General features: G+C 36.0%; 1 protein-coding gene across 4 annotated transcripts; it reads right to left on the reverse strand.

Moving 5' to 3' along the window:
- Positions 1-19,610: 19,610 nt before the first annotated feature.
- On the reverse strand, positions 19,611-54,369 carry FBXL4 (F-box and leucine rich repeat protein 4). Of its 4 annotated transcripts, XR_005558257.1 has the most exons (9): positions 54,125-54,369; positions 40,390-40,975; positions 39,159-39,507; positions 35,919-36,163; positions 32,458-32,671; positions 27,325-27,396; positions 25,435-25,747; positions 24,271-24,385; positions 19,816-19,953 (listed from the first exon to the last, which is right to left on the reverse strand). XR_005558257.1 is itself a non-coding variant. In XM_039356070.1 (8 exons), exons 2-8 carry the CDS (start codon positions 40,896-40,898, stop codon positions 19,790-19,792), a joined length of 1,866 nt encoding a protein of 621 aa, XP_039212004.1. In that variant the 5' UTR covers positions 40,899-40,975; positions 54,142-54,368; the 3' UTR covers positions 19,611-19,789. The 4 variants fall into 4 exon arrangements, 3 of the variants coding, with proteins under 3 accessions (XP_039212004.1, XP_039212003.1, XP_039212006.1); XM_039356070.1 differs by lacking the exon at positions 24,271-24,385 and having other exon boundaries at positions 19,611-19,953; positions 54,142-54,368; XM_039356069.1 differs by lacking the exon at positions 24,271-24,385 and having other exon boundaries at positions 19,611-19,953; positions 54,125-54,368.
- Between the last annotated feature and the right edge of the window lie 17,720 nt (positions 54,370-72,089).

Raw genomic sequence — 72,089 nt, forward strand, 5'->3', positions numbered from 1 at the left:
TCCCTCATCTCAAATATTTTCCCACCACTCTGTACTTAGGAAGGAAGGAAAGAAAGAAGGAAACAAGGAAAGGAGAGGGAGGGTCTGAGGGAAGTCCTGCCTTAGTCCTGCCTTGCTGCCCTTTCACCTCCCCTTGCCCCCTCCCCTTGGCCTATCCTGGGGGTCTCCCATCTATTGCTAAGGAAGCTTTGGATACAAAGCCAGGTCTCCTCCCGTGGAGAGGGAATGGGCCTCCCTCTGACTTTGCCCTCGTACCCATCATGAGCAACCTGGCTAAGGAGAGCAAGCACAGCAGCAGCAGCCTTGAGGAGGAGGTAAGTGCAGCTGGGTGCCCCCTTGGGGAAATGGGGCTGGGCTTGGTGCTGCAGGTGCTCGAGGGCCAGGCTGGGCGTTTGACCTCTGCTGCCCAGGGCTCCAGACAGCCTGCACCACCATCCAGCCCCCCCCCCACATGGCCTGAGAGGAACAGGCTCCTCCAATGGACCATACCTTGGCACTTGTTCTGGTCCCATCCCCTTCTGCCAGACACCCTCAGATCTGTCCCACTCCTGCCCAGACACCCACAGGCACCATTGATGCGAACGATGTAGAGCTGCCCCCCCAGTAGGCCACACCCACTCCATCCACGCCCACCCAGTAGGCTGCACCCACCCTGGCCACACCCACCCACCTCCCCCAAAGGCAACCGCAATGCTGATGCGGCCCTCAATAAAATTGAGTTTGATACCCCTGATCTAAGTAAATCAGTTGGGGCTAGCTTTCCATATCGAGGCCAAGAGACAATGGATCCTTTACCCTGTGGGATTTTCCAGTGTAATTAATGGAACTGCATCAGTGAAGTAGCTTTACCTTTATTAATTAGCACTAAACCCATTAAGTGTTTCAAAAAACAGATTGAAAAGTTTTAGATATTCTTCTGAGTTCTGTGGGAATCAGCAACTTTTGGCAACACCTTTGACAACAACAGATCATACATGTAGATTCCCTTTTTCTTATATAACTAAGGTATAATTTACCTTTCCAATAAATATATTTTCAAGATTCTAAAAACTTATACAACGTAAGGAAGTAGATTTTGGATGCATGTATATTTTAGCAGAAATGGTGTGCATGTGCATTGCTTGAAAAAAAATATGTGAAGATGCATTGCTTGAAAAAAAAATAACATTCCTATCTTGAGCTGTGGTGGCACAGTGGTTAGAATGCAGTATTGCAGGCTACTTTTTTTGACTGCTGGCTGCCAGTAGTTCAGCAGTTCGATTCTTACCAGCTCAAGGTTGACGCCGCCTTCCATCCTTCTGAGGCCAGTAAAATGAGGACCCAGATTGTTGGGAGCAGTATGCTGACTCTGTAAACTACTTAAGAGGGCTGTAAAGCACAATATATAAGTCTAAGTGCTATTGCTATATCACCCTGATAAGATAACGTTAAGTCTAGCTTCCAAACAATAACAGTTTACTGTCATCAATACTTATGCATTTCTTTGTTGGCAGTATATCCAGAGAAGTTGTAGATCAGTGTTTCTCAACCTTGACAATTTTAAGGCATGTGGACTTCAACTCCCAGAATTGCCATGTGGACTTCAACTCCCAGAGTTGAAGTCCACATGCCTTACAATTGTCAAGGTTGAGAAACACTGTTGTAGATGATCATTGGGAAAATATTAGACTGAGAACAGCTTACGAGAGAAAAAAAACCCCACATATATAAACTACCTCAATACTATTGCAGCACGTTAACTTTTAAAATCATATTTAAAAGTCTTTCCTTTGAAACCCAAGAAAACGGTGCAAATATTTGAATAATTAAAGGAATAATTAAAAGAAGTGATACAGTAGTTTAGATCCTATTAGAGAATTGTAAATCATATTGGATTTCCTTAATACAGTACATAACATGAGAACCTGGGAGGAGATATTCTTCTTCTTCTTGTGCCATATCCATTATCGGACGTTGGCGATCATTTTTGGCGATCCTGTTTTTATCAGCAGCCGCACGAAAAAGTGCTGCTGAGTTTTGTACAAACCAGTCCCTTAGATTTTGAAGCCATGATGTTCTTCTTCTGCCTGGACCTCGTTTGCCTTCAATCTTTCGCTGGAGGATTAAATGGAGTATGCCATATTTTTCTGGGTGTCGCATCACATGTCCAAAATATTCTAATTTTCCTTTTTTAATTGTTTTGATGATTTCCCTAGGCTTCCCCAGGTGGCTCCTCACCTCCTCATTTCTGATCTTGTCAACTCAGCTTATACGTAACAGCCGCATGTAAATCCACATTTCAAATGCTTCTAGTCTCTTCAGGTGGCCTTCTGTCAGAGACCAACTCTCTACTCCATAGAGCAGGATAGAAAAAATATAGCATCTGACAAGCCTGATTTTCAATCTTAGGCTTATGTCGTGACTGCAGAAGACCTTTTTCATTTTGAAGAATACTGTTTGGGCTTTTTCTATCCTTGTCTTTACTTCAACGGTCATGTCCCAGCTTTCATGTAAATTAGAACCGAAGTGTGTGATCCTTTCAACTTTTTCTAGTGGTATTCCTTCTGAATTTATTGGTGGTAAATTAACAGGTTGTTTGCTGATGACCATGATCTTGGGTTTTTTATTTTTATTTATTTTTTATTAAAAAAAATAAAAAAAAAAATTAAAAAATTTAAAAAAATAAAATAAAAAATAATAAAAAAGTGATCTTGGTTTTTGAGGTGTTAAGCTTCAAGCCGTATTTTTCCAGATATTTCTGTGACATTAGAGACATTAGAAATTATTTTTAAAACTATCTAGTAGGAGTTGTGGCTATCAAGAACTATTGATACTTTTGGAAAATGATAGCATTTAACATGGGTCACAGCATCATAGTGCTGATGATCCCATAGAGCAGGATTCCCAAACTCCTTAGCTCATCAATGCCTTGATTGTTTCAGTTTGTTCATCTGATTATTTATTATAGGAAAGTAATTTAATAACTACTACTGTAACCAACAGTGCCACAAATAATCAATAACAGCATCAACTCCTTAATAGGGTGGATTAGCTGGATACATCTAGCAATTTGCTGTAATTTGGCTAGCACAGTGTATGCATATGGGACTGTATATGAAGAACCTACAGAAAGGTGTCATTAACAAATTAGAAATAAATTATTATTTCATCCTTTATTTTCATTCTAGTAAATAAAAGATGAGAATCACACATTCATACATTCAAGTAACTTTGGTTCCCCAATCCATTCACCACGATTAGACAGGTATTGTTCAAAGGTTGCTGAATTATAACTCTGAGTATCACTCCCATTGCTTTATTTTCCGAGACTCTCAGATTTGTTCAAGAACTGGAGAACCATTGATGTTCAGAAAAAAAAAATCAGGTTTCAAGATCTAATGTGGATATTTGGTATTTTTCTATCACCTGGGTGATGCACTGGCTCAGCAGTTAAAATGCTGGGCTTCCTGACTGGAAAGCCAGCAGCCCAAGTTCAACACCCATGTGCTATACCAGGGATAGGCAACCTTGGCTCTTTTATGACTCGTGGACTTCAACTCCCAGAATTCCTGAGCCAGCTATGGGCTCCTTTACCTATACCCTGTAATCCCAGCAAGGATAGTCAGTGGTGAACGGTGCTACCAGATAGAGTTCAACAATAAATATGCAAAGATGTTCCCGGGAAAAGACTGGACAACCATCTATCTGAAATACCTGCTGGCTCAGGAATTCTGGGAGTTGAAGTCCACAAGTCATAAAAGAGCCAAGGTTGCCTACCCCGTGCTATATGATGGGGTGAGCTCCCATCCGTGCCTCAGCTTCTGCCAACCCAGGAGTTCTAAAGCATGCAAATGCGAGTAAATAAATAGGTACCACTTCTGTGGGAAGGTAACAGCACTCCGTCACATTGTGCTGGCCACATGACTGCAGAAATGTCCTTGGACAACGCTGGCTCAATGGCCTTGAAATGGAGATGAGCATCGCCTCCTTTCTAGTTGGTAATGACTAGCAGAGTAAAATCTGCAGGGACTCCTTTACCTTTTACTTTTTCTATCATCCTGCCCCTCTTGCATTGTTTATCTTATGTAAGACTGTGATGGATGGATGGATGGATGGATGGATGGATGGATGCATGGATGCATGGATGCATGGATGCATGGATGGACGGACGGACCTATGGACAGACTCTTTCCAATCAATGGAATATGTACTATTGGAAATAAATTATATAAAAGTGATTGGGACTCTGTCAACAAGACAACTCTCTGAAAACATGGCAGAACAAATTCAAATTTGATGCGGGATAAGAAGCCAGCAACAGAAAAATGAAGCTTGAAAAGGGATCTTATCTGGCCAAACAGTTACAAGAGGAAAAAAAAAATCCAGAAAATCAAACCATAACTCATTTCTTCCTATCAATCTAGCCTCAACATATATATTTAGAATATAGACTGAATAAATAAGAAGAGTATAAAACCTATGTGCTGATTCTGTTATGCTATGCTATGCTATGCTGTGTTATGTTTTTATTTATTTATTTATTTATATCCCTCCTTTATTATTTTTACAAAAAGACTCAAGGCGGCAAACATATCCATCATACCTTCCTCCTCCCATTTTCCCCACAACAAAAGCCCTATGAGGTGAGTTGGGCTGAGAGGCAGTAACTGGTCCAAGGTCACCCAGCTGACTTTCATGCCTAAGGTAGGACTAGAACTCACAGTCTCCTGATTTCTAATCTGGTGCCTTAACAACTAGACCAAACTGGATCTCTATTTGTGAATTGCTCAGAGTCAGTTGGAGTTGAGTGGTGTCTAAGTTTAATTAATCATTTCCTGTAGCCTTTTTATTTGGTAATGATCAAAGTGCTGGTCTCACTTCATTGTCTAGTACTAGAAATTCTTGGAAATAGGGAATATCTTCTAAGCTATTTTGGATGTGACATTTCTTTATACAGAATCTCAGTATACCTTTGTTTAATATCTGTGAATCGGTTAATATTTCTCCATTGGCATCTTTTAGCCTACCAACTCAAAACTGGAACCACCTTTTGAGTGTACTAATCACATGGAAGGTTTTCCTTGTTTTTCCATGTTTATTTCCACCTCCAATATCTTCTTGCTCTTTCTAATAGATCTTTGAAATTCTTTGTTAACTTCCTTCTTTACAAAATTTTTATCTTTCTTGGCTTTGGCTTCTCTTCTTTCAGTTTGGTGCTGTTTCTACCGTCTGTTACAACATCCAGTGCTTTCTTCTCTTTCTTGTTCTTTGGCAGTCTCTTTTCATATTTATCCATAATAATTTCTTTGATTTTATTCCATAGTTCCTCTGGTTCCCTTTTAATAAGATTCTAGGACCTAAGAGTAATTCCTAATGTTCTTGAAAGTGACTTTGTGTTCAGGATTATATCATGAAAACCAGTTAGATTTGCTTTTTCTCTTTGAAAATTGAATTTGAAACTTCCCCATGAACAGTTCATGATCTCTTCCACAGTCAGCCGGTCGCCATCTTTACTGTTATAACAGCTCTTCCATTTCCTTCTAGTTAGTTTGATTCACTGTACTGTAGTGAATTAGGGAGGGGTCCATTTGAGTTTCTTTCACATTCACTGTTGCCCAGATTTAAATTATGCTTTTGTTTGTGTAATCATTGCTACCTCTGCTTAGCTTCTCCAAGATCAACTCATGACTCTCTATAGTGGCTCAACAGCTGCCCTACCTCCAGGCCTGGAAATAAAGCCAGAAATGATTTTGGAACACCATGAGGCTGGAATCTCTGAAGGAAAGCTATTCCAGAGAGCACATACTGCAATAGAGAAGGCACATCACCAGTCACTTTATATAATCTATCTCATGCAGTATAAAATTATGTTTTTTTCCCATTGTCACTAAAGTGATAATCTTTGTCCAATACCTTCCTGTATATCTGTTGACTGATAGAGGAGAGTCTATTTGCTTTAGCTGAGCAGCTTGGATAGCCTTTATGCTCTGGAATATATACCCTTGGCATAAACTCCTAGCATTTTTGCTCAACCCTCCCAGGAACACACTCCACCCCTACCACTGCGAAGCATGTATAATAGGATTTGAGAAAATACTATTGGTAGAGTGATAGAATTTCCTATGGAAGAAACAAATAACATCTGATCTGGATCACTGTGGGTTTTCTTCCCAGTACCTACCTGTGCTGTGCTTTAAAAAAGCCTGTAGTGAGAATTTTTAATCTTGATGTACAAAATAGGTTTAACATTTACACCTCTGCTCATATATCCATCTTTCACTATCCCCAAACATTTCTAGCATACATTTGCACCCTCCCATAGGTACTGGCACGTTTAGACCCTTTGCCTTAAGTAATACTGACTAGGAAATTCAATAACGTCCCCTATCCACAATGCTCGGGATAGTCAGGCATGCACTTTTGAAATGGCTTATCTATCACCATTGCAGGAGAACATTTATACATCTGCTAATCACAAATTATTTGGATCACTCTCAATAGGCAATTGTGTTCTTCCTATTAAAGAATCTATGCCACAAAGTCTGTAGGATGGAAGCAGAATTCAGCCGCTCTCCTACAGATTTCATGGCATAGATTGTTTAATAGGCTTGTTGACAAATTGTGGATAGCCCCTAAAACGGGAGTGTACTGGGTCATCTCATCTCTATATTGAAGAATGTGTGTGATTATCAGAAAGGAACAGTTAGAATGGAATATGCAGGAACCAAGTGGATCAAAACTGAAAAGGAATGGGCCAAGTGTGTATATTGTGGCTTTATTTATTTATGTGCAGTATATAGCATGAGAAATGATGGAGCAGAAGAAAAAGTGAGCTTTTAGGAAATCAAGGAGGCACTTACTGAGTGACAGTTCTGATTAAATGAATCACAAAGAGGTAGAAGCACAAGAACAATTTAAAAAGAACCATATCCATCAAGAACAGCTAAAGGACAGCAGAGTGTATTGTATAAGTTACATATTATGACTGGAAACTTTGCATGGTGACCTTCCATTTCTCAAAATTGGGGAAAAGGAGAAAGAAAAAGTAGATTTCCCAGGAAACAGTCTGAAGAGGAGAGTCTAAAATTTGCCTTTGGAGAAAGCAGAGCAAAGACAAAGATGATTTTTAAAAAAGTCTCTTGCCTGTTATCCCTTCTCCTAATGTTCTTTGTGGCCATTAAGATAATGGTGAATCAATGCTTCTGGAACTGTATTTTCAACATTTGCTTCTAAAATAAATTAATCTTAATAAAGCCAGATTAATATATTTTATGTTTGAGCGTAACAAAAGCATCAACTACATGATGCCAAGCATATCAGCACTAACTGCATATCAGTACAGCCTCATTATTTGCCCTTCAGTCTATTCTACGATGACAAAAGATTTGTAGTCAGTGGGATCATTTTCATATTTCATATTTTACACAATAAATATGAATGCATTGCACTTTGGCTACAAAATAATCATGAGTGAAGTTGAGAGTAACACAGAAAGATAAATTTTTGGGAAGAGAATTTTTTTCCAGAAGTATTAAGTAGGAAATAATCGTATTCATTGGTGAGAAAAATGTTGAAATCATTACATTTTTTAAAAAAAAAATTGGCAAACTAAACTTTTGACAGCTTCCATCACTGCACACAGATACGAACGTGTCCAGATAAAAAATATTATTTAAACAGATGCTTGTTATTTTAAATATAAATTCCCCAGTAAGCTTTCAAATACATATTTTTTATTTGTTCACTGTCTTTTTACTGTATATATAAAATGAATAAATTTAGCACATTTATAATTTTGTGTAAAAGACTGAGGATAATGAGAGCTGCAGCCTAATATTTGGAAGTCACAGTTCATCAAGTCTAGTAACCAGTAAATGTTTTAATAGTGGGCAAGTTCTAGGTTACTAAAAATATTCTAAGAATATCTACTGCAGAAAATGCTCTAGATGCAGCAAGATTACTTTATGCACAAAAATGGAAGGACACCTTGATTCCCACAAGGAATGGATGGCTGCAGAAGGCGATGGAGTTAGCAGAGATGCCTAAACTGACTGCTTTGATTAAAGACAAAAACACAATTACTTTTGCTTCTACTTGGAAGCCGCTTCTGAACTTTGTGCTTGAGGTGGGAAAAAAAAAAATGAAATGTTGATTTCGGGTTTTACCGATTAGTTAGGTGTGTTGTTACAGAAATGGCTAGTTATGTAAAACATAAAACACTGAGGTTTGATGTTATTATCTTATTTTACTGCACCAAAGGGAGTCAGAAGTCAATGCCTTTTCTTTCTTTTCCCCCTTTTTTCCTACACTTTTCCCTTCCCCTTTCCCTCCCCTATCTTTCCTACTGTTTTCTTTTGTATTTTTGTATCTTGTAGTATTAATAAATAAATAAACTATAAGAACATCTAGAAAATAATGCATTACAATACAACCAACATGTATTTGTAAATGCCAGAGCTTATATTATTTTAAAATGCACGTGTAATTACTAGACTAATAATAAATTATGGGAATACCACTGTAATACACCGGATCATTTTGGTAAATCATTGTTAAGCTCGCTTGTGACATTTTTGTTGAAAAAATGTTAAAATGTAAAACTAATGCCATAACTAGATAGGTAGCCGAGCATTCATTCACTTATCCGTTCATTCATTCAAGACAGCTTTCTCTTACAGACCTTCTTAAGATGGCTAAAGTTTAAAACCTGGAAGGAGAGGTGAGAGGTCAACATTTATCCACAATCTGTGTGGGCTTCTATTAACAGGTTTTTAAACTATAACAGAGGATCCCAAGATTTTTGAATTTGTAATATGGCTAATTGTGAGAGCATCTACACAATAATTGCTGGCAATACCCATTCACTCATTGATTCCAATACAGCACCAATTTATACCATAGTTAATAGCTATATCTCCAGTCGTTCTTTTATAGTATGTTCCCTCCTATTTCTGCTTTACCTTGTTCTTTTTCTGAGATGGTACTTTCTAACTAAGCATTCACTACAGAGGCATTTTTGGAACTCAGATTGATCTTCACGCTATCATTTGCCTTGCAAATATGCAAGCTTCCCATTATTTTTAACTGAATTTATTAAAAATTTGAACTGAGACTAGTGGTAGCAAGGGCAGGGGCCTAAATTATACATCTTTTAAAATGCAAAGCAAATCATATTTGATTTGCTAAGGAGTGGATAATAGGATGAATATTTCTAATTTTGACATCATGATTCACTTTTTAAGTAACTTTAATTCTTCTAATTTTGCACTGATTTCTTGAAATATGTTCACACCCTTCTAGAATAGTGGTTCAAAAACTGAATCTAGTACTTCAATATTCTGTTATTAGAAAAACAATTTCTGTTACTTCAATTTCATACGACTGACTTCTTATTCAAGTAGTCTCAAATAGCATAAACTCTAAACACATATGATTTAAATGAAAATTATTCACCTTTATTATTATCAGCAAACAGTTTATATTTTAGTACTGATAACATAAACTAAGCCTGGTCAGTCTTTGCTCTGTTTCTCAGTGAAGAGTAAGTCAATTTAATCCTTTTATTTAATCAGTTCAAGATGAATGATAGAATATAACCTAGCAGTTGAGAAAGCACTGCTGCTTAACCTGCCTTATTGATTTTTGTTGTTGTTAATGTAAATAATGTAAATTTTATAAGAGCATCACTCACTTCTTTATCCAAGCTTTTAATTAAGATGTAGCATTAGAGAATACTTTAATCTATAAAAATATTTATGGATTCTTCTTGGGAATCTTATCTTGACTCCATTATTGACATTTTTACAAGTTTAATGATTCAACTAATTAATTTAATTTTTTAACATGGTTGTAATTCTGATCTCAATAATCAAAACATTTGGGACACCGAGTTCTTGGTCAACTGAGTTTCTCAATTAAGTTAATTACATTAGCGTAGCATAATCAAAATACTAAATCAAACTAACAATGGTTATGGAACAATGGTTTCATTATGCTGTAAGTGCTTGTGAACAGTTTATCTAATCTAAACTCTTGCATTTAAAGAAGTTAAAAAAATGTAAGAATTAGGTCTGTAGTTCATTCTCTTTTTCTTTTGCTAAAAGTAAAATGTTCATTGTCTTTTAATCAAAGCAATCTTGAAACATGGCAGCAAGATTACCCAGGAAGCGTCTTACCACCTTTTAGATGCTTCTTGGATAACTTGATTTTTGCTTTATTATTTATATAGGACTATCAAGTGTATTGTGTAAGTGTTCATTCATTGTAACTGCTGATGCAAAGTTCTTTTTTTCTTTCTTATGTGCTTTCCTGAAATATAGTTGAAAATATTTTGGTATTTTCCTCTTGTAACCCAATTGTCTTTTCCCTTCCCTTCCTTCTATAATTTTTCATTCCAGAAGAAATCCACTAAGGAGAAAAACAGGAACTCCAGAAGCCCTCCATCTGAGAACATCCAGCCTCAGCAATTGGTCTGAGGAACTTTTGTGAGGGAAATAAAATGCTTTTGTCACTGGGAAAATCCACTCTCCCATTCTAAATAGCACTTTCTTTGAACCATTGGATTATATAGGGTATTGAGCTGTCAACTACTCTCTACAATGCCTGAATATGTTTGTGTGTATTCTAAAGTTTTGCTATTTGATAAAGGAACTAATAAAGGACACTGATGTTAAGTTCCTTTGGAATGAAAGAAAATGGTAGCAAAACTCTGTGTGTGAAACTTTCCAGGAAACGTTTCTTTTTCTTTTCTTTTTTTGTGTGTGAAGATCGCATGTAATTTCCTCTTTATGGGAAAGCTCCTCCAATGTTTTCATTAAAAATCCTATTTTAAAAAACTTCACCTTATGGTTTTTGATAGAAGGAAGCTCTTGTTAATTCAGTAAGAATTAGTGTTGAAATTTAAGAAAATGTTTTCAAACATTAAGTAGCAATAGGTTACTTTAGTATCCTGCATATTTTGTTTTTCATTGTCTTCCAAGCTATCTACAAGTCTTCTGTCAGATACATTTACATTTAAAATATCTTTGCCAAGCATCCTGCTTTCAATATTCTGAAGCATTATCCTTAAGATACACCAAATACTAACAATGCAGCCTTTTAATGACTTTAATAGTGGTACTGCTGCCAAAGCAAAAAAAAAAAAAAAATGTAAACACCTGTTATGCTTGTTTAACATTTCCTCAAGATAGTTCCTATGGAAGCTTTCTTACAAGATGGCTACATTTATAGTATAGGTGAGAAAAAAACTTAAATCATGGTTGATCTGATAAGTGAAACGGCTCAAAATTATAGAAGAAACGAATGAGATAAAAATGGGGTCCATCTGGGGTTATTTAATTACAGTACAACTTAGGTTATCTGTGGTCTGGTCTTCTCTTATCTAAGAGATGACTAGGAAAGAGCAAAAAACCTTTCTAGGTTCCATCAATGTTCTTTTCACCTTGAAATTATTATTCTTTTCTTTTTCCACATCTTCTCCCTATTATTTTCAGGCATGAGTATGACAAGGATCACATATCTTAAGAGTTAGAAACTTTCAGTTCTAAATCTGATTTTCACAATACCAGTAAGTTTTTTAAATTATTTGAGGGGAGCAAAAATGGACTTAACATTGCCTTCCCTAGAATATTGAAACTAATAACATCTCTTCTAAAAGTGAAATGTCAGAGACTCTAACCTTTCTCTCCCTTGCAATATAGTGAGAAAAATTACCCATATATTTTTCTTGTACATTCTCTTCCTCGTTTGACATTATTTCAAGTATTATTCCATCACTAGCAGCAAAAAAAAATTAATCAGCTGTTAAGTGCAATTCAGTGGTAGGGAAAGGAAAGAGAGAGGACTCTAAACATCTTTTCATGAATATAGCAAATTTCCCCCTCCTCCAAAGGAAAATATTCACAAACAACATAAATGCTGAATACTTAAAATTCAAGTTCATTTTTTCAATTGATTTGAGGAAAGCAACATTGATCGTTTAAATTATGTTCTTTCATATGAAGTGTTTGTAGAGGTTTTCATTGTGAAGAAATATAAAATAACAAAAAAATGCAATTTTGATGAAGCAGCAATTATTATACAGTTTTTCTATTACAGAATACAGAGAAAATTATGTGCAGAACTTATTCTTCAGGGCTTTTTGAGAAGTTCCCTTCCTTTTAGCCCTTCATCAAAACACTTCCTCTCACAAAGTAATGCTTTCTGGACTTTGAAGAAGAAATGAATATGGCAGCAAATCATTTGAATGTTGTAACAAAGCCTCTACAAGCAACTTAGTTTTAGATCAATCCTTTTTTATTTATAGTATGAAAAGCCTAAGGCAATGGGGTCCACAGTGGAGTGATGCCAAGAGACAGTAGAGGTGACCATGATTGCATTAATGTCAGGCCCCAAACCAAGAATAGCACATGGCAATTCTTCCAAGCTGGGTTCTTTATTCTTTCACACCTATAGATAGAATCTTGCCAGACTGAAGACTCTACCATGTGCAATCACAATATATTCTGTGAACTTATTAGGGAGAGGCTGTTTTCATCCTCTTTCTCTCATATATAGTATCTGAGCTTCCACTTATTCCTCTAGAATGCACCCCTGCCCTACTGGGTATCCACTTCCTCAACCCAATCACAATTAGTGCATGTAAAAACACCAAGGTTAGATCACATGGCTTTCTTTTTTTAACACATACCCCCAACCCCACCACCTTGTGCTTGGTCTAAAACAGTGGTTCTCAACCTGTGGGTCGGGATCCCATTTGGGGTCAAACAACCATTTCACAGGGGTCGCCAAACAATGCAGTCCACCATTTCCCCCCCCCCTTTTCCTTAGCTGTGCTACTCCCTTTTATTCTATTGGCTTTTGAAAGCCAATAGAATAGACTCTCTTAAATAGAGTCTGAGTAGTCCTCAACTTACGACCGGTTGGGGGGTCGCGGCATTAAAAAGGTTGAGAACCACTGGTCTAAAACCTAAATCCCTGAATTAGAATAACTCCTCTTGCTTCTGATGAATGCCTTTTTGAGAGCTGTGGTGGTGCAGTGGTTAGAATGCAGTACTGCAAGCTAATACTGCCGATTGCCGACTGCCAGCAGTTCGGCAATTCAATTCTCACCCGGCTCAAGGTTGACTCAGCCTTCCATCCTTCTGAGGTCGGTAAAATGAGGACCCAGATTGTTGGGGACAATATGCTAACTCTAAAAACTGCTTAGAGAGGTCTATATAGCTCTGTGAAGCAGTATATAAGTCTAAGTCAGCGGTTCTCAACCTGTGGGTCGTGACCCCATTTGGGGTCGAACGACCATTTCACGGGGGTCGCCAAACAATGCGATCTGCCATTTTTTTTGAGCCGGCGCTGGGGACAGCGCCGCGCATGTGCGCCGCACAGGGGGCAGCGCACGGGGGGCGCATGTGCGCCGCGCAGGGAGCGGCGTAGGGGGGCAGCACCACGCATCAGGGGGAGGCGCAGGGGGATGGCGGTGCACATGCGTGCTGCGCAGGGGGCAGCGCCACACATGCGCACCGCCTGCTCATGACCAGGGTCGACAGTCTCTGAAGATTGAGAACCACTGGTCTAAGTGCTACTGCTATTGTTTAGAATCAGCAGCTTTTTCCAGGGAAAGAAAATAATCAAATCTTTAGAAAGTAAGAAATACGAATTTGATGGATATAGGCAAGACCCATTGCCACGGGACAATGAATAAAGCATGTTTCAGGTGCTTCAGGTGATAATACTCAGAAGAAACTCAGACGTTTATCTCCGTAATGCACTACAAAATAAGATGGGTAGGGAGGTATAGCGCAATCAATTTGTAAGATACATATATTTCTTTACTTTTTTTCTTTTCTTGCACTTTACTTTTTTTCTTTTATTCCATGGGGAAAAAATAAATATAAATTAAAAAATAAACTATAAGGCAAAATTTGCAGAACGCAGAGAAAATCTAACCCCTCCATACTTCTGGTGGCAGTATCTATAGAGGGTTGTTAAGAGTGTATGTAGTAAGTGCTCAGACATCATGTTTCCTTCATGTTAACTTTCGTAGCTTCCTTGATTTCTACTCTCTCTTTTGAAGCCTAATCTTTCAGTATAACATCTGTACATATTTTCTTGTTGTTCGGTGTTCTTAATAGCCTCCAAATATTATTATAAACAGATTGTTTTGGTGTCTATTTGTGTATTGGGGAATATCTCTCAGAAGACCTTGGTCTCTCCAGATTATTAGACACTAATCTTAAGGTTTCGATATTAGTAAAAAGGGATAGGTTTTTTTTTATTTTGACCTCTTCAGGTGTGTTTATTTTTTAACCTGCATTGCCTGGACATAAAAATGGGCTGAGTTTTGCTTACCTGGTTATGCCTGCCATTTTGCAGCCAATGTTGGTCATTTTGGATATCATTTGCTTTGCTCTTTTAAGGCTGGGTGAGAAGGTGGTGGAAACCAATGTTATCTTGAAAGCACTAATTTGTGCAACATTTGGTTATTCTGGTTACATGTGGTAAAACTCTTTAGAAATTTGCAGATTTCCTTACTGCAGCCCAGAATCAGTGAGCACCATGTCTACAGGATGTTTGAAAGGCTACTTTCCACTCCCAAGGCCTTTCTTCAAAGATCAGGTCCAGTTGCTTCAAAATCCAATCACATTCCCATCTCCGTGTCTTCTCATTTCTTTCAAGTAGCTTTGAGTGATATTAGTGCAGAGTATATTAGGATAATGAACAGCAAATATACAATCTCAACAGAGTTTAATTTATTTCTGGACAAACATTATAGATCTACTCTAATTTTTATGAAGCACAGTTAGTTGGGGAGGTAAACAAAGGTTTTGTTTTATCCTAAACAAAATAATTTTTTTAACTGATTTCAGTGACATTTGCTCTGCCCTTAAGAATCCTATGTTCTGTTGGTTATAAAAATGGAAGGCACAACTTTTAATCAGTATAGTCTTAATATTATTTTACAGTTTTATATATATATCCATGTGTTTAAAAATAAAATATGCTCACCATGAGCTGCATAGAATAGTTCATTTTAAAATATTAATATCTGTAAATGAGCATAACCCAAATAAGCTGTCTTCTTGTTATAGATATGTATAAATATAATATGTTCTTGTCCTGAATTCATATTTCAAAATACATTTTAAAAGGCAAAACAAAAATAGCACATTTAGTGTTTGTCAGCAAAATAAAAAGATTTAAACCTTTTAGCAACAGATTGACACAAGCATACTTAATTTTATCTATGGGAACACATAGGCTAATAAGCAGACATATGGAAGAATCTTCAATTGAATTTTAAGATTGTGTGAGAATATAGCCAGTCATCATTGCCATAATGGAGAAAATGTTCCAGCAATCTCTTTATATGTTTTAATGATCAGTAATAGTACCTAACCTCCAGGGGAGAAAAAATCTTTTCACTAACCTCTCTATGCTGTCTTTAATTCACAGAACAAATAATTAAATGAAACTGGACTGATGCTATATGGCAGAATCTCTGTCAAAGTAGAATACAGATCAACACATCTTTTCAGATCTTGAATCTTCTGCAGAATGAGAAAAAAAATCTGAAAATGTACATTCAAGTAAAACATGTTCTTTTTTCTGAATGTTTTATGAGGGTTTTTTTTTTAAAAAACCAACAACCCCAGGATCAACTGATAACTTACAGTTCTATATAAAATATTTGTCCCTTTTTAGAGTTTTTGAATCTTTATCCCTAAATGCTTTCAGAGTTTCACTTGTGTTCTTCTGATACAGTAAGGGAACTAAGGAAACAAAAATTACGAGAGTTAGACACTTCTTTTTCCATCCAACTTAGGATGGAAAAAGCAATAGTGGAAAGAAAGCCACTGACTGAATTGCTTCACTTGATTTAATTCAAGGGATAACTAAGTTGCAAGTATTTTAAATAATCAGTTTGCAATGAACCCTGGCTACCCTCTTTACAGTGAAGTTTTTACTACAAAGATCCTGAATGCACATTGTGCCACACTAAAACATTTTTTTGAAGACCACTGTAAAAAAAAATTATTGATTTCTATCAGCCTACAAAAGGCTATAAAACTATTCCTAAATTTCTCAGACTACACCAATCCAAACCTAGTTAGAAATAGGGATGAAATATTAACATTTTCTCAAGAATAACCATCCTGTCAAAAGCATTCCAATAGCATAGAGTAAAACAATGCAAAAATGTTACAAAGAACCACAGAAAAATATTCAAGGATATGCAGTCTCTATCACTTTGACCAAAGCCAGTGTTCATTATTCAGCATCAGAAAAATACTGGGTAAAAATGAGATTCAAATGAGAATATCAGGAAAGGAGCCATGGCTAACTAATAAGGACATACTCTCAAATTTGTTAAACAGATAATTTCAAATTTGCTAAAAAGCATCTAAACAAATCTCCAGACTTCTAGAAGAATGTTCCAAGGAAATACTAATTTAAAATGTCATGGTTGAGAACCTAGATATCTTGCTATCACTGAAGAAAGTATAATTTCTGCTTTGTAGCAGAGAAATCTACCTATAAATCTTCTATCCACCAGCTAAAGCAAAAGTGAATTATACAGCAGTAAAATCACTCCAATGAAACACACAAGTCTACAAGAGAAAGTCTATAAGAGAATCTAGAATAAATTCAATGTTTTGGAATGCTCAGGTCAAAATCCAGGCTTATACTCCATATAAACAGGACCTGAACCAGAAATTCATGCTAGAAGGCCCTCAAATGCTGAAGTAAGTTGCCATAAAAGAATGGATAAAAATTCTTACAAAGAGTCACTTGAGAACGAAATGGGTGGCATACAAATTCAATAAACAAATAAACAAAATACAAGAGTAACTTGGCAATTACACCAAGAGTTTAATTTCTTGCACCTAAAGATCGCACATGTAGTTATTCAATCTAAAGTGGCAAAGACTGGATCACTTTGTTTAATTCATAACTGAAACAAGCACTAAGCCTTACTGCTATTTATTAACTCAGAATTATTTTGTTAGCAGACTCCACCCGAAACTTTGGCAAAATTCATTTCAAAGATATGTAAAAATTCATACAACCTGAAAGGGGGCAAGTCCATTAAAACCTTAGATGGCGTTTTATTCACGAAATCCTCCTTATCCAATTTATAATTTAATATATTTCTAGAATACTATATTCAGCACAGAAGCATCTTTCTTAAGAATGAAACTACATTCAGTAGAGAAACCTTTATTGCCTTCTTTACTATTGGCTATGAAACAGCATCAATAGAGACCCGATACAATACAAAAAAATAGGTATACTTGTTTTAAGTCCCAGAAAAATGAAAGGGGTACAATTACCTGGAAATTCTGACACAGAATTTAAATCAAGGGTATCATGATAGCTCGTATGAAAACAAATATTTCAAAAATAAGATGGACAATGTAATAATGATTTTGGCTTGTTTCATGATTAGTTAGGAAAAAATCAGTTTTCTCAGTAAAGTTCTTCTCTCATCACTGGCCAAAACTTAACTTGAGATAGGAGAGAAAAGAGGTGAGAGGAGTGAGGAAGGTCGGCAATACCTAGCAAATGCTTAATTTGCTAGGTTTGATCAGAAACAACCACTGCTGCCCAAAAGCCAGATTTTCAGCTGTTTCTGGCTAACCTCATTGAACTGGGGAAAATGAAAACTACAAGAGTAATGTTTTTGAGCTGTGGTGGAATTCCCAAAGATGATGGAAATGTTTGTTTCTACAAAAGCTGACTTAATAATCTGTACTGCAACGAAGAGAAATTACAGTTTCCAGCATGCTTTAAAAAAAAATACTGTATGCATTATAAGAGAGCTCTCTTATGCCCTCCTAATTTTGGTGGACTGTTCAATAGTGAAGTATAAGATTCAGTGTTGGCACTACTGATAAAAAGTTAAAACACAACATCCAGTGTTATACACAAATGCACATCGTTGTTCAAGTTGGCTTCCCTTCTATCCTCCTTAAACCGGCAAACAGTCCATGTGAATCTCCCAAACATCTGGAGAAATTTGGAGAGCAAGGAAAGAAAAACCCATCCTGCTAGAAATGTAACTTGTTCATAAATTACAATTACACAAAGCTCAAATAATTATCTTTATATGAATATTATTAGCATTTGAGTGCCAGACAGATTAAAAAAAGACGTAAAGTCTTTTATAATTTGGATACTTCACTGTATGTGTAGAAAATAGCTCTAACCAAATTGCTGTATTAGTAAAGATAATATTTTAAATTTGTTTTCAGACCCCTAATCAGCTGGGTAATCATTTTTCCCCCAAAATGATTTGCTTGATTAAAGTTGGTAATGCTTATCACATCGATGCAGTTCTAAATTCTAAACATATTTGCTAATGTTCCAAAATGATGAGATCCCTTAATTTTACATCTTGTATTGGAATTCAGGCAGTGAACAAAGAGAGGCCAATGGAAAACACTCCAAAAAGGCGGCATGCTCATCTCTCTCTCTTTTCATGACTGATAATATGACAGCCGAAAATAAAAGATCGGATGTTGCTGTAACTGAGAATTTCCTTGCTACAAAAAGAAGCTCCCCAAATGAAAACTGGTGGAGAAATTCTCAGCTCCATCAGAGACTGTCGGGGAATTTCAGTGGGCTGTTCCTTCAGTCTAGCAAAATGGTCCCTTAAAAAATAAATATATAAATAAAATATTAAATGGTAAATAAATTCTAAGATAAACAACTCGTTATATTGCATTTACTAGAAGCGCCGAGGCTCTCGCTGCAAATACCAGTCTGAATGGATTGATGAAACTATTTGAATAAAATAGGTTTCATACGTCAAGACGTTCAGGTTCTAAGTCCTTCCAATAGTTATATCTTAAAAGTGAACGTCAAAACGTAAAATGATTTTATCTTTCACTTCTCAACTGTATTGTTTTACTACTAATATCCTACTAAGATTAAATGCTTTACAAACATTTAAGTGTATCTCTTCTAACATTCACAAGATGCTTTCAGCTGTAATCATTTGGCAAGTCTTGCATGAGGAATACAATTATTATTATTATTATGGATCATCGCACAGTCAGCCAGAGGTTCAGACTGGATTTGGCATTTTGTCTACCTATCGAGTCCTTACCCAGGACCTGGGATAGGCAGATGTGGATGTTTGATGGTATTACAGATATCGTCGCAGGATGGAAGCAGTTCCCAATAAGGCCGCCTTTTGCAATTGACTAATAGCGAATTTGTCAATGCCAATGATGTTCAAGTGGTGCTCCAGTTGTTTTGGGATTGCACCCAAGGAGCCTATGACTATTGGTACTACCCTTGCTTGCTTTTTCCACAGTCTTTCTATTTCTCTTTGTAGGTCTTTGTATTTTGTTATCTTCTCCAGTTCTTTCTCTTCTATTCTGCTATCTCCAGGCACTGCCACGTCCACTATTCAGACTTTTTTGTCTTTCTTATCGACAATTGTTAAGTCTGGGGTGTTATGTTGCAGGTGCTTGTCTGTTTGAATTCTGAAGTCCCAGAGCAGTTTAATTTTATCATGTTCTATGACTTTCTCTATTTTATGATCCCACCAGTTTTTGCTTACAGGCAAATGATATTTTTTGCAGATTATTATTATTATTATTATTATTATTATTATTATTATTATTATTATTATTATTACCATTACCATTATTTAAATCTTTCATATTTTACCTTCATATTAAGAATTAACCTTTCCCCCCATGCTTCACAAAAATATATATTTTCTCTTTGAAAAAAAAATCATTAGAAATTCCCAGGAAGCAGAATCATCAGATGAGTTCTATGTAGCAACGTGTGAATTGAGTCACTGAGTGAAGCTCTTCTTGATGAGCACATTAGGGAAGCTGGCATTCAGCTCTAGGAAAGCTCGGTGATCGATTTGTGAACAGAAGGACACATCGAGTAAGGACAATTCTTTACAAGACTCGAGCAATTTTCTTAAGGAAGCCGGGCTTACCATTCTTGTCCCTGGAAAAGAAGAGAACGAAAAAGTTAAAGAAAAATAAAAGGAATATTTAAAGGAACAAAAATCACTGGGCTATTTAAGAAAAGCGACGATGCTCCTAATTAATGTAAAGCTTTCGTTTTAAAACTTTTTTTCCCCTCCTGCAACCCGTAGCATTTTTAATCCTTTTAATCCTTTCAAATATTATTTTTGTTTTATACTATGCATTTCTTATAAGTCACTTTGGATGCTGGTATAAATAGAAAGCTGGAATATAAATTAAATAATACTGAGCCAACGTGGAAAAAGAGATGAAAGAATTGGATCTTCATTCAGCTCTACAATTTCCCGGATGGTTTGGCAAACCACAACATTTCACACGATTTAATCTCCTGAACTTTTTATTATAAACAAAAGGGCCCATTTTATCCTCTTCTCCGCTAACTGATCTTTCCCTTTTCCAAGACAACTAGAGAGAGAGAGAGAGTTCAATGAACCTGTGTAGTATTGATGCCATCTTATCAATTACGTGGACCAATTAAGATCACAGTCACCCCAGAAAGTGCAACAGGAAAAAAAAATCTACTGTTATAAAATGTGGCTTAGTTAGCTATTACAATAATGTGGTATCTGTGCTTGAGGCCAAGTGGTGAAAAGCAATGGTCAAGATAGCATAGCTGGATTGTAAACTGTGGCGTATTTACAATGCAACCACAAGCCTATCTTATTTAAAATGAGCATAAACTGTAATCTTGGCTAATACACAGTTCAAGATGGTATGTCGGATTCACGTTTGACACTGATTTAATTTAAGGATAAACTATGTATTACAAACATAATACTGCGCAGTCCTTATTAATTTAAGAGTTTTTGAATAAAAACAAATTAAATTGTTGTACAACATGAACGAAGTTAGACTGTATTGTTTTCCCCTACTGAGGATTATACCATTATTAATAACTTGGTAGCAGCACTAATAAGCTACCAGTTGGGTCTAGAGGTGAAGGTACCAGGCTAGAAACCAAGAGACCATGAGTTCTAGTTCTGCCTTAGGCATGAAAGTTGTCTGGGTGACTTTGGGGCAATCACTCTCTCTCTCAGTCCAACCCATCTCATAGGGTTATTGTTGCATGGAAAACAGGAGGAGGAAAAGAACATTGGGCATGTCTATCACCTTGACCTATTTATAAAAATAACAAAGGAGGGATACAAATAAATAAATAATTAACACCTCGGACTAATGGAGGAAAGAGCCTAAACCAGCAATGAGCAGGACCCAGACAAAAAAATGCCGATCGTCTGCTTCCTTCCAAACAACCTGGCTGCATGTAGAAGGTTTTTGAAAACAAGCCAAACTCCTCGTGCCCCAGTTTTTAACTTAGATGGGAAGGATGGTTGAAGAAATCCTCATAATGGGAGCTCTCCTAAATGCAGGTATGTGATTGCCTTTCTCTAACGGGGGGGGGGAGGGGGGGAGACGGTGGTGATGGTGTTTTTAATGTGCCTATTTCTGTACAGAAACTGAGTAACTGCATTCTGAAACTGTCAAGTAAACTGATGGTTTTGACAGGCACAAGGGGACATTTGGAACTTTTGGCATTCTAGGAAAATGTGGGAGGCGTTTTTTTTTTTATTTTTTTAGTTTATAGCATCTAAGAAGCCGTCAAAAGAAGAATGCATTGTTATTCCTCCTTCCCCTGCCTGAAGGGTTTTACATATTAGGGCTTTTAAATATGTGTGAACTTTGCTAGAATTACTGTTTTTAATTCAGCGAACTCATATAGTAATTTAGGTAGGGTGCATACAGATGGTTAAACCCACCATATTCTCCTAAGCTGTACTTTATGCTGCCTGGCTGCAGTCAAAATATCAAGTGGAAGTTTATTTTTCTGGAGCATGTTTTATGCCCTTATTTAAGCATAATCCAAACATATGTTGCAATTTATGTGATCACATAATGGCTCTGCATATGTTGCTCTACAAGCAAAGAACAGAACTATACCCTTTTCACATATTGCCCATTTTCAAACTTCTGTATTAACAAGCATCTTGGTATTAGCAAAGAAAGAGGAGAAGAAGAAGAAGAGCAGGGGTGGAAGTAAGTGATGTTTCCAAAGGTTGTCAATTTGCAGACTTGTAAAAATGGTAAAGGTTTTTGTAGGCAACCTTGGCTCTTTTACGACTCGTGGACTTCAACTGGCTGACTCAGAAATTCTGGGAGTTGAAGTCCACAAGTCATAAAAGAGTCAGGGTTGCCTACCCCTGCCCTTGCCAGTCGTGTCTGACTCTAGGGGGCGCTGGTCATCTCCGATTCACAGCCGACGAGCCAGCGTTGTCTATGATCAGGTGACCAGCATGATTACACGCCAAAGGTGCACAAAATGCTGTTGCTTTCCCACCAAAGTGGTACCTATTTTTCTACTTGCATTTATGTGCTTTCCACTGCCACGTTGGCAAAAGTTGGGGCAAGCAAAAGAAGCTCACTCCATCACATGGTACTTAGGTCTCAAACTGCCAACAAGCCCAGCATCTACTCTTTTTATTTTGTACCTACTGGCTGAGTGGCAAGTATGAGAGCAGGATGTGGAAATCCAGGTTGAAGCCCACTCTCAGGCTCAGAAACTCATTTGGGTCAGCCATTCACTCTCAACTCAAATTATTGCACGTGGGAAGAGGAGGAAGTCCTACCTGCTCTGCTTTGAACTCCTGAATGGAAGTATAAATGTAACAAAGAAATAAATACCCATAAGTATTTTTTAAATAGACGCTTATTGTCATGAGAGTTAAACATTTTACTGGCTATTAAATCCTCACTATTGTTGACAACACAAAAGGGAGATCTGTAAAAGGATAAAACTAGCTTGTTGTCAAAAGATATGTTGAAAAGATGTTTATTTTTCTCCACGGAAGTGATTTCAATGTTTCACATGGCAGAAATTTAACTCAGCCAGGTAGCATATTTTTGTGTTGGGGCAGGAGAGGATGTGTATTGATCCATTTAACAGCAGCAGATGCACATTTTTCTAATCTTTACGTTGTCTATTTATTGTTGTAATGAAACTTTGAGCATTGGGCAACTTTGACATAAATATTTAGAAAGAAACAATAAACATATTTCATGTTTAGCTATAGTCATTCCACAAACACTCTACAGCAATAACTTTCAAGATATTTTGTACAATGAATTAGCAATAGCACTTAGGCTTATATACCGCTTCACAGTGCCTTACAGCCCTTTCTAAATGGTTTACAAGAGGGGCGTCAAACTGCCGGCCCGCAGGCCAGATGCATCATAACGAAGCCACGCCATTTCCGGCAATGTCAAAAAAGCCGCAATACGTCATGACATGTCATGTGACGTTATGAGTTTGACACCCCTGATTTACAGAGTCAGTACATTTTCCCCAACAATCTGGGCCCCCATTTTACCAACCTCGGAACGATGGAAGGCCAAGTCAACCTTGAGCCAGTCAGAATCGAACTCCTAGAAGTCAGCAGAATTAGCCTGCAATACTGCACTCTAACCACTGAAACACCACAGCTCTTAAAAATAATTAATGCAAAGTACACAAAGAAATCTATTACTTAAAAAGACTGCAGTGATAACAAGTCCAACAAGCTGCTTTCCCTCCAAAAATGAAGGCCATGATAAGCATCCTGAAGTGGAAAAAAAAGCTGACTAAAAACTGTCACCTGTATCTCACACTAAGCTCCGTACTCCACCTGTTTTTAATTTTATTTGATTTTAAAAATGAAGCTGAAGTTTTTTCACATTTCAAAGTAAAGTTCTGACTTCTAGCCCCACCCTGCCTATAAGGAACTCCAAAGCATCCTTAGAAAATAAAATGGGTGTAGAACAGCATCTCAGCATTTACTTTTGGTATATGCTACTCTTCCAGGAAACAACAACAGAGTAAACTGGGAGATGATGGAGAGAGTCTGCAAATTTCAGAGGAGCATAGCAAGGACAATGCTTTGCCTGTGAGGTGGCTTTTACATACTTTATCCCTTTTTGACAGTGTATGGTGTGTGCTTGTGTTTTTACAAGGCGTGCTTGTTTTGCTTGAAGGGTATGGCCCCATTATTTGTGAATTCTTGTTTATGATAAAGATTGAATGCAAAATAATATGTACGTATATGTAGGTAAGCTACCTGCAAATGTCAGCAGATGAATCAAACATAATAAAAAATAGCATTAAACTTCCATTCCTGGTAGATAATGCAGCTTGTGTACAGTACAACTAAGCCAGCAAAGAATGTTATTGCCTAGACTGCTTTTTTCTTATACAGTGGTACCTCAGTACTCACTGTTAATTGGTTCCAGGAGGCGTAATACTTACCAAAAACGATGAGTACCAAACAAATTTTTTCCATAAATATAATGTAGTGAGTCACAAGGCAGCCGACATAGTCAAGATCTAGCTTGTGTGTTGAGTGACAACCAATGATGAGTACCTGGACAAAATTTTATGGTTTCTCAGAGAAATTTTAATGTACTAGGAAAGACAGCTTCTTATTTCTGGCTTCCTCTCCACTCTTTTTTTTCTTCTGAAAAAAAATCTCTTTGGAAGCCAGGGAAGCTTCTGAATAAGGGAGGAGGGATATAAACAGATAGTAGAAAATGGGAAAATAAGCTAAGGTCTTTTGAAACTTCCCAAGCTCCCAAGAGACTGGGGTACTTGATTCAGGTTTTAGCAACTGTAACACTTGGGTACACTTGTCTGGACTCAGAAGTTAAATGAGATTAGTACTTGGTTGGAAATATTCTCAGGGAATATCAGGACTATTAAAATAGTTTGGAAAAATCCAAACATATTTAGATTAATGGCAAACTACATTAATATATAAAAATACAATGTTAAGTATATTGAGAAAGTGTTTTGGGGTCTACTGCAGCACAATTGAAAACTTACATTTATTCATTAATTTTTAAATTAGCATTTAAATTTCTTTCTAAAAGAAATAAGTTTTGTTTTATGCTCTTCAAGAAACTCTTTTATCATAAGTTTCCCACTTTATAAATATATCCTGTCATGCACTATTACAATTCCAAGAGCTTCTCAAAGCTGGCAATAATACTTGAATGAATTTCAGGAATTCATTAAAAAAAAAACTAGATTTCTTTTTTAAAGAAAAAGTAGAGTGTTCCCAATTTGTTAATCAAAGACTTGGGAATTTGACTGATTTATCCCATTACCAAAGAGTCTTTAAAGCCATGAAGGTATCTGGTATCAATTGTTTTTACGCAGCAATCTGCCATGAGGAAGTAGGAGATCTCTGATCATAATATTTACAACAGAAGAGAATGTATGTACTTTGGGGTCCTTGGTGCTCTCTGAGTTTGGTTGTTTTCTTACAAGAAAAATAACCAAGCTCATAGACCACCAAGGGCCCCACACATAATATCGCAAACACATACTTTTCAAAACTTATAATTTTCTCTTCTGACTCGGATAACAATGAATTAATTTACAGACGAATTACATGTTCTTGTGTGTACTTACCCAAAATATCAAGCTGGCGAAGATTTGTACAATTTGCAGCAAGTTCTTCAATGTCAGAATCACACACAGACCGGTTAGCTGTCAGAAAAAGCTTTTGCAAATTTGGTAGTTTTCGGGCAAGTTTTGCAAAGCATCCTGTGCTGCTCTGGAGAGTCGGGCACCAGCCAAGATCAAGCTCCTCCAACAGTGGACAGCCAGCAGCCAGCTCTGCTAATCCATTTTCAGAAATGTTTTTACATCGCCATAAATCCAATGTTCGAAGTTTTTTGCATTTGGCTCCCATCATGCTAGCTACTGTGTCATAGTCCTCAATCTGTCAAATTAAAATTTATTTTTTAAAACCAAATGGTGTTATCTGCTCTCACTGTAGATTTCTAATAATATCTATCCTTTGTCGAGCCTATAGACCTATAAGGAACTTAAGTATCAATTATTTAAGAAGCCTTCATGACCTTGTAGTCAAGAAACCATTTCTGTTCAACGTTCATTACCTAAATAATAATTTTTGGCACAAAATTCCATCTAACATCTAACATACCATGATATTTTTAAGCCTCTGTGCTTAAAAATAAATAAAATAAAATAAACAATCCCGATGGATTTCTTTAAATGATTGCTCTAGAGTTTGTCTGCTGAAAAAGTCCTGCTTGAAGTCTTGATCCTCATATTTTTAGTGATCACTGGACTTGAAGAAAAATTCCAAAATAGGAATTTTATCTGGAAAAAAGTTATTTCTTATTTAATCATCAAAAAGCATTTTAAACTGAAGTCACAAGCATACTGGCTAAAAAGTTAAATTTGTATAAATGTACAAATGTAATATGATGCAGACTGACTTTACTCTTACTTTGAAACTAAATAGTCTAATTACAGAACTAGTATTATTTAGAGTAAAAAAAAAGTAAACTAATATGCAGGGTGATTATAGAATAAATTATTGAACTCAATCCTTAGATCTTTTTTCCCACAGGGATAAAAAAATTATTTATTAAATTTATTTGCCACTCATATCTTCACAAGACAACTCAGGAAATAGCAGGAAAACATCAACAGATCAGAATTATACACCACAGTAGATATTAAAAAGTAATATTTGTAGAAATAACTTCTATTTCTTATCTATTTTAAGACTTGCTAGTATTACGCAGAGGAAACAGTATACTGAAGTGATGTGTAAACTACCATATTTATATGCAGAATTCCTCCATGTAAGCAATATGATATGTGAAAACCTTTTCACAAATTTGTTTATGTAAGCCAAATTTCAAACAAGGGAAGATATTTTTTGGTTTTTCACTTCTTCTGTGGTGATAGATCTCAAATAAACATTCATTTATATATTCTATAATGGAATTATGTATATTCTATTCTATTATGTAAATTCTATTTTGTAAATTCTATTATGTAAATTCTATAATGTAGAATTTTATATTAATTCTATAATTTATTTACATCAACAAAGTCAATCCTTGACCCAGTTCAGGAATTATTTTCTCCTTCAAATGAACTGGGTTGAAAATGCAGCCTTAAACTCAAAACTCACAATTTTTCTTACCGGAAGGTTTCATAAACAGACAGTAACTGTACATGATTTATGGGAAGAATGGGGAATAGGATCGAGTTCCTAATTTCAATCATTCGTGTGACACAAGTAAAATGATCAGCCCAAGTTAACAGATGTAAATAAGAGTAATTTTCAAGCACATATTTACACCTTTAATCAGTTATAGGTGTATTTGTATTCGTGTTGAAATAATTTTTAAAAAGTGTTAATTTTTAATTTAAAGACTTTAAATTTATTTTTTTAATAATTTTTTTTTGGGGGGGGGGGAGGAGGTGGAACCAAGCTAGTAAATTTGGGCAGCATCTCCACCAACTTTAAGAACTTACCCTTACACAGCTTCCCAGGCTGAGGTGCTGAAGTTCTAAACAGAAATTCAGAATGCTGAGCAGTGCTGTTTGCTGTCATAAGGGAACACATCAGAAGCAAATATAGAAAGCAAACATAAAGAGGAAGGGTCAATTAGACATTAAAGGCTGTCATCACTTTCTCTGAAATCCAGCTCAAAACCTAGGAAACAGACACCACAAATACCATTTAATGAGTCCCCAGATGTTCTAACCATTGATTGGCTTATAGTCAAGGTAATCATTACAACCCTTTATATAATAAGTCACTGTGGATATGGTTTTGCATGCCCTGAAGACACCTTTATTCCCATGACCTATCAGCTCTTTTCTCTCAGGAGAACTCTTAGAAGTCTGGTAAGTTTAAACAACAAGCAAGGCCAAACCAAAAACACAGAGGGCTGGTGACATCCTGAAAAAGGAGAGCATCTCTTGACATTCAGTGATCAGCTACAGCCTGATGGAACTGCCAATAGAGTCACACAGCATCAGAATTGAGTTGGTGACTTTAATGTCACAGGATGGTCTTGCTGACAAGGATGCTGACAATCATTGAGCGCCTGTCACAAGCAACATGCAGATGGAAACAAATATAACGTGCACTTTACATTCATGTTGTTGCCATTTTAAGCATGTTCGCAGTAAAGTGCCACCTCATTAAACAAAAGTGAAACAGACTCTAACAGAATATCAGATGCACTTTGAAAAATGGCTATTCTTTCGAATTTATGGATAACTTTTACACCCAGGCATTCATACTGTCCAAACTCAAATTAGTAATTCATCTTTTCTTAAGCAGTTTTCTTTCTTTCCAATTATTTTTTAGATTTTATAATTCTTAATTTACAAAAACTGACAGGAAAAGAGTAACAGAAAGACAATTATGAATGCAGTAAAAAATTATAATGCAGTAAAATTATAATGCAGTAAAAAATTCAATATAATTTTACAAGTTGTATATATCATTTAAGTCTTTACAAAAGCTCAAACATGCCCTTTCAAGATTTTTACTAAAAAAAATATTACATGAAAGACTACTGTTATAAAAACTGATTAAGTTTCATAACTTTATCTGGTGTTCCAGTTTTAAACAGTTCAGTCAGTCTATCCGTTGCAATACAAGATTTAGCATGAATAAACAGGTAACTTTTTCATCAAGTAGAAAACTTGGTAATAGTTTTTAGCCCTTTGTTATTTCTAAAGCACATACTATATTTTTGTAGTCAAATATAATTTCCATAGTCTCTTCAATACTGAGGTTTTTGTAAACTATTATAAATCATTATTACTTAATTGGATTTACTGTAATATTAGATAGGATGTGTAATTAGATTTAATCTCTAGCAAAGATTTCTACAAAATTACAATGGGATAAGTAAAAAGAGCAGCAAAGATAAAATCCAGTGATTAAAAGAATGCACAATAATGCATCTTTAATAATGAAAAGCTATACAGTCTTGTTCTATAATGTTGGGTATATCAGACACTTGCTTTGTATTTAGTACAAGAAAAAAATACTGGATTCTGCTAAAGAGTACTAAGATTAGAAAAACGTTAGTTATACATGTTCATTCCATAATACTATAATCATAAATAAAATGGATAGTAATAGAAGTTTCAGATCCTAATATTAAAAATGTTGTAACAAGTACAGAAATGATCAAATGGGATTCAGTGTATTTATATACAGTGAAAAGATGGTCCTTTAAGATTCTGCTAGTATGAATTCAAGTCCAGGTAAATTATAAAAAAAGAAAGGGCATATTCCATTCAATATCTACAATGTCACTATTGGACTAAACATATACATAAAATATAATTATGAAATTATTGGTTTGTAGCTAGTTATAAAACAATTTAATGTTGGATGTAAGAAACTTTTTTTAAAAAATAAATCTTATCTCGGGGTAAAACCACAAAACTTTGTACAGTCCCCAAGTCCTTTTTTGTGCTATCCAAACTTCAACAGTATTGCTCAACAACAGCACCCCGAAGCATGGCTTTTCGGCAGCAGCCCCTGCCCTCTGGAATAGTATTCCTCCTGAGATTAGATTAACCCAAACCGTGCTGGCCTTTTGCAAGGCTTTTAAGGCCTAGCTTTTTTTCCTCAAGTGTAAGAGTCAGGAAAGGATTGAACCCAGAAACTGAATGAATTTGTTGCTGACTGATTTGTCTTCAGAACTTTTTTTTTCCTGTCAAGTGTTTTCTACTTATTATTTGGTTATTGCATTGATGTACAGGTAGTCCTCGACGTACGACTAGGATTGAGACCAAAATTTCTGTTGCTAAGTGAGACGGTCGTCAAGTGAATTTTGCCCTATTTTATGATCTTCCTTGCCATAGATGTTAAGTGAATCACTGCAGTGGTTTAAGTTAGTAAAATAGTTGTTAAGTGAATCTGGTTGCCCCATTGACTTTTGCTTATCAGAAGGTCGCAAAAGGGGGTCACATGACCTTTGGGACACTGCAGCGCCATAAATAAATGCCAGCTGCCAAGTATCGGAATTTTGATCACATCATCACCATGGGAATGCTGCAATGGTCAAAAGTGTGAAAAATGGTCATTAAGTCACTTTTTTCAGTGCTGTTGTAACTTCGGTCACTAAATGAACTGTTGTAAGTCGAGGATTACCTGTATTTTATTGTGTCAGCTATCCAAAGTCACTGGATGTGAGATGGCAGACTATATACATAAACCATACACGTATAATAAATAAAGATTGATAGCATCAACAGTCATCATTCTGAGCCACAAAACATGTAACAGGTTCTAAGCCATGAAACAGATGACAACACATTCTGAACCACCAATCGCATGGCTTAATGAAGTTTAAAAGTTAAAATGTTCTCCAAAGACCCTCCCTCAAATCCATTTTCCACTCAACTGTCATCACTAGTCTTCCCAGAATGGTGCTTGGGCTCCCCAAAAATAAGTTCAGCTCTCAAAAATCAAAAACTTCTCCCCCCCTCCCTCCGCTTGACATGGCATTATACCTGACATGGCATTACTAGACAGACATTACTTAAACCTTTTACCTATCAAAGATGGAATAAAATCTTGTATGTGTATCCAACACTGATTGGATATTTATCCTAGCAGTCCTGGGTAAAACCTGAAACCTTTACTCCACTTGATAGATCCTGTTTTCAAGATAAACAATTCCATTTCGCTCTATCCACAACTCAATGCTTATCCCAATTAATTCAAATGCCAGAGGTATATAATTGATATTTTTCAAAGAGAAACTCTGGCTTCAATACAAATGTGCAAACAGAAATTAATATATATATATATCAGATAAAGTATGCACATATACAGAATGGTTCTGTAACCATTACATGGTTTGTAAGAAGTTAGCAGTATGCTGTTATTGTCCATTGTGCACCTTAAATACATTCAAGACAATAAATTCTGAATGCATGTTATGAATGCATATTTAATGAATAAAATAAATGAATAAAGATTAAAGTCATGTATTAGCAAATGGTGAGACCATTAGCACAAAAATATTCTGTGTATAATCATAGCAAGCAAGATTGGAACTGAATAGAGTTAAGTCAATTGGCTGATTGAAACAAAATTATAAATTATGTTAAGTACTCTCCAAAGTTAAGAAGCTTTTAACAATTATTTACAATTAGGAGACGGATTGCATATTGTGTTCTGATTCTGGAAACAGTTCACTACATTTTATGAAATGATGTGATAGTTGGATTATGTAAAAAGAGGACTTTCTATCTTTTAAAAAGTACTTCTAAAGTTGAAAATTGGACCATTCTTGGTCATACACATTCAAAAGTGAGAGACAATGGGCAAAATGAAATATGTGGCAATTAAGCTGCAGTCAGAGGAAGTAATTTAAACTGAAAATCATGCATGCTATTACATATGTATTTTCTTCTTACATTTCTTTGTATTAAAAAGAAGCGCTTTTCCACTGGCAGCAATTAAAAATTCATTCTTGCAAAATGCTGACAGCATTTGTATGTAGAAATAACTAGCTGTGAAAATCGGTCTAGAAGATTTTTGTTCAACAGGTGGCTTCTACCTTATTACTAACAGGTTCTATAAGTGATGAAGAAGAAGAAATAAGCAAAAATAATGTTTTCATGATCTTGGAAATAACAAATTTCTTATGATACTATAACAAATGATAGAATACCGCCATTCGTACTATGCACACTGACAACTGCATACTAAATTACTATGAATTTTTGAAACAGGGCTGATTTCAGGACAACACTCAACCCAACAATCAATATAACAAACACCAGAAAGCACATGCAATAAAAATATAGAAAATAAAACATGTACAGTCCATCATGTACAGTCACATGAAAATATAAGTATACCCCATTGAACTTTATTTTTTCAATATACATATATTTGATTTTCATTTCAACAATATTGATAAAAGGGATATAATACAATGACTATCATGTCCTACTTACATTTCGTAATCCATTCTGTAATTTAAATAAACACCAGTGCAAATTTCTCATGTGGAAAAATTAAGTGTACCCCTATATTTGTTACTGCTACAAATACATAAAATTAGTATCTGGTGCCCAGTTTATCTGCAGATCTGCAGGTTCCCCAAGGACATCTAACCATCATACCAGGTTAGATAGGGTGGGCATACTCTTAGTCTTTTTCTTTAAACATCGTCACCATATTGGAGCATGTTTTTTTTCTGTGGCAGTTACTGTCGTCTGGAACATTCTTCTCCCTAACATTTGGCAGGCCTCTAGCCTCCTAGCTAGCCTGATGACCTTTTCCCCCAAACACTGTGACAGATGAGGTGACTGAATATCGAAAGATTCACTTCTGCCAGGTTTTTGTTTTTAATTTTTAAGAGTTTAAATATGCTTTTTAATGTTATTTTAATGTTTGATTGGTCACTGCTCAGAGTTTGATATAAGATGGGTGGCTATACAAATGTTTTAAATAGTAAATAAACACACAAACCATAATTCATCATTACTGAGCCTTTCAAACACCACATTCTGAAGTTTCTCTTCCTCTGATATTTACTATATGTTTAAAATAGTTTACTATGTTTTCTCTATAAGGAGCACATAAACACATAAGGGTGAAAAAAATGATTTTCATACCTCTATTTTTGTTCGATAAAGAATTAAACGTGTAACGTTGCACAATTTGGCAATGTGGTTGAAAGCCTGAGATGGAATTTTATCACAGGAGGAGAGATTTAATTCCTGCAAATTTAAACATGTGTCAGCAATAACTTCCAAACAAGCCTCATTGAGGAAATGGCCACAAGACAATTCCAGGCGTACTAGTTCTGAACCACAAACTTTCAGGAACCTGTAAGAAGCATATATGAATCAATTCACCAAGAAAAGTAATGCATTTGCTTTTAATTCATTGTAAAAACTGGGTAAATTCCCAGAATTTCCAATGCCATGTCTTAATAGCTCACAAACAAAATTATGCATGCCTAACAAGGAACTATTTTAACATAGCAACAACTTCCTCCAAGATAATTGGAAGGTAATCATAATCAACTCCAGCATCCAAGACAATCCAGCTAGCCAAGGATTCTTTGTCACAGTTGCAATAAGTCAAATTCCAACATGTAAGCTTTTAATTATATTTAAATCCATTTATAAGTGTTACAAACTGATATCCAAAAATAATGTGATGCATTAATGTATTGGGGATCAAAATGCAGTATCCCATTATATCTGCGCAAACAAAAACATCTCCCCTCCAAACTCTCATGTAATTATGAACTACAGCTGACAGCTGGGTTTCATAATAATTGATATAAGCATTATTTGTATTCATTTACTGCATCTCTATTCAGTGTTTCTGTGAGAGCTTGCATTCACATACATAAAGAATTCCCTGCAATTTTATCCTTATATAAGAGATAGCTTGGTCTGGGAGACAATGATTCAGTTCAAAGTCACTCAGATGATTTGTAATGGACATGAGTCTCAATACATCTGGACCATTATGCTATCTGGCTTCCATACCTTCTGTTTTGAAACCTGCATCATAGTTCTTGATGCTGCAAGGGTACAGTTCAACTACATATTAAGGTTTTTGTGTGTCCTACACAACTCATCCCCTGAATTAGAATGTTCAGATACACTTGTCAGTGTCAAGTGCAATACAGATGGGAAAAGCCCAAGGAAACAAGAGGAGATTGATCCTGAGAACAGGAACTATGATCCATGCAATCTAGCCAGCTTATATTCAACTGAAACAGTTCAAGCAAAACGAGAAAATAACAGAACAAAAAATAAAATCATATCACGCAGCAGTCAAATTACATGGCTAAGTAGTTAGATTTTTTAAAAATCAGAATAAATTAATTTGTATTGATTCATTCATTGTTTAAAATGTCACCAGCCGTAAAGAAGTTTTTTTTTTATTTTTAAAGGAGGAATATTGCTTTAATGTAGACATTTCATGTTGCCAAAGCATTTAAACAGAATTAAATGTTCTTCTGTTACAGAAGAAACAACAGCCTCTCACTACTGGTATTTCAAACACTATCAAAGATATTTACTAGTCTGCTGTTGTCAAAAAAGAATTCTCTCAATTTAATTTATTATATCAAGAATGTGTATGTGATAATACACCTCGTCTATTAAAGTGTCTAAAGATTACTGATAGAACACTATAAAATTATTCAGCTATATCACATTAACATCATTTGATTATACATGATTTATAGTCCCATTTAATATTTCTCAAACTCTGTCTAGCTCAAGCAAAGAAGTTTAGTATGTTTAGCAATTTTTACAAGTGAAATATTACAATATTCTTATATAGCACTACGGAGGTGGACACTATCAATAAGTTAAATTACCTTCAGCCTTGCCTCAGGATATTGAAATGCCTAAAGCGTTCTGTCCTCTCACGGTAATATTTTGTTAGTTTGTCAGCTATCTAGATTACTATTCTAATTTCTTCTATTTCTTATAATTAATACACACTCTACTAATATTTACATTTTCAGAAAAATAAACATGTCTGCTGTATATATTAGCAGTATATGAAAATATTTGTCAATTATTCAATCTATGAATTACTAATTTTAGAAAAGAGAAAAAGCATTTTAAAACTGTAGGTACAAATTGATTATTAGCCTACTTCTACTATTTACAGAATTTCCATTATCAACAATAAATGAAGTAAGTAGAATTTTTGTTGTGTTCTTGATCAATATTTTCTTAAATGTTTGAATGTATAAAGTAGATTGTAATGAAACATGTCAACATATCAGCAGCCATTTATAGTCGTGCCCTTTAAAGAATTTACCTATGTTTTACTGTATGAATTCTGTGACAGATCCAACCATTAAACTATTAAAATGAACCCAGGTGGCACTGTGCTTAGAATGCAGTATTTCAGGCAAATTCTGCTCCCTGCCATAATTTAATCCTGATGGGGCTCAAGGTTGACTTAGCCTTCTATCCTTCCAAGGTTGGTAAAACGAGGACCCAGATTGTTGGGGGCAATAATGCTGACATTGTAAACTGCCCAGAAAATGCTAAGAAGCACTGTGGGGCGGTATATACATTAAGTCTAAGTCAGTGGTTCTCAACCTGTGGGTCGGGACCCCATTTGGGGTCGAATGACCATTTCATGGGGGTCGCCAAACAAGGTTGTCCGCCATTTTTCCCCCCTTTTCTTTGGCCACGCCCCTGGCACCCAGTGATGTATAAGTGGTTGGGGGTCACCACAACATGGAGAACTGTATTATGGGGTCACGGCATTAGAAAGGTTGAGAACCACTGGTCTAAGTGCTATTGCTATTAAATATAAATCTAAATGAGATTCATTTGAGGCCAGAAAGGTACAGGCTAAAAGGTCTACAAGTCTGGAGTTTGAAAAATATGCCATTTCAGCCAATGGCAAGATGTCCTAGAAAACCACAATGTTGAGATACTGGTTTTCATAAAAGATAGCAATGTTATTAAAGCGAATTTTCTTTGGCCAGTGTTTTGTATTAGATTGCAGAAGATACACAATACACAAAGGATTTACAAAGGCTGCAATTTTCTACCCCTTAGCAAGTTTAGCTTTTTTTTTTTAATCCAAATAAATAGTTCTTTGACAGGAAAACCTATTTTTGCTGAGAACCTTGTCTGTATCCCTACTTTTCCCCTATAGGAGGAGGAATTCACAAAACCATTCCAGAAAGCATTCTCTTTCCTACTGTGTTTACGTACAGCTTTAAGTTTCAAAACCAGCCAAATGTTCGGTAGGTGGGGGAAAAAAATGAGTAGGAATACAAAACAAAACAGAAAGAAAATATGAACTTTTCGACTCCCACTCTTGAAAAAGTGATCAGAAGGAAGTCAAGTACATGAAAAAGAGTTGCTAAACTTGCCTGCAAGGTTATCTCTCTGTCATGGATGTACGTCTTTGATGCTGCAAATGCATGGCTAGATGTATGCTTCTGAACCTGAACTATTGTGGATTGACTACAGTCATGTTAGTAACTTTTATTCTAACTGCTAGGTGATTGGGATAAAGGGATGAGTGTGTGATTCTATTTTATAGAATACGTTATATACCTCTTCAGAATACTGACCTGCTAAAAGCAGAAAATGAAATGGTTCCTCTGTTCCCAGTCCAAGATAAATTAAGCCACTGGACCAGGATACAACGAGACTGCAGATATTCTAAAGCTGTGTCATTAATCCTTGCCCAATATGGTTGCAAACTGAGATGAATATATTGTAGTGGATCACAACAATGTTGATATAGTAGCTTACATGTCTGTGATAGTCTACATAGATCCGGAACTGTAAGGTGACTCAAAATCAACTGGATGAGCTGAATTGAAAAACAACAATAAAAGTAAATTACTCTATCAAAATCATATTTTCATTCTAGATAAAAAATTATTCTAATTAAATTAATCTCCCCAACTTTCATTTCCATTATTTTACTAATTTTTATTTTAAACAAAAAAAAGGCAGGATAGTTTCTGCTGTGGTACATACATTTCTATTTTGTGCTTGCTTTCAACCTCACCTTTCAGATTTAACCTGGGGTGCATAACTGTTCCTGCACAATGGGCTGCACTTAGCCTTAAATTGCATACTCCACCCTAAAGAGTTGAACAAGAGTTGAAATCTGATTTCTACGATTTCAATCAAATGTACTTAAAACTATATACATTTACTCTCCAGTCACACACCAGTAGCCCTTGCTTAACAACTGTCCTATTTAGTGGCCATTTGAAATTACAACAGCACTGAAAAAGTAATTTTATAACTTTGAATTTACAAACCATCATAGCATTCCCCACATCACATGATTCTCAATTGGTGAGCATTTACAACAATTTCCATTTGTATGCTTTATGGATGGCTTCTGACAAGCGGTAAAGGAGCCATCAGTAAAAACACAATGGGAACTGCCATAAATCCATTCCAATCATGTGTTGTTTTGCTTAGCAATCATGTCACTTAGTGACAGAGCTGCCGGTCCCAATTGTGGTCATTAAGGATTATTAAAAATTACAATCTGATAATAAAAATGGGCATATATGAAGGGATTTTTTTGGGGATGTGCAGGTGTCTTTGAGTTATTCTTGATTCCTGGCTAGTCCCTGCAGTTTTCTTGGTAAAGGTTTTCAGAAATGGCTCACTAGCTCTTTTTATGCCTAAGGCAGGAATAGAACTCGCAATTTCTTGGTTTCTGGTCTGATTTCTTAACCATTGCACTCTCTTTATATGATAATTTTTAACATATTTGAACATTTGCATGTTCATTTCTAGTTCTGAGTAGAGTTCTTCTGCACATATACTGAAATCAGGATTTTTAATGTCATGATTATTATGATCATTACTGGGCATAGCTCAGCTGAAATATCTTTAAGTCCTTTTATTTTCAAAAGGACAGTACCACTTAGGTTTTCTTCACTCTTTCTGAATTAAATGGGATTTTATCGTATCTATTAAAAATAAAATGCTTATCATTATCTCATCTATTATACAGAATTTGAAAACATAAAATGTATATATACAAAGACTCGTGTTATCAGTCGCTCAACTGAAGTCCATCCCTACCTGTTATTTTTTTATGTTCCCATATAGCCTACACTAGACTTCAGTACATCTAAGTTGGGTCTGTATTTTAGAGAAACACTTATGAGAGTTGTGCTTTTTTTGATTCAAAGGTATAAATATGCTTCCGATTATACAATAGTGCAAACAATCACAATCAGGACTGGAATTCCCATTGCTAAGCAATGTGATTTTAAAGTGTGATACCGCAGGACACATTGCTTAACAACAGTAATCCATGCAATCCCTATTGTTGCTGTTAAATAAAGATCATGAGTCATTAAGAAAGGACCTCCACTTCGCGACATCCTGCTGGCTTCCAACAGGCAAAGTCAATGGGGAAGTTGGCAGGAAGTCGCAAGTCCTGGGCAGTTTACAAGCAGGCCAGTGGGTGGGTAAGTAGATGCTGCAGCACAACATGAGCACACCTAGGTAAGAGTGGTTGCTGCCGTGTATGGGAGGCTGTGCAAGTGACTGCTGTGGCGCAAATGTGGTCAGGGATGGCCACTGCCAGGTGTGAGAGGCTGTGCAGGCAGCTGCCACAACATCATACAAGCACACTTGGAGGGACACTATAGAGTGGGAAGGGGCACTGAGGAGAGGCATGGGCTACAGAATATGTGATACCTAGAAGAAAAGTAGTGGAAGTGAGAACAACTTAAAGAAGTCACTTGCAACTTTCCTGCTGGCTTCCTTATTCTGGTTAGTTACATAACTAAATACACCGCAACTATTATAAACATTTCCAAATCATGACACCCATCAATGAGTCAAAGCACAAAGTGTAATTTCAGATTATTAATAATGACCAATATCTGATAATAATTATATACTACAGATAATAACTCAACATCAGCATCAGAAATAAACAACTCCTAACATGTCAGTATCACCACCAGAAAAGATAATCCCACTTTAGACTAAAATTACATCTTAATACTTGAAAAGTATATAATCAAATGTCACTATGATGATGACACTAAAATGTAACTATAGTATGAAATATATTTTGCTTCTGATTAAACAAAGAAAACAAATTTTGAAGCCTACCTAGTAATCATTACTCATTGCTAGTTTAAAATCTAGTATCTTGCTAAAAATTTCACTCCACATGTGGCCCAGCATAAAGCACAATTTGATATTATGTGAGGAGTTCAGAAAATTCCCAGAATGCAGATGCATATTAGCTTACAAAAACTTATGGCATAAAAATATGGCATCTGAAGTTCAACTGGCTTTTTGTAATCTTAAGACTTGCACTTAAAATGGGGTAGGAACATAACATTTATGTAATGAATATGTTACAGATTTAATAGCTAAGATTTGTATTTATAATATATTTTCTGTTCTAAAGAAGAAAACATTCCTATTTTAATTTGATTAATAAATGCTTAAAATAGCTGATTTTTTTATAAAAACTGGAGTATTATCCTCTGTAATCAAGACAATTTAGTGAACAAGTCATTCATTTTTTATAAGCACTTTACATAGAAATAAAAATAAATTTGCATGGAGAGATCAGCTAGGGCCGATATTAGATTCTTCTATTTTTAAGAATCTACTTCAATCAGTTTCAACATTTTAAGGGGGGAGGGAGAACTACACTTACTAAAATCCAGGAAGCTAATGGAACTAAAAAACAGGCACAAGTCTGTATTTGAAGCTATAACTATGTACCTCAAGATATAATGAATCTCTATAGCCTAAATAATTATGACATTCTTTTCTTAACCCTGTAAAAATTCCCAGGCTTTTACCTCATAAGGCAATTTATCAAAGTATCCATTAGATGTCCAGTCTTTGAAGGCAGCAGTGCTAAACTGCTTGTTGAGGCTGTCCATGCTGTTGTAACTTTCTCTCTCCCCTTCTTCATCGTCATCTAGATCATTCATATTGATAACCAAAGTACTGAGTGAATGCATAGGTCTCTCTCTTAAACCATGTAGCACTACAGCATCCAACTCAGTATAATAATCCAGAAGGGAACTGTTTATTTCCAAACGGATTAAATTTGTAGGAAAATTTATTTGTTTGATATTAGGTGTAAACTGACGTGCCTGAGACAAATTCACCTTGGAAGGTAGCTCTGACCAAAGGATTTCCCACCTACCAAAAGAAAAGTACATTAGTATCACAGTAACAAGATACCCTTTGGTTACTCTGAAATTAAACCACAACTTGCTCAGTAGGACAAGAACTAAGACATTTGACCCCAAACCTATATTCAGGCTATTTAGCATTTGGAAACCAATGAAGTTTTAATCTAGTATACAGGTAGTCCTCAACTTACAACATTCATTTAGTGACTGTTCAAAGTTACAACGGCACTGAAAAAAGTGATTTACAACCATTTTTCACACTTACGACCTTTGTAGCAGCCCCATGATCATGTGATCAAAATTCAGATGCTTGGCAACTTGTTCATACTTATGACCGTTGCTGTGTCTCAAGGTCATGTGATCACCTTTTGCAATCTTTTGACAAGCAAAATCAATGGGGAAGCCAGATTCACTTAACAACCAGGTTATTACTTATCAACTGCAGAGATTCAAGAATGGTCGTAAAATGGGCCAAAACTCACTTAACAAATGTGTCACTTTGCAACAGAAATTTTGGACTCAACTATGGTCCTAAGTCAAGAACTACCTGTACTATTAAGATGGATCTACGGGTCAGATTTCTGAAGCAATTTCAAGAACTCTGTTGCCCAAATAACTTACAGCATCCTTTCCTAAACTGAAACATTGCAAAACACTGACTACTGTGAATATAAAAAGCAAATAAATGGGATCAGGCAGCTTTCATTTGCAAAGACCAGACCATAGAAAAAAAGAATTCCTTTTCTTGCTACCTGCAAAGTCCAAACAATTTGTAGGTAACAAAGACGTTTTCGAAGGGAGGGTGGAGGTAAATATGTAGAATTTTCCATGAAAAAAATGTTACTTTAAATATCAAGGAAAGACAGAGAAAATTAATAAAATGAATTACCTTACTTCACTGGGCTGATTTTGTGAATAAGGACTTGCAGAACATGCCAAAATCCTAACCACTGCACCAGGATGATATGTTTCCAAAATATGTATGGCTGTAGGATACACTTGTTCCTCAAACGCAAGTTCTACATAGTCCTGGCTTTGGAAATTGGGTGGCGTCCTCGTAAATGGTATTCGCGCACTAGGGCACATATCCCACCATTTTCCATAGGTCCTAAACACAGCGGTTTGTGTAAAGTCACCTGAGCTAGGATACACATTAGGAGTTCCAGCTAAATTCCACATAGTATATGACATGCTGTTTTCACTGCCATAATGGGAGCTGAAGTCCAACACTTCTTTGGCATACTGGACCAATTCAACATTGATAGGTAGGGATCTATTTGATTCAATAGCTCTCCGATTGTTCATCAATTCTCCCCTTGTAGCTGTCCTGGCTCGGCGCCGAAGGCAAATATAGTAAAACATACTCAGAACCGTTAACATAGGAAATACTGGAGACATCCGAACAGGTAGTAAAGTCCTCCTGAAAGTCAGTATCTTCAAGACTTCTTTGTGAGAAGTTTGAAACAGAAAGGACCCTAAATAAAAGCCCAAACAGTTGTCAGTTTAAAAAAGATTCAAGAATTCAAGGAAACTTTAAATTATTTGAAGCAGATAAACATGTAATACAGGTAGTTCTCGACTTACAACAGTTCATTCAATGACCACCTGAAATTACGACAGCACTGAAAAAAGTAACTTTCACACTTATGACCGTTGCAACATCCTGATAATCGTGTGACCAAAATTTGGATACTTGGCCACTGACTGATATTTATGATGGTTGCTGTGTCCCGGAGTCATGTCATCACCTTTTGCAACCTTCTGGTAAGCAAAGTCAACGGGGAAAGCGAGATTCATTGAACAACTATGTTACTAACTTAACAAGTGCAATGATTAAATGAATCTCTGCAGTTGTTAAGTTAGTTAGTAACATAGTTGTAACATCATTTAACTACTGTGCCAGGAAAGGTCATAAAATGGGGCAAAACTCAACAACTATCTCACTTAGCAACAAACATTTTGGGCTGAATTGTAGTTTTAAGTCGAGGACTACCTGAATAACATAAAGATAGTTACTAAAATATCCAATCAGGATATCAGCATTTAATAAAAATACTCTATTAAAAATAAATATTGCTAATAAGATTTGATAATCAATTAGTTAATTATTAATAATATTTGTTTCTGAGCCGATTTGATTCAGTGGTTAAGGCACTGAGCTAGAAACTGGGAGACCATGAGTTCTAATCCTGCGTTAGGCACAAAAGCAGCTGGGTGACCTTAGGCCAGGTACCGTATTCTCTCTAATCCAGTGGTTCTCAACCTGTGGGTCGGGACCCCATTTGGGGTCAAACGACCATTTCACGGGGGTCGCCAAACAACGCAGCCCGCCATTTTTTCCCCTTTTCCTTAGCTGTACTATTCCCTTTTATTCTATTGGCTTTTGAAAGCCAATAGAATAGACTCTCTTGAATAGAGTCTAATTCTATTGGCTTTCAAAAGCCAATAGGAATTGTCTAGGCTGTCTCTGCCCTGCTGAGCCCACCAAAAGTCCCATTCTGCAAACGGTGCTGCACCAGTTGAGTAGTCCTCAACTTACGAGCGGTTGAGTAGTCCTCGACTTATGACCGGTTGGGGGTCACGGCATTAAAAAGGTTGAGAACCACTGCTCTAATCCTTAAGGAGGCAGTGGCAAAATTTTTCCAAAATCTCCCCCCCTCCACAAGAACTAATCTAGGCAATTGCCAAAGTCAAAGGCATTCCCCCCAATCAATTGTAATATTGATTACAATATTTATGATATAATAACAACAAAACTTAGCCTCAAAAGAACTGAAAAATCAAAATGGAAATTAGGAAACGGGTCCTACAACTAGGCACAGCACAAAATGATTGCTGCTGTGCTACAACATAAATAATCCCACACTTTGTATGAACTAACAATTGCTTTGGTCCAAAGATCTGACAACAAACAGTACAGATCATGTGTGCTGAAATCACAAATACTTTTAGTAAGTAGAGTTGTGCAAAGAGAATTTAAGAAGCAGCATCCTTTAGAAGATCATACAGCTGCTTCAAAGACGTCCTTGTTTGACTACTTGTACTGAGGATAGCCTTTGTTCAGAACATACTAAGCCTTTTAGAGCATAGTTTCTTTATTATTTCAAACAGGCATGCTTCACTCCCACTTACGTGCTTTTAAAGAAATATAATGTTAGTGCTTTGCACAGCTCTAATAATAAATATCTGTTTGAGTCTTTTGTGTTCAAATCCAGTAATACCTATTTCAAAGACATTCCTGGTGTAAATAAACAAGTTCATTGCTCATAAATATGAAGGGACAATAAGTGAACCAAAATCTGAATATAGAAAATATGAAAATATCCAGAAGTAAGTGAAAAAAACCTTCCTACCCAGAGGAAAAAACTATATTCCCCCCCCAAATTTTTACTATTAACTACCAGCACAATTTTAAACAATCCATTTACTCATATGGCAAATTTGGCCTAGTCCCCAAAAGACAAGTCATGTTCCATATACTATTCAACTAAATATATACCATTATTTCTTTCTAAAACTGCAAGAAAAAAATACATAAAGATTATCTCTTAGGAAAATAAAAAAGTAGTTCAAGGCTGTTTGATAAATAATAAAATTGATTCCATTCCACCACTTACAGGTTGACTGAGTACATATTACATCAGAAGGTGCCAGGTGGTAGCACTGGGGCATTCTGGTTTATTCCCAGATTTATAATCTGACAGCTGTTTTGTGTTACTACATTCCATTTCATACAATACAATTATTGCCAGCATTATACCCCTTAACAATGTCAATGAAGATTCTCAGTCATCCAGGTAGAGCTATCTGGAAGTTGGGTCATGGTTAGGGGAACCCCATATATAAAAACCTGCCTGGAGGACATATACAAAAACCTGCCTGAAGAGCCGAGGTGGCGCAGCAGTTAGAGTGCAGTACTGCAGGCCACTTTAGCTGACTGTGTTCAGCAGGTCAGCGGTTCAAATCTCACCGGCTCAAGGTTGACTCAGCCTTCCATCCTTCCGGGGTAGGTAAAATGAGGACCCAGATTGTTGGGGGCAATGTAAATATATATATACATTGCTTACTGGTGTACACCGCTTAGAGAGTGCTTGCACTTAAAGCGGTATATAAGTCTCATAAATAAATAAATATATGAGGTCCCGCTAATTAACTTGCTCAGACTGAAGAAACTACTTGGATAAGCAACGAAACGTTTCGAACCAACAAGAAAGAAAGTCCAGTTGCCATGATTTAACTTCCAGACACCTTAACAAAGTCCTCAAAAGAAGTACACTATAGAGTTTAATTAAGTAAAAATGTTTTTATGCAAGTATAGAAATAATGCAAAGAGCAATGACATATGTTTACCAACTAATAATGTATAGCCACCACTTTGGATATTATGCATAGTGAAAATGTATCACACTGTAGGGATAAAGCACATCTAAAGCTACACAGTTATACAGTGGGTGTACATATATTCCAGATGCCTCTTACTTGCCTTGCTCTTTTTTATGCATATGATTAATTTACCATATTCATTAGATAATTTAAAGAGACCACTTTCAAATATAATCAAGACTAATATATAAAGACTAATGATGAAGATGATGCAGATAGATATATAAATAGATAAATTTTTATCCCACATTTATTACTTTATAAGTTGTTCAACCTACATAACACTCTTTATGTCTCCTTTTTCCCCACAATAGCCCTGTCAGGTGATCCACAATCACCAAGTTGATTGTCATGTCTTAGATGGGACTAGTTCAGGGGTAGGCAATCTTGGCTCTTTTATGATTCGTGGACTTCAACTCCCAGAATTCCTGATCCAACATGGCTCAGCTTGGAAACTCTCCCTTTCTCCTCAGCATAGCTGGCTCAGGAATTCTGATAGTTGAAGTCCATGAGTCATAAAAGAGCCCAGGTTGCCTACCCCTGGACTAGTCACCCTCTGTCAGCCCAACTCACCTCACAGGGTTGTTGTTATAGGAAAATAGGAGGAGGAAGGAGTATTGCATCTATTTACCACCTTGTATTATTTATAAAAACAATAAAGGCTGGAACTAAATAACTAAAATAACAATTAAAAAACATTGCCATGATATTATTAACATAGTAATATGCAATTTTAACATTATGTCAATATAGATAGATAGATAGATAGATAGATAGATAGATAGATAGATAGATAATTATAATAAAATTCTCATGAACATCTTTATACAGACATGGTTTTAAAAAAAGTCATTTTCACAAAATGAGAAAAATGCAAGATGCATGTTCAAAGAGGCTTACAAATGCGAGAATTAAATTAACCTTGGAAAATATATTTTTTGTATAGATTTATGAACTCCCTCAGCTAACCTTTTTGGCTTTGCTCATAGCTTTTTATGTTCAATGGCAAAGAGAAGCAATGCTCATAACCTGTTGGGAGTTTGCAAGGAGGATGACAGAATACATCTTAAAATAGATGCAGGATTTTTGTAAGCGGCATTTACGAGAATATGCGCTATATTTTACTAAACATTGCCTGCATTTCAAAGACGTTCTATTTTCTCTAAAAATAAAGTCAAGAAATGTTAGTAATTCTCTTCATCATTTTGATATTAAAACATCTAAAGAACACACAGTGCAATTCCATGCATGTCTGGGCAAAGAAATGTACAGGCAGAATTTTAGCCCTATTCAAAGCAGTAAAAGCAGAAGAATTATTTTGTTTTGGCAGTCCAATTTTCTTTTCCTGCATTTTTTTTAACTAGGAGTTATTTGAAAAGACAAATAACCTAAATTGTTCAGATGTATCATTTCTTACCAACATCCACTCAAAAACAGGATTGAGATTCATCTCTGCTTCAACAGTATAATTTTCAGAATAAATTTAGAACTATTTTAAAAGAAACTGTATGATGTTTCTAATGTTTATAGAAGGATATTTCTTCAAGAAAATTTCAAAGAATCTTCGCAAGTAAATATTTCCATTGTAATGGATGCTGTTTATTCATTCACACCCATTTTCCCCTTAAAATTCATTATGGAGGAAAACAAATTGCAGTAACTAGTTTTATCAAAATACTATTTACTTAAATTCAATCTATTAAAGCAGGGGTCCTCAACTCCCGGCCCATGGACCAGTACCAGGCTGCGGCATGCCAGCAACTGGTCCACACAAACAAGCAAAGCCCCATCCGTGGGATGCAGGCAGCACACAAAAACACGCACCCTCCGGTCCGCGGAAAAACCTCTCTCCATTGAACTGGTCCCTGGTGCCCAAAAGGTTGGGGACCTCTGTATTAAAATAAGCTATAATAACAAACTACTTCTGATCATGCATTTCTTTATGTAATTATAATATTTATTCATGATTATTTCTTTAATATCTCATCTTCCAGGAGTTCTAGGCAGCATATAAATTTAATAAATAAATATAGAGACCCCCTTCTATTTCTTCCATTACAGATTGTGCAGGTTATTATGCAAAAAGTACGTATCCATTTGTAGCACAAGTTTGAGAGGGCTCTGCTGAACCTTTATAGTAATTATTGCTTACTATAGCTGGGTTTTTAGGAGTAAAAATGGAAAATCTGAAACTTTGTTTCAAGCTTCAGTAGATATATAAACTTACAGGCCAAGGTTCAAGATGATGTAAGATGCTGAATTTTTTATCAAGTGTATGTATGTATGTATGTATGTATGTATGTATGTATGTATGTATGTATGTATAGATAGATAGATATCCAGAAAAACTGCCCACAGGAAAAAAATAGCTGGCCATTGCTTTTCCCAAACAGAAAGGTAGGATAACCCAGCAGCAGGAAAACTGTTTAGTGGGAGGACATTGTAGCCTGCATTTTGGACTGGACATTTTGGAAGTTGTTGCTAAGATGTCTCAGTCCAGATAGCAGAGTCACCTCGAACCGTGAGATGAGTGGCATATAAATTTGATAAATAAATTTTCTTAAATCAGTTTAGAATTAAAAAAGTATGAGCAAGAGATGATTAAATGGTAAATGCAGATATAGTCTAAGTTAAGGAGTTCTAAATCTGCATTAGATCTTTTCCAAGTAATCAAAACAACTTTTTAACTCTATAAAGGAACAGAAAATATTCTGCTCTATTTAATTTTCTTCACAGATACCTTCCATGTGCATAACTCCATCCGCTTGTTGATTTTTTTTGTCGTATCTTTGCTCTCCACACTACACAAAATAATTGCTGAAATTATCTTCCCTTTTTACCCTTTAGCATCACTGCCCTCTTCACAGATGTCTACTTATCTACACATTCAGTCTAAACTTCTCACCACATCATATTTAGGTTTTTGTAAAACTATCTTTTACCGCTGTAAAAAGGCTATTTAAAACTAACTTTACATCTCTAATTCACAAATCTTTCCAGTTTAGAAAAATGTTGTACAGATAGACCTTGAATTGTGACAGTATCTGAAACCAGAATTTCTATCACTAGGGGATGCAGTTATAAAGCATGTCATGTGACTTCATCATTTAGCAACAGCAACCCTGGCATTGGTCATCAGGCAAGGACCCATCCCAATCCAAGCCTTGGTAAGGGACTGCTTCCCTTGACTCCTCTTTAACTCCCCCTCCCACCTATCTCCCCCCCCCATTTCTAATCTTTTGGTCACTCTGCACAATAGTTCTCCTCGGTTGCAACAGCGCTGGGGCTGAAGTACAGCTTCAGAGTCTTTAGCAGTCTCAGCCTTGTCTCTACTTCAGCCCCAGTCCTGCTGACATCAAAAACGTCAAGCCCAATGCCATGGCCAGCCACCCCAGCAGCACAAGACCCCTGCTTTTGGAAAGCTTCTGAGGCCTTCTGAAACCTCACGAGAAGGCTAGTCTCAAAGTCATATGCACTGTTCTTGTGAGGCTTCAGAAAGCCTTTGGAAAGCTTCTGAAGCATCACAAGAACAATGTTCATAATTTGGAGAATGGCAGGCACAGCTTTCTTTCAAGGTTATAGAACAGGGGTGTCAAACTCGGTGCGTCAAGTGATGTGTCGTGACATATCGCAACTTTTTTCCCCTTGCTGGAGGGGCATGGCTTCTGTGTGATGCATCTGGCCCATGAGCCGGCAGTTTGAAATTCCTGTTATAGAAGGCCTCAGAAGCTTTCAAAAGGCTTTCTGCGGTGATTGGAGAACACTGGATACTACTTGGAGAACGATGAAAGCAGCTGTGGGAAGAAGGCCTGGTGTGGCTAGGAGCTGCCTTCCATGGGCCAGGGTGTGTTGTAAGACGAAGACAGCAAAAGTCCACTGGGTGCACAGAGCCTGAAGAGTGCAGGGCAATGGAGGCAGCTGGAGATTTGCACAGTTGTGCCAGGCTGAAGCACGGGGCTTGAAGCAGCGCGGTTCGCTGACAGCATGGGGGGGAACTGAAGTGGACCTGTGGTTGTAAATGCGGAAGGGCTGCCAAGCACTTGAATGTTGATAATGTAACTGCACAGGCGCTACAGCCATAACGACTGGGTATGCCATTCATTCAGCACCAATGAGGTTTCAAAGGTCACTGAACGAGTGGCTGTTAAGCAAAGATTACTTGAATCAGTATATTACCTAAGTACATACATGCAGAAATGAAACTTCAATAGGGAACAAAACTATTTTAAAAAACTATTTTGAAATTATGAATCTCCAAGTTTAGGCTGTATTCACATCTAATGGCAAGGTAATTAGAAGGAAGTGTTAGCTATACTGCAACATTTGTCCCTGTGGAAATAAATAGCTACTCTTTAATACTTGATATAAAAGAATAGGGACTCTATAATTAATTTTAGACTGCTATGGATAAGTACTAAATAATTTAGAGAAAGGCTGCTTACCCACAAATTTTCCTAGTTATACCTATTGTGCTGTTAATGATCGTCACTTTCAAAAAAATAAAACAGTAGGCTTATTTTTAACCCGTCTCTAGAATGAATATACTAAGAAATTTTCTTCTTCATTTCTGAAAAAACATTTCCCCTCCCAACTAAATCAAACTGGCAAACTTAAAAGATGTTCTGTTGCTCATATGAAGTTAAAAGTCCTAAAATTTAAATAATTTCCCATTTCATCTCATTTACTCAAATTTGTCTATCTAGCTGGAATGTGGGAAGTTCTTTAAAGAAAGCTATTTTGGCTAATTTTTGTTGCTTAAGAATCTAAATTTAACTTCTAGGACTTAAGTAAATTTCTTCTGTCACAGATATTCACAACTGCTGATTTTAGAACAGGGCTATTTATTAGACTCTTGATAACATAAGCATTATAATATTTATATTGGGTGCAAGGGTCACTATATAACTGTATAATTTTTATACAGTTTTATCTTATAATATTGTTAGCTGCCCAGGGTTACTATATGGGCAGATAATAATTTTTACAGACAAACAATCTAGTATAACCCTGAGTATCAGAAGCTTCCTGGAATGTGTATTCAGCACAAGATAATGGTTTATCTCCCATTATCTTGAAAGAAAAGAAGACATCACAGATCTGTTTCCACGGTACCTTATGGCAAGAGTCTCCAACCCCAGGTCCGTGGACCAGTACTGGGCCGCAACATGCCAGCAACGGGTCTGCACAAACAAGCAAAGCCCCATCCATGGAATGCAGGCAGCACATAAAACCACACACTCTCCGGTCTGCGGAAAAACCTTTCTCCACTGAACGGATCCCTGGTGCCCAAAAGGTTGGGGACCTCTGCCCTATGGGACAGAAAACATTTCTTTTCCCTACAGTTTTCCAGCTATAATTTAAAAGCAATATTTAAGGAAAGATAGGAAAAGTTACTAAAGCAAAAAATTAAAATATACACAGAGCTTTTTGTTTCATTTTAAGTTTTTAATTGTTTAAATTTAATTGTTTTTTTATTTAGTACTATATTTTGTAAGCCTCCCAATGTCTACTGAAATAAGCAGCTGTATTAAATCTAACAAATGATAATATACTATTATTAACATGTTATATAATTGTAATAAAATACTATTTCTTGTTTTTCAATCAAACATTTCTATAATTTAAAGAAAATCAAGCTATTTATATGTAAAATAATATAGCTTATTATTTAAATTAATATTATTAATATAAATATGCTATCCTTTGAATATTCAATTGAAAAATAAAAATTGCTACTTTCAGTCAGAATTTAAGCGCTTAATATTAAATGTCAGCCTAATATTAAAAGGCCAAACACAGTGGAAGACAACAGTATGCTAAAAGTAAAGTTGGAATAAATTAAAAAAGCAAAAAAACTAGGGATATATGAAACTAATTCAGTAAAACCAGTATAAAAAATGTATAATGCTCTAAAAAGCATTAAAGAGGTAAAACTAGTTCCAAAGCTTTGATGTCAAGTATCTTATGAAGTATGATGTCAAGTATCTTATGAAGATTCCTAAAAGAGCCAATGTACTAATCTATTCATGTCAAACTCGCAATATCATGTAATATCGCGTGACGTATCAGGACTTTTCCCCCATTGCTGGCAATAGGGTGGCCGCGGTTTCAACGTGACGCATCCTGTCCATGGGCCGGCAGTTTGATATGCCTGTAACTAATCTTTATAGGTACTATTCACAAAATGAGTATGGAAAATTAAATAATAATAAACTGCAAAAAGCAGCTTTACTAGGAACAGCTTACAACCTGTGATTATACCTTTAACTCTATCAAAAAAAAAAACACGTGCCTATATCAGGTCCTTGGGAAGGATTTGCCAGTGGATAAAAATGCCAAATCCAGTCTGAACATCTGGTTGAATATGCAACCAACCATAAACAATAAATCATATTGTCTTGCTAGATTAAGCCACCTCCCTTGTGCTGGCAGAGAGGGCCTGTGGTGGCAAAGAACTCTGGTTGTCAGGATCCAAAAGAAGAGCCTTCTTTGCCTTAGCACCCACCCTCTGAAACATCCTGCCCCCCCAGATGAGATCTGTCCCCCCCCCCACCTATCCTTCCACAAAGGCCTGAAAATTTGACTCTGCCAATTGGCCTGGAGATCCAATGGATGAACAGCATACCCACCTCCCCCCTACATTCCCTCTGCCCATCTTTTAATCTCATATTAGCAATAGCACTTATATTTATATACCACTTCACAACACTTTACAGCACTTTCTAAGTGGTTTACAGAGTCAGCATACTGACCCCAACAATCTGGGTCCTCATTTTACCAACCTCAGAAGAATGGAAATCTGAGTCAACCTTGAGCTGGTCAGGATCGAATTCCTGACAGTGAGCTGCATTAGTCTGCAATACTGCATTCTAACCACTGCGCCACCACACATATTATTGTATTTTCATTGTTTATCTGATTGTTTCACTATTTTGCTACTGTTATATTTACACTTCTTTTCATTTATTTTTTGTTTTTACTGCTGTAAGTCAACTAGAATAGCTGCACAATGAGCTAGCTGGCTGGCAAATAAATTTAACAAACAAACACATACATACATACATACATACATACATACATACATACATAAATAAATAAATTTTCTCCAGGGATGCTCTCTTGTCCCTTCATGGATATATCCTTTGTTGTGGGAAAGGAGCTTGTGATGCTCTGATGAAATTGAGAGCTATGCTGGCAGTAGTGCATTCAACCAGTCAAGTCAGGCATGCTAAACAGGTTTTACCAAAAGAGCCAGACTAAGCATATTCACCAATCCATTTAATATAGAAAGAAAACAGAAAAAGAATCCTCTACCAGATTGGTCATCGCTCAGGTCAACAAGAACCATGTCAGATATTAAGAGTTCCTGACCTTCTATCAACAAGTAGTTTTGAGCTATTAACTTCTTCTCATATCTACATATAAAATGGCTCCCCACAGAACTGAAGACAGCTGGGACATTAAGTGCCTATCAGCTAGACAGTGCCTGGCTCTGAGAGAGAAGTTTCTTTTATTTCACCAGCCCTAAAGAGAGAATGAGATGACCTTGCCATGGCAGCAAAAGGAGATAGCCCAACTATTAAAGGATGCAGGAGAAAAAGATATAGCCTTTTTCCTGCCTGTACAGAACAGGCAGATAAGACTTCTCTACAGATGTGGCCACTGCTGCCTCTAATCACCATTTTGCACAGTAAGGAGAAAAGCAGGGAAGAACTGAACAAAGGAGAGAGAAAGATTGTAGCAGCAATTTCCTCACTGGGTAAGAAAAAATAAAGTTATAAAATGCAAAATAATGAGATATCTAATATCCCTTTGATCCCCGAGATACAGATAAGACCATTTAAAACATAAAAAATGTATGTTTCTATGGCAGAAGAGGAGCCCATACAGGAAAAAGATGGAAAGAACAGAGATCTAGGCTTCTAATACTGTGATCCCATTAACTGGAAAGCAGTGTTTGCGCTCTCTATCAAATCTTGCCTAAAACCGCAATAGCAAACCATAGGTATTAATTATGAATTTGGACATTATCTACAACAGCGGTTCTCAACCTGTGGGTCACGACCCCATTTGGGGTCGAACGACCATTTCACGGGGGTCGCCAAACAACGCAGTCCGCCATTTTTTCTGCTTTTCCTTAGCTGTGCTACTCCCTTTTATTCTATTGGCTTTTGAAAGCCAATAGAATAGACTCTCTTGAATAGAGTCTAATTCTATTGGCCTTCAAAAGCCAATAGGAATTGTCCAGGCTGTCTCTGCCCTGCTGAGCTGGCCAAAACACCAACAGAAACAAGGTTTAGGTCAAATAAGTCTACAACATCAGAAACAGTAACCTCTCAAATGTATACTTTATAAGGCAGTAAAAACAGTAGTTCTACAATCAGACTAATTACTGACAAGGCAAGGCACATTTGAAAGAAGCAGTTAGAGAGGAGTTATTAGATGCTATTATCAACCAAACTGAGCCCCACTTTACAAAGACCTGGAATTCACTGTACAGGCCATATTTATCACAACTGGCCAATAAAAATCCATGTTTAAATAATTTGGCTTTTCTTTTTTATTTCTTTAAGTTGAAAGTAGGGAGACAATGTGGTATATTAAGATGAGAGACTAGGATTGAGGACATCCAGGTTCAAGTCCCCTTAATTACAGCTCACTGAATGAGGTCTCACAGTCTAAGTCAGGCATGTCAAACTCGTGATGTCACATGACGTTGGGTGACATATCGGGACTTTTTCCCCATTGCCGGCAATGGGGTGGGCGCGGTTTCAGCGTGACGCATCTGGCCCGCAGGCCAGCAGTTTGACATTCCTAGTCTAAATCAACTAAAAATAGTTGTTGGGAACAGGAATTAAATATTAAATATTAAATTATATACACCATGTAGAAGAAAGGGAAAATATAACTCTTACTTTCAAGAGTAAGAAAGTGGAATAGAAATGTAAGTAAGAAAGTAAGAAAAAAGTGGAAACTTTTTCTGTGAAGAATAAACATAATTATAAATATTTTAAATAAACAGAACTTAGCAGGCAATGAATAAACTTGTGGTTAGATGGTAATATGATATGGGCATAAAAAAGAGTTTCAATGAAATGTTGGTGGCAATTAGCTAAATCTTACAGCAGGCCAGAATCTGACACTATTAGTCAATCTTTTCAAGGACCAAGTTGCCCTGACATTCTGGCTTCAAGTGATATATGCCAGACTTTGCTACTTTGCACAATAACAATCACCCCTGTCATCCAAATGGCCCAATGTAGTTGATGCAAAATTGACCAATTTGCAATTGCATATAATAGTTCGCTCTGATATAAATTCATTAATTCTAGGAACCACTACATTAAGATTTGACCTGCCCTATAGTCATTCTCTTTCAGCCCTAGGAAGCAGGTAATGACATACCATTTTCCAAATCTTATAAAAATTACAGAAACCTGTCCTAGTAGTCACCCAAAAGACCAACCTAAAGAAACTATATACAAAAAAAACCCAAACTCCAGCCAAGCTTTTTAAGTTGTTCCCAGTTTCTCTTTGCAGCTATAACTGGTTCCCACTTCATAGTGATCATAATAAAATCTTCCTTTCGTTTAGCATTTTGAAATATTTTAGTAGGTCTGCTTTTAGGCTAGGTTTATTATTTTGCTGTGATTTATGCTGTAATTAATGTATCGTTTTATTGTTTCCCCACTTGACTGTTCTTAAAACAGCACTCATATCTTATTCTTGTAAGATGAGCAGAGAGCGAGGATAACTCACAAGGAAGTGTCAGAGCTCAAATTTCCTTAACTAATATGGAGCAACAACACTTGCTCCGTCCATTTATTTATTTTTATATATATATATATATATATATATATATAATATATATATATATATATATATATATATATATATATATATATATATATATATATATATATATATGCAGGAGGAAGTACGAGATCTTTTTGAAAGTGATGTCACCACGATTGACCTGTACTATCTGGAAATGACGGTGACTCGAAAGTACGAAAAGACAGACTGTTACTGATTGGGGGGTGGGGAAGAGAACTGTCAAGGTGCAAGCGCCCTGCCTCACACACCTTGACAGCACACTGCTCGACTTCAACTGCAAACGATACGAGCCAGGCAGGTGCTCAGATATAAAGCGGCCCGAGCAAAAGCTGCAGGAAACGACTCTGCCCGGGAGGCGTTGTTTACAAGGGGACGAGTGAGAGCGCGCGCGCACGCATACATACACAAGAGAGGTTCTCACAAGCTGCAGCCACCGACCAGCGCGCGGCGGGGGCGATCACTCCCGCATACTAGCTACACAATTTCCTCCTGCCTTTCTCGTCCCCATCTAATTTGGAGGCCGCGGCATCGAATCGACCCCAGGGTAGCAAGCCTCAGCCCGGGCCTCAAGCCCGACGCGCCTCGCGGCCCACGCAAAACTCGAGCACGGTTTCTCTCGCGCGGACTTCCCCCTCCCGCGCTTATCGAAGGCGGAGCTTCCAACAGGAAGAAGCCGCCGACTGCGTGGCCCAGTTAATAAAGAAGAGCTGGGCAGGGAGGAAGAAACGAACGAAGGGAAGATGGAAGAGTAGGCTGCGGGAAGGTTTAGCGGGGTAGGTGGCAACCCTCGTTACCTTGGTGGCAACGGGAGAAGTAACTCTTACAAAAGAGATCTTGTGCAAGTTAGCAAGCGGCCCCAGTGAAAGCATGGATGCATACATGCCAAATGGAGGTCGAGCACATTTTACCAAAAATAAAGCGAGAAGGTTTTGCTTTTTCCACATTTGACAATGTTGCCTTTTGGACGTTATTTCAGAGCAGGGAAAAAGAAATAAGAGCCAGTAAGCCAAGGAAATTAAAAACAGCTGAGAACAAGAAAAGGAAATGGGTCGAACCTAGCTGACACCAGCTCTACTTTAGGGTTTCTATTCGACCATGTCCATAGGAAAAACAAAGTCCAGTTGCCTTTGAAAAAGCACCTTTGGGACAAACTTGACCTGGAGGACTGAGAATCTCCATAGACATGTCCATAGGTCTATACCGTTTCTGTATTTCTGTTCTTTGAAGTCGTCAGCTCTTTTTGAGGATTTCTTCAACTCCATCTAACCAATGTCATTGGGCTTCTTCCTCTTGACTTATGCTTTTCCCACATACTATAATTTTGTTTTATTCAGTTCTCATTCATTTTCTCTGTAACCAAACTACCTCAATGCACTTTCATATTGGCCTCCCTCTTTTGTATTCAATCTTGCATACGTTCAGTACCAATTCATTCTTCATTCCGAATTTTGACCATTTGTTGCAGTTCTTCCCTTAATATATCATTATCTTTAAAATGCATATTTCTAAAATATTGTTTCCATATTTTCATCATTTCAGTTTCTCCACAAATCATTTCATAACTTTTAATACCATTCACTGTATTAGAGTCCTCATGTTTAGCTCTTTTCCCTGACTTCCAAAACAATCTATTCCAATCAAGATCATTTCACATTTTCTTTGCCTTTTAATCTGAACTGTTCCTTCTCTTCCACTATGTTTTTTTGCAATTATGTTTCCCCTTATATACATTATACAATATCATTTCTCATTTTTGCAGCAATCATTCTCTTATATGCAATTTTCTCATCCACAGACTTTCATTTTATCATTCCAAGCATCAATTTTCACCCTTTCCATCAGCATAGTTCTCTGGCACTCTACAACATAATTCTTTTTACTCTGTTTTCAAGCAGTGTACATATCTTCTTTCTTATCCAGTTTCTTTTACCCCAGATCATTCCTGACACTGCCAAATAAATGTTCTGTCCCAGAGAATTTCTCGACATTGTTGTATTCTTCACTTATTCTCTGACCATGAATAATTACAAACAAGGCTTTTACATTTATATTTATTCCTGTCATGTATATATGTATGCATGTTTATGCTTAAACCATACATTCAAACCAATTAAATTGTTTATAACTAGTTAACCATCATCAAAATTAAAAAAATAACAGTTAAAATCACACAAAAGCAATAAAACCAATAAATAGCATAATTTATTTACATTTACAGTAAAAACAACTCACAATTATGAAATCTTTAACCAATAATCTGATAGCTCTATTGTCTACCTTTGCTGCTAAGTCTAACAATAAAACTACTGTAACTTTACCCACAGCCATTCCCAATATCTGCTCACAATCACTTCCACCAATCTTCATTAAATAAGTATGTGTTCAAGTCTATCTTAAATGCATCCTAAGATCTGTGAAGAATAAGGAGAGAAGAGAGCTCCATAACTGGGGATGAACAGAAATGAAAAGGAACAGCATGCAAAGGGAGGAAATGGAGCAAAGCTCTTGTACTATTGATTATGTTGGATAAATAGATTCGTACCAACATATTTGTAGAGTACAGCAAACAACAAGACCTTAAGCATTAATACCAAGAGTTTAAATTGGGCTCTGGATTTAATAGGAGCTGATATGAGGGAGGTTCAAAATGATGCTTATTGTATATTTCTGGACCAAGGTCAGTAGACAAAGAGAAACCAAATACAAATAGTCCTCGACTTACAACAGTTCATTTAGCGACTGTTTGAAGTTACAACGGCATTGAAAAAAGTGACTTATGACCATTTTTCACACTTATGATCCTTGCAGCATCTCAGTGGTCACATGATCAAAATTCAGACACTTAGCAACTGACTCATATTTATGGTTGCTGTGTCCCGGGGTCATGTTATCACCTTTTGCAACCTTCTGACAAGCAAAGTCAATGGGGAAGTCAGATTCACTTAACAACCGTGTTAGTAACTTAACAACTGCTGTGATTCATTTAACAACTGTGGCAAAAAGGTCATAAAATGCGGCAAAACTCACTTAACAAATGTCTCACTTAGCAACAGAAATTGTGGGCTCAGTTGTGGTCATGTCAAGGACTACCTGTAGAACCTTTATGATCAGATACTCAACAAACGTTCACTATATATTCATTGGATTTCAATGCAACCTAATCACTTACTATCTAGTTTTAAATCTCATTACCACCTGGTACTTATATCACCTAACACAGGGGTAGGCAACCTCAGCTCTTTTATGACTCATGGACTTCAACTCAGCTGACTCAGGAATTCTGGGAGTTGAAGTCCATGAGTCATAAAAGAGCTGAGGTTGCCTACCCCTGACCTAAGATATTTTTCCACCTATTCAAAATGGTTTATATTTTTGCCCAAGATCCATCTCTGATTCTTCCACTATTGCCATTCAAAGACATTGCTTTTTATAGCCCTTTAAATGTCATTAATTTGGTTGTCGAGCGTGTGATAGGTCTGTCAATTCGCTGCCCGCATGTGATTGGCTGTATCAACCACAATTCAGGTGTGTTAGCCGATGTCTGCCTGTCTTCCATTGCTCTGTTTCCTGCCGCTTGCTTTATAGACTGAATATGTTTATCATGTAACGTCGGGCTATCCGATGTTGCCATATGGTTCCTCCTCCTCCTGGACCATGGTGGTAGTAGGAGTAACCATATGGCAACATCGGATAGCCCGAATTACCGACATTTAAAGGGCTATAAAAAGCAATGTCTTTCCAATGTCAGCTTATACCAGTGGTGGCGAACTTATGGAACCTAGGACTGTGGGCACGCGCGCCATCGCCCCAGTCCTAGGCCTTCAGCTAAATGTTTTCACTTTAGGCCTCGGCCGCCGTCTGCAAAAAAAAAAAAAAAGGTTGAATCAATCAGTCAATTTCAACTTCTTGCGGGGAAAAAAAAGATCTTGCAAAGTTGGAATTGATTGATTGAACTTTTTAGTCCCACCCAGTCTGCTGTTACCACAGCAATGGGCCACTCCCACCCAATTGGCCACACCCACCTGGCACCCGAAAATGCATAAGTGGGTTTTGGGTTACAGTTTGGGCACTCGGTCTCTAAAAGGTTCACCATCTCTGGCTTATACTTTGACAATATTAGCAGTGGCTAACGAAAGCTTAGTACATAATAAAATTCTCTGTCCCGGAGATCAGTATGTCTTTTTTACAAATATATATATATATATGTATTAATATCACCAATCTATGGATTCTGACTTTTATGTAGACAAGAGTGTGGATGATGCCAGTTCATACTTTCAGACATATATTTGAACATTGTCACTTAGTTAATTAATGTTCTACTATTTATTCCAACTCACAATTTTCTATATCCCACGATCATATGGATAAATACTAATCTTTGCCACCCATCAAGACTTTGATCAATCCAGGCATTTACATATCATTTTAAATATGACAAAGTTTTATTCCAGCTTACCAGCCTTAGCTGTATCTCTCCCCTATGCACATTTTCTTCTATTAATTATTTTAGATACTTTTTGGCACAAGCACAAGCAAAATCCAGTTGTACCACAAGCATACTTATGCTAGTCTATGCAAAATAGCATCTCTGGAGATTATCTACAAACCAATAAACTGTTTCTTGTAATAATACATGGGAAGATTCAGGAAAACAGGAAACAGAGCTGCAGATTAGCCAACCAACATTTAAAGATGTGTCAGTCCAAAAGAGGGAAGAGTATAGGAAACATCTCAAAAGGGACCCTCCCTAGTTTTATGGAGAGTAAAAGGAGAGTGTACTAATTTTGACATTTCCTTCAACACTGGATTCTGTGCTGGAATGAAGAATAATAAATATACTGTAGGGCAAATCTTACGATACTAAATGATATCTATGAAGGCAGTCAATTACATTACATTTTTCAGAATTGTATAATGATAACCATATAATCTAATTACACATTAACATATAATTTTCAAGGTAAAATTCAACGGTGCCGTAAGTGGTGATAAAGCAGCTCTTAAAACAAAGACTAGATCGCCCACATTCCCAATGAGAATGTTTTTTTTCACATTTTATTTAAATTCATTCTCAGAACTGATGGTTCTGTAGTTTTCTTTGCTCTCATCTAGAGGTTATCTAGATTTTTTCAGCTCAGAAATGGTACACCTAGGTGATAATGAATAGTTGACACAAATGAAGTTGCGTTGTTTTTTAACAATATAAAATATATTGGGGGTTTGATGCAATGGTGGGATTCAGCCGGTTCGCACCACTCCAGCAGAACTGGTAGCTATTTTTTTGTTGCCCGGGCCCAGAATGGACTTCTAGAAGCAGCATCCACCCAGAGAACCAGTTGTTCACATATTTGAATCCCACCACTAGTTTGATGGTAGAAAGAAACATAATGCCCTTTTCAGCTGCAATAATCCACAATCTTTCAGCAAGAAGTTGTCCTTGTTTGAATGCGCACATATTGAGCATTTGATGAACTGACACAATGATCAATGAGAAAGATCATACATTGAATCCTTATTAGCTGAGCATTCTCTTCTCCGCAAATTCCCCTATATGTTACTATAAAAGCCTAATTCATTTTTCATCAAACATGATCTCAATGCAGCTATACACAACCATGTGCAATAAAGAACAACAGTATGAAAGCCTTAACACATAGTGTCAACAAAAGGTACACTAGAGGAAGCCATGTTCTTTTTTTCTGTGGTGTTGGTTGTCTGATGGAATATTGTAATTTGGACTCCCAGGAGGGAGAGGATGCATTGCAGAAAAATAAAAGTAGATCAGCCCAGAAGTTTTGTGAGAGAAAGAGAATGAAGACAGCTTCTCCCTAAGGTTATATGGTAGATGTAAATAATAGAATCCTCAGTCTGGCAAGATTTTGTCTTTAGGTGTGAAACAATAAAGAATTCAGCTGGGAAGAAGCACCACATGTCTTTCTTTGTTTAGGGGAGGGGGGGTCTAATAGTTGTGTTAACAAGTCTTCATATTCTAATAGTGATTCACATGTTCTTATTAGAATTAATGCTTCAATAACCACACTTTCCATTTCCACAAGGTTTTTCAAGAATATACTCTAAACCCTGAAGATAATGAGAGTTGACTGTACTTATACTTCTATAGTTATACAAAGTATTCCTTAGAAAGAAACAATACAAATCTTCTGTTTCTTCTTTCTTGTATTTTAAGTTCCTGTGTGACTTAACATTTACTGTAGTTTCTAGAATGATTAAGAAATATGTACCATATTTTTGCTCTAAAGCAAGAGAAAACTAACTCATACACTCTTGCTAATCTACATTTCTGTGTTACAGAGTTTTCCTTATTCATCTATAAGACTTCTGGCTTGTGGAGGCAGTTGCAAAATTTGTAGTGTTATATAAAGATAACACATTCTGTGTAAATAATACAGCAGCCAACTTTTAGCTACACATCAGCAGTCAACCAATTAATAATAACTTCAATCCAAAGGTTTAAAAGCAACTATTGGCTTCACTTTTCCTCTGAAATAACTTGGTCTTGCTTTGGGATACTGACCTACAAGCTCTTCAATTAGAAATCCCTGTAACTGTAATATAACTACAGGTAGTCCTCAACTTACAACAGTTCATTTAGTGACCATTTGAAGTTACAACAGCACTGAAAAAAGTGACTTAAGACCTTTTCTCACACTTACAACCATGGTCACATGATCAAAATTCAGCTGCTTGGCAACTGACTCATATTTATGACAGTTGCAGGGCCTTGACATCATGTGATCAGCTTCTGTAACCTTCTGACAAGCAAAGTCAATGGGGAAACCAGATTCACTTAACAATTGTGTTACTAACTTAACAACTGTAGTGATTCACTTAACAACTGTGGCAAGAAAGTTTGTAAAATGGGTCAAAATTCACTTAACAAATGTTTCACTTAGCAACAGAAATTTTGGGCTCAATTGCGGTCGTAAATCAAGGATTATCTATATAACCCTAACCTATAGGGAACTTAAAACTATTAATTACTTTAGACAGACAAGGATAACCTTGCTTTTTGAGTTCCTATTGCAAGATGGAATCCCCAGGTACAGGTAGTAACTACAACCCATGTCTTAAAGATGAAGTAGTAGCATACACCAGAAATAGAGGGACCACCACCAGTTAAAAGGATTTGTCTCTTGAGCCTGCCATCTTGCTGGATTGGACTGATGGAGTTTATATGCAATGATGATATGTGTTACTCCAGGATCATCAATTGGTTAGGGCACGGGTTTTCAAAGACCACAAAACTTGTGAACTAAAAAGAATAATCCCCAAAATCCCTAATCAAGAGACAAAGTAAGGAGTTGTCATGGGCAAAAACCCTCCAACCCATGAGCTGCTGAGTGTCATCTGACAAGGCTTCCTTCCCACAGTTACCTTTGAAAAATTGCTATACCTATCTTTGGCTGCATTCAAGTGATTTTTTTTTTTAAAAAAGTTTTTACTTTGTCTCTTGTGGAATTCCATCTAGTTGTCACGGAACTGTTCGAAAAATCCTAGGTTACGGTAGGGTAGGGGATTGATGGAATGGCATTTTTTCACATCCCTATTGCTTAGCTGGGGAAAGTATTGACTGGCTTGTGAAATTCTCAGCTTGTTCTCAGACTTGCAGAACCAAAGATAATTGTAAAGTAGCTTCCAATAGTTTGGAAGAGTTGAGGAGCAGGTAGCAGCAACTTCAGAAGCTCTTTCCTAAGGTATTGAAGGATGATACTGTGTCACGGCCTATTAATGCCTGACATATTAGCAAATTCATTACAGGCTTTGAAAGCATGGTAACCAGAGGTGCAGTGCTTTATAGCTGAGGACTGTAAATGCTTAGGTAGTGGAAGACAGCAATTACTGGAGCAATTATGCAAAATGATTAGGGACCATGTCATGTACTTGGGCAAAATCTGGATTTCCTATTTTTTCCTAATCTCATAAATTTAAATATTTTAAATTGCATTAAGACATACGTTACAGTTTTTTCATTGTAACCCTGCTGAGAGTCTTTCTTACAATGGCATGGCAATATGTTAATAATAATAACAATTGAAGTTTTATGTTCATATTCTAAAACGAGGAAATAATACTTCTGATTTTCACCATTCATCCCACCATTGTTAGCAGGTAATCTGAAGGAGCTCAGGAGGTTTATACATCTAGTATTATCTTTTAGGAATTATCCATGTTTCAGTTATATTCTCTGATTATTTGTTTGTTTGTTTGCTGTCCACTTCATAGTTCCACTTCAAACTGTAGCATATGTCTTAATGCAATTTAAAATATTTAAATTTATGAGATTAGGAAAAAATAGGAAATCCAGATTTTGCCCAAGTACATGACATGGTCCCTAATCATTTTGCATAATTGCTCCAGTAATTGCTGTCTTCCACTACCTAAGCATTTACAGTCCTCAGCTATAAAGCACTGATCTGATAATACAAATCTAATGTACATGTGGAAATGATCACATCTTGTTAGAACTTATTTTAAATACTTTACAAATAGGAAGAATTACATGTGTTTTATTAGCCTTGGTTTTAACGTAACACTTTCACCATATAACCGACTGTCACAAAGAGTAAGGTAGTTTGAATTGGCTAAAATGATTTTTTTTAAAGCCACATTTTTGTCATCATTTCTAATGATTTTGCCACTTGGGCATATTCAATTGTTATATGTACAATTAATAAGATCTCGATACTGACTTAAAAGGTACTCATACATATGGTAGCTTGCCTCTTCTATTATTGCTGGGCATAATTGTAATAAATAAATAACAAGTATTGCTTTAATATTTCATGCCTCAGAGTTTAGGTAGTGAATTAGCTAAAAAATATGTAACAGGATTTTCTCTGGGTGTCTATCATTTTGATAATGGTTACAACAGAACATAAATTCAAGCTGATTTATCCATAAGTTTCAGAGTTCCCCCTCCCCCCCCCCCCGAAGCCCATTTAGCATTTTATCCATCAACAGTAGACTGCTACTTCTAAGGTACGTTAGGTAGCACAACTGATAATACATTTTGGTGTGTAATATATTCAAGGCCAATTCTTTCAGAGCTGTGAAACCTTCCTGAAGGTAGGTGTGCAGTCTAACAGCATGTAAGTAAAAATGACCCTGAATCTTTGGAGGTGGCATCCACCCACATGTTCTCTGTGACCTTATATTCAATTGATCTGGCGTGGGGCTGTTCTCTTAAAAGGCCATAGGCATTACAAGCAAAAATCATCTTATAGCAGGTCTATTATAATCTGTCAGACAGAAAACTGATGTGCTTTTTCTTTCTAAAAGAAATAATTTTTTGTCTTAATAACAGTCTTATTTATTCCTCTTTCTAAAATATTGATACTCAATCTTTCATATATAAACAAATGCAAAACAGGTCAAGTACAGTAAAAAAGTGAATGCAAATATGTTTTAAACAAATAATTTGATTACATTCCTTTTTAATTATTTTATTAAAAGTTTTTTTTAAAAGAAAATGAATACTGAAAAGAAATAAGAAAAACAAGAAAGAAAGAGAAAGCAAAAAATTCAAGAAAGACGAAAAGGTAAAAGAAAACAGAAAAGAAAGAATTTAAGAAAAGATACAAAGAAGTCCCTTCTAAATCTTTTAAAGCAGTTATAAGTACAGTTATAAATTTACTTTCTACATTTTTTTACTTATATCTGTTTCACATTTTTGATACAATGCATTGAACATGACGATTTTTAAAATCCACTTTAAATACAAATTGGATTAAATTCATGATCTTTCTTGAAGTCAGAAAAAAAAACACCAGTATAAAAATATTGCTACTTAAAACCTATTTGAAAATTAAAACATTATAAAATCATTTTCACTTGTCATTAATGGCTGTACTCATAGAAAATATAATTATTAGATAGTAAACCAACATATACATCATGAATTACTGCTGAAGATTTTACTCATAAACTTTGAACACCTCAAGTAATGTACATAAGGTTTTTCTTGATTGTATAGCAAGGTTTGCACCAGGTGGGAGATCTCATCATGCTCTCAGAAAATGATAGATGCCATTCCTGTATTTTTTTTTTTTTTAAGATGAGGATCTTTTGGCTGTGTCATTTTACCAGCATAGCATCAGCATGGTTTGCCTACTTTGTTACTTTTGTAACGTAAGTATTGGACCAATCTCAGAGACATAGTCTAAGACAGCGTTCCCCAACTTTTCCAGCTTGTGGACTGGCAGGAGAGAGTAGAGGGGATGCAAGTAGAGTTGCCTGCGTACTTGCCCACTGCTTCCACAGCCTGGTTCAAACAGGCCATGGCCCAGTTGGGAACCCCTAGTCTAAGGCTTGATACAACAGATCTGTTGAAGTTAAGCACCATAGAATAGAATAGAATAGAATAGAATAGAATAGAATAGAATAGAATAGAATAGAATAGAATAGAACTGCAAGGGACTTTGAGGTCTTCTAGTCCAGCCCCCCCGCTCAAGCAGGAGAACCTATACCATCTCAGACAAGTGACTGACTAATCTCTTCTTAAAAAACTCCAGTGATGAAGCATCCACAACATCTGAAGGCAAGCTGTTCCACTGGTTAATTGTCCTCACTGTTAAGAAATTTCTCCTTAATTCCAATTTCTCTTTCAGTTTCCAACCATTGTTTCTTGTCCTGCCCTCTGCTGCTTTGGAGAATAATTTGACCCCCTCTTCTTTGTGGCAGTCCCCCAAAGACTGGAATATTGCTATCATATCATCCCTATTTCTTCTTTTCTTTAGACCAGTGGTTCTCAACCTTTTTAATGCCGTGACCCCAACTGGTTGTAAGTCGAGGACTACTCAACTGGTGCAGCACCGTTTGCAGAATGGGACTTTTGGCGGGCTCAGCAGGGCAGAGACAGCCTGGACAATTCCTATTGGCTTTTGAAAGCCAATAGAATTAGACTCTATTCAAGAGAGTCTATTCTATTGGCTTTCAAAAGCCAATAGAATAAAAGGGAGTAGCACAGCTAAGGAAAAGGGGGGAAAAATGGCAGACTGCGTTGTTTGGCGACCCCCATGAAATGGTCGTTTGACCCCAAATGGGGTCCCGACCCACAGGTTGAGAACCACTGCTTTAGACTAACCAAACCCAAGTCCTGCAGCCATTCTTCATACGTTTTAGTCTCCAGGCCTTGGATCGTCCTAGTTGCTCTTCTCTGAACTTTTTCCGAGGTCTCAACATCTTTTTTGTAGTATGGTGACCAAAATGAGGTGTGGTCTCATTAGGGTTTTATAAAGCGGTACTCATACTTAGCTTGGCCTCACTAACTTAAAAGAATTAAGCAAAAGGGTTTAGGATGAATCATAACCAGGAAACTCTGGAGCTATATGGTGGACTGGGAAGTCAGAAAATATTCTGCATGGAAGTAATGACAAAGTAGTTCTGTGATGCTGCTGAGAAAGTTATATAGACATCACGAGAAGTCAAGATCAATTCAAAGGAGAAGTTACCATTTTAACAGAAATTGATTAGTATCAGGATTGGAGGCCATCCTGCAAGCTTATCTTTAAAATCTCAACTTCTATCAGAATGTCCAATTATTAATAAAATTAAATAAAATATAACTTTTTATATAAAATATAAATTTTGGGGGCAATTTGACCTCTAAAAGGGAAATAAAAGGAAGCATGTTGTAAAAAGAAATATATAGATGAGGTCCTTCAGTGTTTGTAATGTTACAAAATAGAATGTAAATCATGCAATGAATAAAGTTCTTTAGTACTAGTATAGTTGCATAGTTATAGCAATAGCCAAATAATTGCCAGTTTATTATTAACAAAGGATAACTTCTTTTTTCTCTGTGCTTCTAGCAAGATGTCAAGTTTTCAGGTTATAAATCAATTAGAAAAAATTTCTCTACTTGATTTTTGACTATTTTATACTGCAATATTTATATTGCTATCCTGCCTTCTGTAAGGAGTTTGAGTTTTCTTTATGTTTTTTTATAATTAAATTTATTCCCTAATTTTTCTAAAATATGTTTGCCCATCATTAACAAGAAAACCTTCCAATTATTGCCTCTGTGTAACTGGACTTGTCATACTTAGATAGAATTTTGATTCAATATCCTTTCCACATTTTACTTATCCAAACATATTCTATAAATATTAAGAAAAATTAAACAAATTTCAAAAAAATAGTACTGAATGTTTTCCTGAGGTTGTTGATTGTGTTAATTTATCTATAAAATTATAATTTCCATAAATTAAGAAAGATACTGGTGTGTTAAAAAATGTTTTAAGCATGACTGAATTATGCAGTATTAAGACTGCATGTTTAGTGATTTTTATCATTTGTGGATTGATTCCTGGTATGCTAATGAAGTCCTATGTATAGATTCCTTGATTAACTCATGACTTAGAACTTATTACTTTCAGATCTAAATAAGACTTAAGGTGATATGGGGGTTTTGGGGTTGTTGTTTTTTTTTTTTGAAATGTTGAGTCTGATACCTCAATTATTCATCCTAGGAATTAATGTACAATTAACATGAAGAAGAAGAAATAAATGGCTATGTAAATTTGGATGTTTCTGGAATAATTTAGAAAAATAACATGTGATATTAATACCCTTGAATCAGCCAAACCATAGATATAAGGAGAGGACTTGAGATTGCCCACAAGTGCTCCAGACAATTGCTCCTTGTAAGAAGACTACAAGGCAAGACAAGAAGCAATGGATGGAAAGTAATCAATAGTTTCTAATAGGATAGAACTAATAGAACCAAGGAGAAATTTCCTGACAGTTAGAACAATTAATCAGTGGAATAAACTGCCTCCAGAAGTTGTGAATAGTCCAACACTGGAAGTCTTTAAGAAGAGATCGGACAGCCATTTGTCTGAAATGATATAGGGTTTCCTGCCTCAGCGGGGGGTTGGGCTAGAAGGTCTCCAAGGTCCCTTCCAACTTTATAATTATGATTATGATTAGTTAATCATAAAGTTTCCAGCAGGGTTAGAGTTCTTTGAAGTAATTAGTGCAAAGGAACAAAGACAAAATGAAAAGAAATCAAGTTATTCCCTTATCTTCCTGAACTCTAACCCTGCTGCAAAGGGACACAGAAAAAAAGAAAAGAAATCTAGCTATTCTATTATCTTCCTGAACTCTAACCCTGCTGGAAACTTTAGTAGTAGTAGTAGTAGTAGTAGTAATAAAGTTTCCAGCAGGGTTAGGGTTCAGAAAGATGATAAGGGAATAGCCATCTTGCTCAAACCATGGTTGGTGTTTTCAAAAGGACACCCAGCTCATATACTTCCTTTTCTGAACATTTTGAAAAGTGCTTCTTGATAGCTTTTCAGCTATTAGGAACCTTTGGATTGAATGTCTGAAAACATCAGGTTATGTTTCCTTTAATGCTTAGTGAACAAAATTTTAAATAGAAGTTTAAAGATTGAAAAAAAGCATATAAAAACAGCAAAAAGGCTGATTAGAACTTTGATTTTGGAAAGTTACAAACAGACTAGGCATCTAGTTGGATTCGAATAAGATTTTGGAATTAATTATAAGAATTCTTCCCATGGGAAATTGCTTTTGCTATGACTTGTGTTTTTTGTTGTTGTTTGTTTTTTTAAAAAAAAACCATGATAGGATGGGACTTTGAAGATTGGGCATTAAATAAAAGTAGAATGAATTAAGATTACCATTAAAGGGGAAAGAACACTTAAATGTGACTTACTAATACAGAATGGAGAAAAATATTTTAACAATGCACACATTGGAGGATATTATTGAACAATGTACCTAGAAGTTAATTTTAAAAGTGTCCACTTCTATAGACAGTATTTAAAAGATGCTATGGAAGAGAAACAAGTTTTAATGGATTGAACTAATCTGAAAGTGGATTTAAAAATGTCAGGCTATAAAAATGATATGAAAAAAAATGCTACACTGTCTTAGTAAATAAAAGAGGCTTCCTAAAATTTTGAAGAAATTAGTGCAGAAGGACAAAGAAAAAATGAAAAGAAATCGAATTCTATGACATTATTTGAAGAGACTAAAGATCAAGATTGTTAAAATTAATAGGAAGGAATATAGCAATAGCAATAGCACTTAGATTATATATTCCACTTCACAGTGCTTTACAGCCCTCTCTAAGCGGTTTACAAAGTCAGCATTATTGCCCAGAATAATCTAGATCCTCATTTTACTGACCTTGGAAGGATGGAAGGCCGAATCAACCTTGAGTCGATGAGAATCGAACTACTAGTGGTCGGCAGAATTAGCCTGCAATACAACATTCTAAACATTGCACCACTGTGGCTCTTTTATAAATTTGGTTTATTTGATCAAAGCTAAAATAGATACACTATTATTTCTGGTAACAATAAAGTTTTGCTGATCAGGATTGAAATAATATTTTAAGGATATTTTTACAGATGAGCTATGGAATATGGGAAAATGACAGCATATCTTGTATTTTAAGAGAAGGTGACAAGTTACTAGAATTGTTTATATTTGTTGTGGTAAAGAGGGAAGTCATTTTTATATATATTCTTATATGAAATATTCCTATAGAAAGTCATTTCTTTACTATATTTCTACTTTTCTTTCTTTTCTGCATTTTCTAATTTTTCTTTTCACTTTTTTTAGTTTGTATTACTTTTTAGTGCTGTAAATGTAATATTTTAAAATAAAATTACTATGTTTTAAAAAAGAAATTCTGTCTGCCTGTTTAGATGGTGCAGTTTCTTATATACTGATCATTGTTTGTGTACTTCTCCCTTTGTTTAATTGACAGTCTTTAAGAAAAGCTTGGTTCGTGCCTTGGTTAATTCCAAACTGATGTGAATTGGCAATCATGCAGCAAATGAACAGAAAAGAGTTACAGCATTAAATTATAGCCACAAAATAACAAAGCAACTGTGCTGAATCATATGTCCACAAAAGCAACTGCTTAACTAGTCCTCTATTTTACTGGGAAAAATAAAATACAATAAATTAATGGGGTAGCAGTTATTAAGTAATATTCATGTTTTCTCATTCCAATCAAGCTGATTTGCCATTCAGCTAGGGTAAAAAAAAATACTTACACAAATTACCTGAGCATTTTAGGAGATATTCAAAATACTGTAAAGATATATACATAGGATCCCATAGGATATAACATTAACTAAAACGAAGGAAAGGGCACTCTCTAAGCGCTTTAAAGCGCTTTATTGTAAGAAATCAGCTCTTGGTAGCTGATTATTTGAAACAAAAATGTTTATTTTGTAATTCGCCAAATTGAAAACAATCTCCTTGGTACTACTCTTTCTATTCCTTTGTGTACATGTCCATCTGACAACTTTTATAATCTCATCTTGTCAAAAATATAGAAGTCTTAGATATTTCAACTATTTTGAAGTATAGAATATACAGTACATTAGACAGTTTTTATTCTCTTGCGTCCCTCATGTCTGCAGGAAGCAGAAACAGGAGAGGAACAAGGAAGGGATCAACCCTTGGCAGATTAGTATAAAAATATTAATGTCAAATAAATGCATCCACCATGCTCTTCAAATGTGCTGGCCACAACCTTTTGATTATGAAATCAAAAAGCTTTCACATGAGACTAGGAAACTGAAGTTCAGCAATCCAAAATTCAGCAACCCACTTGGTGGGAAAGATTAGTATACATATATTGTCACCATATCACATTCCTAACTGAATTTCTCTACATCTTCTTTCCTTCCTTCCTTCCTTCCTTCCTTCCTTCCTTCCTTCCTTCCTTCCTTCCTTCCTCCTTCCTTCCTTCCTTCCTTCCTTCTACTTCTGTTTTCTTCTATAATCTTTTCTTCTTTTCTCATTTTTTTCACCTTTTAAGTCCACTTGTAGTTTCTATGAAGTAACTCCAATAAAATTCTTATATTTCAGTTTGAAAGGATAATCCACAATGTCTTTTTCAATTTTTAAATGTTTGTCCAATTGCATTTGTAAATCCAGTAAATCCATTTCAGAAGGAACTACCATCTGTCTCTGGTTCCAGTAAAGAGTTAAAAAGTTCAAATATTTCATAGGCCCATAAGTCAAATATTTCATTTAAAGTAGCTATTTTGTGCTCTGGTAATTTCCTTCAAGGATTTGTTTTGATATGTAAACAAGACAGTTTTCACACACAAGAGGACCTTTCTATTCACACTTTCAAAAATTAAAGTTATATCTGTCCATTTAATTAATTTAATCTCTTTAGTTTTCAATTTTTTGTGATGCAAGCAAAAATCAATTCAATTCTCAGGCATTTCTAAATTTTATAATATCAGAAATAATTGAAAATCACCAAAGAGAAACACTTATCTGTATCAGAAGAAAATCTCTCTTTAACTGAAGAAGAATTTATGGTCCAAAAGGTGCATTAGAAATTAGGGTGTATCCATAAACATAGGCTATGTCACAGCTGCCAACTTGATGGAAGACCCTGTCTCCCTGTCAAAAGCAGCTGCAAAATCTCCCTTTGAAGATGGTTAAATTGCCATGTTTCCCACCTAAAACAAGAACTTCTTATACATTCGTACGATGTACAATGATTGTACAAAAAGAGCTTGTAGAAGGTGGCATGACGGGAGTGTTCCTAAGATGAACAAAGATACAAAAATAAGGAAGCATTGGGGTAAAATTGGTAGTAACTACAACCCATGTCTTAAAGATGGAGTAGTAGCATACACCAGAAATAGAGGGACCACCACCAGTTAAAAGGATTTGTCTCTTGAGCCTGCCATCTTGCTGGATTGGACTGATGGAGTTTATATGCAATGATGATATGTGTTACTCCAGGATCATCAATTGGTTAGGGCACAGGTTTTCAAAGACCACAAAACTTGGCATGCGATAGAGGAGATAAGGAGAGGAGTTAAAATGGATAGAGTCTCTTATACACAACTACTTAGATGGGATGGTCAAAATTGGCAGTTAAAATCTTTGGAAGATTTACTACATGAAAATATTACCTATTCATGGTTTCAATACAGACAAATACTGGATAGATGGAAGATGGATCATAATATGGGCTTGCTTAGAGAAGATGAAAATCTTTTTAAACAAGTAAAGGATCAAAGGCGAACTCACATTAAGAGAATTTATGGGGTTCTAGTGGAACTGGATTCAGAATCAGAACTAATTAAAGACTATATGATTAAATGGGCACAAAATTTTGGTGAACCAGTTCTACTGGATACCTGGGAAATTATCTGGGTGAGGAATGTCAAATTTACCCAAGCCCAGAATTTAAGGGAGAATTTTTATAAAATGTTTTATAGATGGCACCTTGATCCACAAAAAATGTCTCTTATGTATCCTGACTTACAGCCTAAATGTTGGAGATGTTGTTGCCTGGATGCCACTTATTATCATATTTGGTGGTCATGTAAAAATATAAAAGCTTTTTGGATTAAGATATGGTGGAATATTCAAAGAATTTTTAGAAAGAGGGTAAAATTTACTCCACAATTGTTTTTGTTAGGTATTGTTACTGATTGTGATGCCAAGGAGGTTATATTGATGTTAAATTTGATTACAGCCGCAAGGCTGTTACTAGGGCAATACTGGAAGAAGGAATCTTTGCCTACCTTGCAAGAGTGGTTTTTTAAAGTTTCTTATCTGGCAGAAATGGCAAAGATTTCGGCTTTTTTAAAGAAGCAATCGCAAGAGAAATTTTTTGCTGTATGGGAAAAATGGATAAATTTCACACAATACAAATTGGATATAAAAAAATATCATTTAGCTTTTTTATAACTTGTATATAAATTTTGATATTTTATAGATTGCACTTTTTCTCTTTTTTCTTTTTTTTATCTCTTTTCTTCTTTTTTAAGCACTTTTCTTTTTTTTATGCTTATGCTTTTTTTGTTATATATATTTTATTGTTAATCATTTTATAAGTTGTTTAATTTTTTTAGGATTTTTAAAATTTTAATTAAGCCTATATTCAGCTCTGGGAAGCTCGGGGGGGGATGGAGGGGGTGGTTTGGGAGGGGTTGGGTGAGGGTTGTTTTGTTTTGTATTGTCTTTTTGTTCTTTGTAAAAAATTTTAAAACATTTTCAATAAAAAAAAAAGACCACAAAACTTGTGAACTAAAAAGAATAATCCCCAAAATCCCTAATCAAGAGACAAAGTAAGGAGTTGTCATGGGCAAAAACCCTCCAACCCATGAGCTGCTGAGTGTCATCTGACAAGGCCTCCTCCTTCCCACAGTTACCTTGAAAAATTGCTATACCTATCTCTGGCTGCATTCAAGTGATTTTTTTTAAAAAAAAAAAAATCCTACTTTGTCTCTTGTGGAATTCCATCTAGTTGTCATGGAACTGAGGGTAAAATTGTCTTTTATGCCAGAAGATCCATAAAGTATGCAGATCTCAAGAGTATAATCTATG

Source organism: Crotalus tigris, unplaced genomic scaffold (genome assembly GCF_016545835.1).
Source record: "Crotalus tigris isolate CLP2741 ecotype Arizona unplaced genomic scaffold, ASM1654583v1 scf7180000018784.18638703518:1950463, whole genome shotgun sequence".
Lineage (NCBI taxonomy): Eukaryota > Metazoa > Chordata > Lepidosauria > Squamata > Viperidae > Crotalus > Crotalus tigris.

Excerpts from the sequence above, each read along its gene's own strand:
- FBXL4 (XM_039356070.1), bottom strand. The coding sequence starts at position 40,898 with ATGTCTCCAGTATTTCCTATGTTAACGGTTCTGAGTATGTTTTACTAT. Across the intron at positions 39,508-40,389 it reads AATCAGCCCAGTGAAGTAAG|GTGGGAAATCCTTTGGTCAG; the intron begins GTAATTCATTTT and ends TTCTTTTGGTAG. Across the intron at positions 27,397-32,457 it reads TTTATCGAACAAAAATAGAG|CAAACAGCACTGCTCAGCAT; the intron begins GTATGAAAATCA and ends CCCTTATGACAG.